Source organism: Stylophora pistillata, chromosome 11 (genome assembly GCF_964205215.1).
Source record: "Stylophora pistillata chromosome 11, jaStyPist1.2, whole genome shotgun sequence".
In the NCBI taxonomy this organism is placed as follows: domain Eukaryota; kingdom Metazoa; phylum Cnidaria; class Anthozoa; order Scleractinia; family Pocilloporidae; genus Stylophora; species Stylophora pistillata.
In genome coordinates, this window is record NC_142529.1 from 30,810,866 (window position 1) to 30,881,369 (window position 70,504).

The following is a 70,504-nucleotide window of genomic DNA, read 5'->3' on the forward strand; positions in this document are numbered from 1 at the left end:
CCTGATCTTTTTTGAAAATACTGTTTTTGACGGAGCATCCACCTGGTACGCAAGAACATTTACCGCGCGAAAAAGGAACAATTTTTTTTCTGATCCGTGAAACGTTTTGACTTGAAAGATACAAAATTAATGAAATTCTCAGCTGTAGGGAACTGTTTTCTTTCTATCCATTCATTTGTAAATTAACAAAATTATTCCGGAGTTACCACAATAATTTACAACAATTGTTTCCAATTCAGAACTATGGCAGCTTTCACATGGCTGTAAAACCGCAAATAAAGCACTGTTGGTTAAATAGATAGCCAATTAGCAGAACTCGCCTTTCAAGCGTTGTGGCATACCGTAAACTCAATATCAGAGGTAGCATCTGTGCCTAAAGTGTTAAATTTTGTCAGAATATTGAAAAAGATAACAAAAAAGCGAAATATTGAAGGCCCTGAATAAATGTATAGACAACTCGTCTCGCAGAAGCACAAATCTCGGCAGAAATAAATGCGCTTCTATTGTATATCCAGTAAATGTTAGTCAGTTATAGGAATTATTATTTCCTTCAAAACGCCAGCTTTTTTGTAAGCATGTGCTCCGGTCGAGTACGTCACGTTTCTGACATAGATATAGAATATGTGTTGTATGCCATGCTGATTCGCTCGAAATCATGTCCACACGCTCAGACCTGGGATACCTCTAGAATTTTTTATGCTATAGTCTTTCGTGATAAATATGCTTTAAAGTGTAGTTAGACAAAGAAGAATGGCTTTATTTTTCTTCTGAACAAAAATTGCTCTTTTTTCAAATAAATCTCATAACCGTGGAACGAAAATACTCGGTGCGTTCAATCTTAATAGATTTCAGATCTTGAACTGGAACAATGAAATATAACCAATTAGCATTTTTTTCTAGGACGTTGCTTAATTTTGAATTGTTACTATTTGCTTTGATTTCTTCGAAGCTTTGCTAACGAAAGCAATGACAACTCTTTACAGCAGTTACTTTGGGATCTGACTTTTTGTTATATTTATTCGACTCCGGAACGAGTGGTCCGGATTCGAGCCCTGGCTGGGGACATTGTGTTGTGTTCTTGGGAAAGATACTTTACTCTCACAGTGCCTTTTTTTACCCAGGAAAATTAAATGGGTACCAGTGAATTTAATGCTGGGGTAACCTTGCGATGGACTAGCTTCCCTCCAGGGGAAAGTAGAAATAATCCTAGTCGCTTCATGCGGAGTTAAACGCCTGCCCGATGGGCCACTTGGCTCGTAAGCAGGCTTTATCTACCATATGATTTCTAGTTTGCATCAGAATTGTGGCATTTTTCAAATTTATTCATTAATTTTAGAATCTATAACGTCAACGATGACTTTTGAAGGAGATGATCAAAACTGCGCAGGCACTAAAGCGTCCATCCTTCCGTTGAGACTATCTTTCAAGAGGTAGCGGCGCATTCAAGATGACAGAAAACAAGAGATTTAGTGATAGACATCAAGAAGAGTATAACACCTGACCGCGTTATTTGTTGCAAATGAGATATCACCTACAATCTTTAACTCGGTTTTGACTTTTTCATCTGACACGTTCACTTATCAGATTTATAAGGCTTAGTAAGCCAATCTAAAATTCCAAATTGCAAATATTGATGATACAGAGGAGGCCTCTATTCCGGGGAAATATGGCAATGGAAAATACGATTGCAGATAAGATGTAATTATCCATTCTACGACAAAACATGCTAAGACATAACTAGCATCAAACTCAGGACTTTCCATTTCCGAGCGATGAACACCAATTTTTGCACGAGAACAACAATTCCGCTGTACTCTGATCAAAAATAAGATACAAACAGCAGTGATAAACATATTGAACTGCACATTTTGATTATAACTTGACGTTTCGTATGTACTCAACATACATTTTCAAAAGTAACTGTTGAAATTTAAAACAGCTATGTATATATATAACTAAGGTGAGGGGACTGGAACCAAGATTAAGCAAAAAACGTAACAATAAACAATAACACTAGAGCAGATTAATAAAGCAACAGCTTTTCACTTCCGACGTTCACGTTGAAAGCTGGCTCAAGTTCTTGAATAAGTAAGGACTCTTTGATTTTACAATGGTAGTCTGTTTTGCCCTTCGCCAAATTGTGCGCGATGGTCATTGACCAGAGATGTGAGAGGGATTTTCGGAAGGCAAGTCTTCCTTCGCTGTCGTGTTTTCCTACATGCTTCCTTCGGAGTCTGACCAGGGTCTGTTGGGACAGCATGCTAGAAAATGGCACGGGTTAGTAGTAGGCGGAAATACGTGGCATAGAGTTTTGGCCGCGTTAGGCAAAAAGAGAGGAGGCCAGATGGCTTGGGCGCCCTTTTGATGGGGACGCCTTGACATCTCTGATGAAACGTTGTGGATGTTGCCTTCAAGGGAAAGAAACTCATATCACTTTTTTATGCTGGTGGTTTTTCGAATAAAATTTGTATCAGAGATATGAGATAATGAATAAAAGTGAATCAATCTGGCATGGTCTTAAAGCCAATTTTACTCACGAAAAATCCGAAGAAATAATTTGATCATATAGATAATTTTATTAACATCTTTGTAGAACCAGTTGGAGAATTTGAAAGTCTATGAGAAGGCTTGTTTCTGTTATTATTTTTTTAAAATTTATCTCTAATATTATCATCTACAAGATGCTCATGGGAACGTTAACTTACTCCATGAGAGCCAATTTCGGGTGCTTAAAAAATGTAGCACGAAATGGGATTACCTGGTCAACGAAATGTTGTACATAAGAACAATAAGACCGAATGTAAACACCCAGAGTGATTCCATTGAGGCTAAGCTCTTTGTCTGACTCTCAATGACTCTTAATTTATTCTTTTTCTCAGCTATATATATCTTAGTTTTGTTGTTTCATTCTCACTTGATAATGACGTTCTGGAAACGTCGAAACGTCTTGTAATGTTTTCCAATATTTTATTGCAGATTTTTATTGTAAAATGTTTTGACAAATCTTTACTTATTCGAATTATCTGAATATCTACTCCGATTTTGACTAAAATTTCTCCTCTACTGTTGCTTTCACTATTGTTACCTGTGTCTCTGGAGATTGGTTGCAAACCACCTATAGGAATGGTTCGCCTTCATTCATATATGCGTCAGATATAGACAATAAATGTCTATAGACAATAAATGTCTATAGACAATAAATGTCGTCAGATATAGACAATACAAATGCTGGTGGACGAACAAAAGGAGCTAATGAGATGTCTCTTGTTCACGTCCACCAACATGGCGGCAATGACGTAACGTGCAAACCATCTATTCGTTTTAGAAAATTCAACAAAACAGACCACCAATCTTTTCAATCTTGACGTTTTGGTCGGGATATGGCCACCTGCGAAAAGTTTCTAGTTAATAACAGCAATTCTTAGCAACACAGCCCCGATACATGAAAATATTACCTATATCTTAAAACGTATATGGCAGGTAAAAAGAAATAATGACAAATTATCTACCGGACAATAAGCGTCCTGCAATACAAGAATAGAAGCCTTACGCCCGTAAGGAATATAAGAATGTTTTTGTATCCTCAAGGACTGATAGTTTTCTTAGAAGAAAAATTTTGCATGCCATTATAATTACTGCAAATTTATTTTCATAGGAATTTTCTGTAGATATGTCATAACTCTAAATACTATTCAAACTTACAGACAAAACTCCTTTTCATGCCAATTGTTGTATTTTTTGCCATTACAGGTACTTTAGGCCTTGTTATGTTGCTAAAAGGTTTCTGATGATAAAAGCTTTGCTAATACTGTATTTACTTTCTAATGAAAAATATTCACACTACCAACTTAGCTCAAAATGTGTTCAACTATGTTCGCCTGAGAACATTTCTCGTGCTGTTATGAAATAGGTTTCACCTTCGCCTGAAGGCCGCACCTTCAGGCGAAGAAGACCTGCAGTAAGCAGTCGAAACGTCGCGTTCTACATTTAGTGACTTTGTCGTGAGACAACAAAACAAATTTATATTATCATCAATTATCGTGCTTTCAAATTGCATTGCTCTGGGAGACACAACGTTGCGTGGGAACCAACACCTAAAATAGCCTTTGGCTTAATAACACCTTTTAAGCAAATTTAAATCCCGTATTGAATTACTGAAGGAGGAAATTTACAAAAACGACAAACAGAAAGAAACGCCATATCATTCTATCAAAACACTACTACAGTGGAAAAAGATCACGATATTTCATCCAGAAAATTTACGAGATATACATGAATATCAAACTAATTTTACCTCGATATTCGTGTTTTAAAATATTTATGTTTCCTTTAGCGATAGTGCATTTCCTAAAATTCATCGTCTTTGTTAAAGTAATGAATATTGTGTAATTATTATTCGATTCGGCATGAAGCTGTCGGCGGGAAATGCATGATTTATAATAACGCATGCATAGTCTCGGTCACTTTATACTATAGACTGTTTGAGGTTGAAAGCGCGAACCCCACGAGTTACTTCAGCGCCCGAATGTGTAATACCATCGCAAGGAACCGAAGGCAAGGCAAGTCAACAGATGGTAAAGTCACTTTTAATTTATAAACAGCACTTTCGTTACTGAAAAGTCCTAATTTTATCGTAGATGACACAGACATTTACGAAGTTTGACCCTGATGTGGTCATATGCTCGTCATGTTTTGCTCAATGTTGAAAAAATAAAAAATATATTAATTTTTAGTGTGGATCACAGTGAAGCACATTTATGTGGGAGTTTGCTGTAGATCTCGCAAAATGTCACTAGCGGCGCGATCACGGAATATAGTCTCCCACGACGACAAATGTAGCCTTATCATCTTTAAGCAAATTGAATCCAAAATACATTATTGCCGGTCTCTGCTTTTGTCAATAATTACGCCGGAAAACTGAGGCGTTAGACTAAAAAGGTTTTTATTTATACACAGATAAACTTTGTAGTACTCTACACTGCTCACCAGCTTGTTAAGAGCCTACAGTTTAAATAACGCTATTGCTTTTACGAATTTTATCGTACTCAGTGGAAATAAGACGTTCAAGAAATAAAACCTTAATTCCAATTAGCGCACAAAATGTAACAACCTATTGAGTTACGATGGGTTCACCCACCTTGAAAGAAAAATTGTAATTTTCAAAGCAAGGGTAAATTAATGCAAATTATATCGTTTGCCCAGTCGTTATGTCAATAGAAGAATGCCGGTTAACCAATAAAAAGGAAGAATTTCTCTCCGGTAAATAAAACCATCTGGTAAAGTTTTCTCTGCATAAATATCAAACAAGGTTATAGCAATTTCCATTTCAAGTTTGCTTTTAAGGAGGAAATGACTCTATCTTTTAGTTTCTTTCAAGCAACAATGACTGCAAGTTGATGTTTAAATAAAACACAGACGCGTTCAGTTTTGTACTAAATCCACCCTGCGTTTCAGGTGAGAAATCGTTTAGGACTCCATGAAAACTAGACAGAGATTTGAAATAATACCTCGCGTGGTGGACACATCCCAGCGAAGGATCATTTTAAACGTCGGAGGACTAAAACATGAGACTTATCTGAGCACGGTCAAAAACTACCCAGATACCCGACTGTACTGGGTCGTGGAAAACGTTACGAAAGCTATCGATTATGACTCGGAAAAAATCGAGCTGTTCTTTGACCGACATCCAGGGATATTCGAGCAAGTTTTGAACTACTATCGTACAGGTAAACTGCATTGCCCGCACGATGTTTGTGGTCCACTGTTCGAGGAAGAACTCGCGTATTGGGGCATTGATGAAAAAGAAATGGAACATTGTTGCTGGACTTCTTACACTCAGCACAGAGAAGCAGAGCATAACTTAAAAAGTTTTAATGTCACTGACGGTGACCAGGATCAGGATACAGATTTGGAAAGCGATAGAATGGAGGATTCAACTCCTGCAAGAGACTGCGGCCGGCCTTTCACCTGGTGGACGAAGTATCAGCCTAAGATTTGGCCAGTTTTGGAAGAGCCCCATTCTTCTAAAGCTGCTAAGGTTAGTTGCAGTTCCTTGCATTTAACGACAAATATTGCTTTCACCACACATTGTCTACAACAAGGTTGGTTAGACACTGTTTATTTAGGGGCACTCTATTATAACACTGGTAATTATTTCGAGTTCTCATTCGTTACAGATAAAGTTCAAGCGAAATATTTTGGAAAATGATTTAGAAGGACATTTTGGATTGATAACGCACGTGCAATTCTACGATATGTCCGTATCTATCGTCATACTTGTGGATAGCTAAGACGCTAAGTGTTGGGTTATATGTATCTTGTCATGGCAGCTGTTCATAGCATTAGATTCGGAGCCTTTTCCACTGTTGCCTGAATCAACTTTAAGAAATGTGTTTAGACTCAACCCTGCGATTTTCATTTATAAGAAATGGTCAAAAATTAGCACAAAAACTGAGACAAGAATTGGCAAAAAGAATTGGCACCAAACGTTCGCTCGTTGAAACTGACAACGGGTATACACTGACATCACTGGGTTAGAACCATTTTTGAGATGCAAATTACCACTCGTACTGAGTAATGAAAACCTTGTATATTTTCAAACATCGATCGAAACATGATAATTTATCTCATAAGCAAATTACATTTCATAAAAGGTTTTGTATTGGCCAAAGACTTTTCAGTATCATGATTGTCACGATCATTTTTTTTTATTCTTTTCGCAAGCAAAGAAAGTTGTGCTATGGGCAAATTAATATGGCAATACACTGATGCACAGTGTTAAAACGGGCAAATCCGTGATGGGATTTGCGCTGAATTTCGTTCTAGAAAGCCGCAAAATGAAATTTTGACGAATTGAGAGCATTTTTAATCACTAAAGTCTGTTTGAACGATTTCTTAAATAAAAGTTAAGATGAATTATTTACCTTTATTCAGCATTTTGACAGTTTCGATTATCGGTGTGGAAAAACTATATAAGCTTAGCGGTGTTATTTCATAAGGCAACCACTGCAATGAAAGAAACTCCAAAAGCAATTTCGTTTAGTTTTTTTTGTTTTGCACGAGAGTAAAGTGTTTTTCATTTTTCTTTGCATGAAGCTTTTATTCAGTGGGGTGATTAAAAGTTGAATCCATGGTGGTTACCAAGGAACAGAATGTACGATTGAGATCAGATTATTCCTTTCCTTATTCAATCCCTGCTCTTGAATGTAAACGATTAAAACCGTTGTTACGAAGGCAAACGTCCGTTTCCTTCTCAGTTTACCAGCATCAATTTGGCATTGCATTTTCTAAATAGTAACTGAATTTCGGTTTTTAATTTTGATACCGTCATAAATTTGTAAGGCACGACATTGCTCTCCTACCGTGTTTCAAACATTTTTTAATATGTCTATGGATCTTTGTCGAAAATTCAGAATGTTTCTACAACACAAAGTAATTGCTTTACACAAATTGTAATAACTAAATCTAGATTAAAACTTGTAATTGAAGTGATCCTGAAATGAATTAACTTTCGATCTTTTACATTAAAATAATTAGAAACTAGCAATTATCGTAGCATCAAGGGGGGCTTGCTCTTGGTCATAAGCAGATCATGATGATCAAAAATCAATTTTTTTTACCAAAGCGACTGAAATAAGTTCTTTCCTTCCCGTAAAGGGTATTAATCGTGGTCTTGAATTTAAATTTCTAGTTTCCAAATCGTCGGCTGGGTGCAGTCCCATTTCCCTCTCAGCGGCTTATCTGCACCTAAATCTCTCCCAATTTTCAATTTCAGCCAGCGAAGGTAAAAGAAAACTGAGGTACTAAAAGATTTAAAATGTTGAATTTAGCATTCGAGAACTAATACCAGAACTACTTGTATCCTTGCAGTCTGCTTATGATATACGTTCTAATCCTTCTTTCAGATATTTTCAATTATCTCGATAACGCTGATCCTACTGTCCGTGGGCACATCATGTGCTCTAACTCTCCCCCAGTTCTCTAAGCAGTCAAGATCAGCCCAAGGTTCCGCAGCCCCTGCAAAGGATCACACCACGGTAGCAATTTTCACTACAATTGATTTCTTCTGCGGTATCTGGTTCACTTTAGAACTATTGTTAAGGATTATCTTTTGCCCAAGACGACGCGTCTTTTTCCGAATGGTGACCAACTGGATCGATGTCTTGTCAGTGATGCCGTTCTATATTCGTATTCTCGATTCCGACCATGGATCGGCGATTGCCGATGCACTTCTAATGATTAGACTTCTTCGACTTTTCCGCTTCTTTCGATTGCTCTACGGTCTTCAGATACTGTTGCACACGTTAAAGGCAAGCTCGTACGAGCTGGGACTTCTGTTATTGATCTTGTTTATACCAGTTGTTTTATTCTCATCGATCATCTATTACGTAGAGCGTACCATGGATAACATCCACACTAAATTTCGCTCAATCCCAGAATCCTTTTGGTGGTCACTTATCACGATGACCACTGTTGGCTATGGCGACATAACGCCAAAAACGTGGCTGGGGAAAATTATAGGAGGAGCATGCGCAATTTGTGGCCTTCTTGTGATAGCCCTTCCAATTTCCATAATTGGAAGCAATTTTAACCTTTATTATGCGCACGCTCAAGCGAGGCTTAAACTTCCGAGACGAAAAAATAAAGTTCTGTTAAATTCTATAACTTCAGATTTTTCGAATCGCGGAAATTCCTCTGGTGTCAGGCGTAGGGGATTACGTATTCGTAGTAATGTCAGCTATGAACCTAGAGAGGATGACAGTTTAGTGTCTGGCATGTTTACCAGTCATTCATCTCGGCAAAATAGCCTTGCAAGGCAAAGTCCTGGTGAGGTGAAGCGAAACTCGACTGCCTGGAGTATTCCGTCCAGCAAATCGGATAACGAAGGAAAAACTTCTCCAACATCAACAAGGCCGACCAGAGAACGTAGAATAAGCCGCAATGAGAGAGGGGCTCCAAAACTTGGAGATCTTCCCGAAAAAGATGAAACAGAAGAAAACGATTGTCATGATGATAAACATCAAGTTCCAAAGCAAGAGTTCATCCCGGAAAACAATTATAGGAACAGTCTAGGTGTTCCAGGTGTTTCTAATGTCATACCCAAAGATCGCCTGCCAGTTTGGATAGCAGAAAACGGAAGAACTCCACGTCTAAGATCCTTCAGTGTTCCGTCGAACTCAAACACGCCTTTCCCTGAGGCACCTCCACGCAAAACGCAGTCTCAAAGCTCTAATATCTGTGATCGATGCTCTCTACCGAGAGACACCCAAAGCATCCGTAGAGAAGAAAACAGAAAAACATCATCTGGAGAAGTTTGTTGTTGCACAGAAAAAGATGGACTACCTCGAGGATCGAGAAATAACTCAACGTACACGATATTCATACCAGGAGTTGATGAAGGTGTACAAGTTAGTACAGAAAGCTTACCATCCTGGAGCAGGGAACTTCCTTTCGAAGGACTCTCGCCCATACAGCTTAATGTTGTACCCCGTTGGCGGACAAGAAGATTTTCAGACGAAGGCAGCGAACCAGATAATCTAAATGAAACTGACGAGCAAGAAACTCTTGTTAGTGAGTTAAGCGACAGCAGACCTGTTTTGGATGGGAAAAAGAAAGAACCAAATAAACACCCGCCCATGCTATATTTAGATATGCCAAGGAGACATGGAAATACAAATGAAAATGAAACGTCAATTTAATGGAACGAAGTGTCGTAGAAATTGAAAGCAGATGGAAAAATAGCTGCTGAAAGGCAGCTTGGACGGAGCTTGTTGGAGCACATGAACAAATGTGCATCTCAATTCCTTAAGGGTACGCCGAAGGGAGCACTCCCTCCTTTGATCCGTCAAACAAGTATGGAAATCATGGTCTTGAGTAGTAATTACAGTCTTTATACAGGAGGTGGCCTTAATCAGTAGGTGCTTTTCAGGCAAGGTCCTATTTTTAAAAACTAAAAACTAAAATCTAACAACTAAAACTAATAATTAACAATTATTCGCCGAAAGTGAGGTGAATATCGTCGAATAATCCCCGAGACGAAGTCGAGGGGATTATTCGACAATATTCACCGAACCTGAAGCGAATAATTGTTTCAGTATAATTTCAGAGCTGAACAAGAGAGAAATTTCTAAAATCATAACATTTTAGTAACATTTATTAACATTTTAGTTTAACATTTTATATAAACCGCGCGGAGCGGTTTATATAGCGTCATATAAGGAACCGCTCGACCAATCAGATTGCTGGAAACTCTTTGTTCAGCTCTGAAATTATACTAATGATTATTACACTAAAGCTATTAAAATAGAGCTAAAACCTATAGGGTCTCTTAAATTGCAGTTGAGTGTGTAAAATGATTTGTAGTTTTACGATTTATAGTCAGAACAGAGTGCTTCTTTGCGCTGGAAGTCTTCCCCACTTAGTTGTTGAAATTATTAAGAATTTGTAAAGAGGTATTAAACTTAAACCTTTTTAAGCTCCATATTTACTTACTATGTTAAATGAGAAAACTACTGATATAGCAAACTATTCTAGTGTCACAACCGTTTTATAATAATAATAGTAGTTTATTAAACTCTCTTACAGTAACTTACTGAATTAACGAGCTATGATACAATGAAAACTTAATAAGAACGACTTTGTACATTTCTGTATACATTAAGTACAAGTTATATACACTACACGGAACATACATCACATTTGTTAAAAATACTTAAAAGTTAAAAAGTCTTCGGTGCGCTTCGTTCTAAAGGTAGTAACGTTTCTGTAAAGATACAACTGGTCTGATTTGTGCCTGAGGTTATAGGGACAGGTATCTTTTAAGCGTGTTGGTAGAAGAGGATGGAGAGGGTGGTTTAAGTCCTTCATTTTGCACATATACTCTTTACATATCTTATCTCTTCGATACGCAAGGGTCTCCACCCGTGCTAACTCGAGGGCTTCTGAGTAACTATCGGCACATGGGAAAATTATCCTAAGCGCCCTTTTCTGTATGGATTCAATTTTGTCAGACATAACCTGGAATTGATTGCCATACTGGTACGGCGTACTCCATGACAGATCTAACAGCGCTTGTATAGACCTTTAACATGCTACCTTGGTCAACGCCGGCTTGACGTAGAATACGTAGAGAGTAGAGCTTCTTGCAAGCTTTTTTCTATATGTAGTTCACATGCCTATTCCACCTAAGGTCGCTATCGATGAATACTCCTAGAATCTTGTAAGTTTTTTACTTACTCAATTCAATACAGATTGAGTTATCATCGATGAGAAATATTTAGAATTAGATCGAAGCAATATCAAAATATTCCTAGCTAAAATATACGAAATTGTAAGAGTCTAAAAGCTCTTTTAAAAAACGTCTTATTTATAGAATAGCAAACATTTGACGTACAAAAGTTTGGCGCACGCGACACCTATTTATCGTATGTAAACAAAAACAAAAAAACAAAAGGAGTTTACAATTAATAATAGTGGTTTCTAATGTGATCAGATTTTTTTAGTCCACCTAGCCAAAAGAATTTAAATTTATATAAAATCTAGTTGAATCATTCATCATTTTTGTATATTTATATTATTGGGTTTACATCTGTGTGATTTTGCAGCCCTTTTAGTACATAACAATCAACTTTAAACTTAACTTATTAAAAAGTTAGGTACATTAGATCAGGTACATGTCAGTTAGCCAGTGGAAGGTCTAAACAGTTTCTAACTGTGTAGCGTTCTTAGGGTAGTGTTCAACCGAGACACGAAGAGTATACAAATCGATGGTTTGTTTTCCTTCAGTGTCGAATGGTGAAAATGGATGTGGCTCCGATGAATGATGAACTGAGAAACTGAGGTGATAAATTAAGGTGAGACCTACCGAAACTAAAACGCAACACACGAGCTGTGAACCGAACGGGCCTGGGAAATAAAAAAACTGACCGAATGGGTCCTAGGGCCCACTGACGAAAAAGGCGGCGAAACCCGTAACAAACTGTATTTTAAATATATTAATTCGTTCTCGTCAGTTATTCCTGTAATATAAAGCAAGGACGTGTTTTTATTTCAATTCTCTTTGAAAATAATAACCATATTGTGTTAAAATTTTGAATATTTTGTTGATAACTAGTACTTCACCTCATTCAATATGGAAAAAAAAGACAAAAATTTTTGACGAAAAACCTTCAGATTACTCAAACGTTTTCAGTGCCAAACTTCTTCAGTAAGCGGACGCAAATTCGTTATAGTGTGTTGCCAACTGCCCGTTAGCCAGCGGATTCTATCAAAATAGAACTTAGTCCCCCACAGTCGAGAGACAAAAACATGTGCTTGTCGGACCCGCCATCTTGTTGTGTTATTGCGTAGTTTTTCGGATCACGAATTAAAACCTTTGCTGTTCTCGCTCGTTGTCCAAGTTTCATTTTGTTCGGATAACCTTCGCCACATTATTTGGTCCTTCGACGGCGGATATTTCACCGGAAATACTGTCCTAAACGAGCGAGATGGCCGAATCAAATTGTTCGCTGTGGGATAAACAACCAGGCCCCGACCGGTTTCCTGAGGATTACTTGCTTGAAGTTGGAAGAAAAAAACCCCGAGATTACTTGCCAAGCCTGAGTCGCTCTCTCTCTGAGGACTTTCGGGATTACATGGCTGGAACAAGGGATAATACGGCTCACGAAGAAACCCGGAAAATCCGAGGAACTCGACGTGGAAAGAAAGCAGACGTAACGAGGTTAGTCAACCAGATTAACCGTCACATTAGCAAGCACCTAAGCAAAGAAACACTCGCTTCATTGAAGTTAAACCTTGAGAAAGCTGTGTCCCAATTAGAGAATATTAATCAATCCTTGTTTGAGCTTAATCCCGATGACGATGAACCAGAGTATTGGATGGAGGCCGCCCTTGCCCCTGTTTACGATTGTTTTGACAATATTGAGATGTATTATGCCGAAAGAGCTATGTTGGAGGTCAAACTCGTGAGAGAAGTGGAAGAAATTTCTGTACCAGAACCCTTGAAATCTTCAAAAGAGAATGTTGACAAATTACTTAGCCATGAGAACTCCAAGAGCGATGGCCCAGTGGTTCAAACCTCAGTTGTTCAGATCTCGCCACCGCCTGCGCATCAGCTAATTGAAATTGGAACAAGTCCAGTAAAGCAGCTACCCATAAACACTGTTGAAAATAAAGCACATGATACAACCAGTATAAGCAATCCAACCACTGTGCCAGTTACAAGTTGTACCACACCCAAAGTTCCTCTTACTCATCCTGGAACAGTTACAACTGTTACCGACTCAATTTCCAGTCCTGCAACATGTTACAAGCTCCCATTTAACCCAAATCAAATTAGCACACCAGCTACCCCAAGCCCCCCTTGGAGAGGTTGGACTGTACCCAACCAAGTTGTGTCACCAAGGCCTAGTTTACCAGGAACATCATTACAGCCACACCCAAGATGGGGTCTGATGCCTGACTTCCCAGGACCCCCTCCAGATACTTGGATAGATCAACTTGACGAGTATGGCGTCATCTCTCAGCCTCAGCTAGCAGCACATCACCACTGCAGCTTTTCTGCCATGGAACGTTCACTCCCCAAATTTGACCTTGGAAAATTTGATGGCTCACCGCTTGCCTGGCCTTCGTGGATTGGAAGATTCAAGAGCATTGTGCATGATCAGCCCTTTCTCAATGACAGCCAGCGTTTAGCGTATCTTTAGAACACTCTAACTGGTGCTGCAGAGTCAGAAATCCAGTTCCTTGGAGAAGATGGCGCAAACTACATATTGGCTCTTAGAATGCTTAAAGCAAGATTCGCTGACTCTGGAAAGATTGTGCGTTCAGCCATTACTGCTCTTAAGCACACGCTATCGCCACGCCCTCAAGATCATACTGGTCTTACGAAGCTGTACCAAGCACTGAGGTCAACTGTCGTCACCCTTCACAGACAGAGATTCATTGCCGATCTCTTGAGTGAGACAAATTTGAACATTGCTGTTCAAAAGCTCCCTGAGCTTTTGCAATCAAAGTGGGCGATGGAAGTTCAGAAACATGAAAGTCAGGGAAGGCCTAACTTGTTTGACCTTGACCGATGGCTCTCAGAACATGTCAGAGCAAGACAACACCTGGTGTACGAGGAACCAGCAAAATGTCTGTCACCTAACAGGCGTAAATTCCCGAAACAGTATCCACCCATGAATTCTTCTACACTGTATATCAAGAGCGACTCACAACCAAAGGGAGAAGAACCCACGTATAAAGAACCGAAGTCACCAGCCTGCCTATGCTGTAATCAAGCTCACCCACTTTACAGATGTAACGAATTTAAAAGAAAGTCTGTACCTGAGCGCTATGAGCTGGCCAAGAGTTTCAAAGTGTGCTTCAATTGTCTCAAGCAGGGACATCAAGTTGATAAATGCTCGAACAAAACTCATTGCCAAGTTACCAACTGTAAGAGACATCATCACAGTCTGCCACACTATGAACGTGCAACACCTCAGCCACCGCTTATTCAAGACCCACAAGCTCAGCCCCCGCTGTCCCCCGGCAACGTCCTGCCGTATGTGGCAACCACCAATTCCCTCGCAGCTAGCGAGAGAGGGGTTTACTTCCAAGTTGTCCCGGTCCAAATACAAGGTGAAAACGGGGTGGCCATGATCGAAACGTTTGCCATTCTGGATGACGGCAGCTCAGACACCTTGATAAGAAAAGACATTGCCGACGAGCTGAATCTCGAGGGACCGGAGCGATTACTTTACCTGGGAAACATTGAAAACAATGGACTCCGCAGTGCTCTAGAGTAGTGAATCTTCTTGTGACGCCAACGGGGAAACAAGCTGTAAACATGCCTGTTCACATCCACCCTGTGTGGACAGTCCCCAGATTAAATGTCCCTCCACAGAGACTTGTCAAGGAAAGCGTTAGAAGAACCTGGAAACACCTTGAAGATCTAGACATCCCTGCTGTGTCTTCTGATCAGATAGGCCTACTTATTGGAGTACAAGTTACAGAAGCCATGATCCAACATGAACACAGACGTGGTCCAAAGGGCCAACCATACGCTGTGCGAACTGACTTTGGATGGACGATTGCTGGTTTAGCGGGAGGTGTTCCTTCCCCCAGAACAAGCTTAGGCTTTGTTGGACACTGTGTTACCTCAGATACCACCTTGAATGAAGAAGTTGAAAACTGGTGGAAGACAGAGTCATTTGGCACCAAGTTCAATTGTGACATTTCAAGATCTACAGAGGACGAAAGAGCCTTCAAGCATTTAGAAGAAGCTACCAACTTTCGATCTGACCTTGGCCATTATGAAACTGGTCTCCTGTGGAAGAATGAAGAAGTCATGCTCCCGAACAATCGTCCCCTAGTAGAAAAAAGACTTATAAATCTGGAGCGAAGCTTGGATAAAGACAGTGAAAGAGCCAAAGCTTACTACCACACAGTTGAGACCTACATTGCCAAGGGCTATGCCAAAAGGTTATCTCCCACCGAGATCGCTGCCAAGGAACCCAAGAATACTTGGTACCTGCCGCATCATGCTGTGACAAATCTCAATAAGCCGGGAAAGGTTCGCGTAGTGTTTGACGCTGCAGCCTCATACAAGGGAACCTCGTTGAATGATCAATTGGTGACAGGTCCCGACCTGCTGAACCCTCTCGTAGGTGTTATCATGAGGTTCCGACTACATGCTGTTGCCATGATCGCGGACATTGAAGCAATGTTCTTTCAGGTACGAGTTATCGAGAAAGACCAGCCATCACTGAGATTCCTTTGGAGAGGTCCGAATAGAGATCATCCTCCGGACGTCTACCAAATGCAGGCCATGATCTTTGGTGCAAAGTCAAGTCCAACCTCTGCGAATTATTGTTTGAAGAGAACCGCCATTGATAACCAGAACACTAGCAGTGAAGAAGCTACCAGTACAGTCCTAAGAAATTTCTACATGGATGACCTCTTGAAGTCCTTGCCCTCTGAGGCCGAAACAGCTCAGCTTGCCCTCCAGCTTATTGAGCTTTTGTCAAGGGGTGGCTTTCGATTGACCAAGTTCATGAGCAATAGCCGATATGTATTAGCTCAACTACCTCCCAAAGACATCCTCAGCAGCCCTGGGAGCTCACAGCCATTTGGTTTGGATCTGGACAGCCTTCCAGTTGAGAGAGCCTTGGGAGTGCTGTGGAATGTGGAACGGGACAGTCTCGAAATTAAAGCAGTCCCTAAACAGTTAGCCCCAACCAAGCGAGGCATTCTAAAGCAGATATCAACCATCTTCGATCCCCTTGGATTGGTGGCACCATTTGTACTGCGGGCTAAGTTGATTCTGCAAGAGCTATGGAGACTCAGGTTTGATTGGGACAAACCCATATCAGGCCCACTACTAGATACCTGGGAGGCCTGGAAGGCAGAACTACCTCTCCTCGCGACCTTGTCAGTTCCCAGATGTTACCTTATCAACCAACCAAGTACCCAGTATGTCGGTGCACAAATCCACATCTTTGCTGATGCCTCAGAAGTTGCCTTTGGTGCCGCTGCCTATTGGAGATTTAAAACATCGAATCATTCCTATCATTGCTCCTTCATCTTCGGAAAGACAAGGCTCGCTCCGATTAAACCCCTGACGATCCCTCGATTGGAACTTCAAGCTGCTGTAATGGCGGTGAGAATGAGTCAGACCATCCAGAAAGAGCTAGATGTGATACCCAGCCAAATTACTTACTGGACAGATTCCACCACAGTCCTGTCCTACATCAAGAGTCAAGGAACCAGATTCCATACCTTTGTCTCCAACCGAGTTGCTGAAATAAAGGAAGTGTCTGACCCTGAAACCTGGCGACATGTCCCTGGACGCCTTAATGTCGCAGATGATTGTTCAAGAGGTCTTTCAGCTCAAGACCTTATCCAAGACAGCCGGTGGATTAACGGCCCAAACTTCCTCTCACAAGGTGAAGACTGCTGGCCAAACCAGTCAATTTGTCAACCGCCAACTGACGAGGATCCTGAAGTTAAAAGTGAAGCCTGGCTTGGTCTTAGTTCTGAAGTCCACCACGAGTTTCTGGATCCAAAGAAGACCTCTTCGTGGACTCATTTATTGCGAGTTACCTCCTGGGTATTTCGGTTTGTGTCACGCTGTCGTCGCAAGAATGAATACGTGAAAGTAGCTAAGGGCCCCTTGTCTGTAGAAGAGCTCATGAGTGCTGAAGAATTCTGGATTAAGAAGGCCCAAGCTCAAGCTTATTTAGATGACCTGAATCGGTTAGCCGCAGGAAAGGAGGTACATTGCAGCAGTGACCTTAGATCCCTGTACCCTTACACAGATGAGAAGGGTATCTTACGCGTCGGAGGCCGACTGAAACACGCTGCAATTCCGTATCAAGCCAAACATCCTGCTATCCTTCCTAAGAAGCATGACATTGTTCCCTTGATCTTGTTACACCTGCATCAAAGAATGAGTCACTCTGGTGTAGAGCACATCCTTGCTGAGTTGCGGCAACAGTATTGGATCCCCAAGGTGAGATCCGCTCTCAGAAAAATAGCCAAGTCGTGCCATGTTTGCAGAAAACACAACTCCAAGCCAGATCCACCGCTCATGGCAAGCCTGCCCCAAAGCAGACTTGAAGCTTTCACCCCACCCTTTTACAACACTGGTGTGGATTATTTTGGCCCGTTGTTAGTCAAAGAGAGAAGATCAACAGTGAAGCGCTATGGTTGCCTGTTCACCTGCCTGGTGACAAGGGCAGTACACTTAGAAATTGCACACTCACTCGAGACAGACAGCTTTATCATGGCGTTGAGAAGAATGATGGCTAGAAGAGGAAAACCGAGAAACATCTACAGTGACAACGGGACCAATTTTGTTGGATCCGAAGGAGAACTTAAGGAGTGCCTTGATGGAATGGACCAGGCTAAGATCTCAGATACCCCGTCACGCGACAGAATCCAGTGGTTCTTCAACCCTCCTTCAGCTCCTCATTTCGGGGGAGTCTGGGAGAGACTCGTTAAATCAGCAAAGAAAGCTCTAAAGATCACCCTCAATGGGCAACTGGTGAATGATGAAACCTTGCTCACATTAACGGCAGAAGTTGAGAGTCTGCTCAACAGCCGACCGCTAACTCACGTCAGCGTTGATCCTCAGGACTTTGAAGCAATCACTCCTAACCATTTCCTCATCGGAAGGAACAGTCCAAACGTACCTCCCGATGTCTTTGATGAGAGAGATTTGAATTCCAAAAAGCGGTGGAGACAAGCACAGACGCTAACCGACCATTTCTGGAGAAGATGGCTACGCGAGTACGTGCCCGCCCTTACTGAGCGGAGGAAGTGGAGAACCAGACCTCAAAACCATGCCCAAATTGGAGACTTGGTACTAGTGGTTGAGGACAATTTACCCCGTGGTCGATGGAATCTTGGCCGAATCGTCAAAACATTCCCAGGAGATGATGGCCTCATTCGCACTGTCGAAGTTCAGACGAAACAAGGGACATTCAAACGGCCAGTCGCCAAGCTTTGCCTCCTTGAGGAGGCCGAACGTAGTGTATAGACTCGAGTCCTATACAGGGGTGGCTATGTTGCCAACTGCCCGTTAGCCAGTGGATATGTTGCCAACTGCCCGTTAGCCAGTGGATTCTATCAAAATAGAACTTAGTCCCCCACAGTCGAGAGACAAAAACATGTGCTTGTCGGACCCGCCATCTTGTTGTGTTATTGCGTAGTTTTTCGGATCACGAATTAAAACCTTTGCTGTTCTCGCTCGTTGTCCAAGTTTTATTTTGTTCGGATAACCTTCGCCACATAGTGAGGAGTCTTGAGTGAACCAACAGTGAGGTCACATGAAAAACAAAATTTTCAATCAGTCATCAGTTCATTGTCTACCTAACATTCGTATATTTCTCGTGGCCTTTTTTGATTTAAACTGAGATCTTAGCATGGTAAGATTAACGCCAACATGATATAAAAGTATGCTTAAAAACAATCGTTAGGTAGAGAATTTTTCAATTCACGGTGTATTTGTTCAACTTTGGCATGACACTCTCAAACACTTGTTGGAAAGATTCTGAATTTCATGGGTTTTTCTTTATGTGTCCAAATGCTTAATGCTCTTTGTTAGTACATTTTACAACATATCGATCCAAAGTCTTGATTTCCCTCGATATTTTGTTTCTGCGTAAAGATCAAGGAGAGTTTTCTCTTTATTGACGTGAATGATGTCTTGAGGCCCTAAAGATGAAAACGTTGGAAATTTGGGAACTTTTTTATCCATCAATGTCCCATCGGATTTGACAATTAAAGGAGTTTAAATAATGAGATATATATAAGTGATCTTTAGAGAAGCTGTAGCCGAGAGTCTAGGAATTAATTAAGGTTCTTTGGACTCGATGAAGTTGTTTATTGTTGTGAAATAATGCTTTTGATCTACAGCTGAAAAGTGACTGGACTTTTGACGCAGATTTCACAATTGACAGCAATCATGTCAAAGTTAAACGCTTGTTGTTGCTAAACTGAAGACACTTAGCTCTCTCTAATGAAGTCTTAGAGAAGCTGCCTTTCAATTTCAAATTATTAGAACACAATCGGCAAGATCTGGCACACAGGTTAGTAAATTACATGGGTGATGTCGAAGAATTTTGAAGCTTTTAAATTTTTCTAGTCGATTCCTCTCTCGTATTTTTTCCAGCTGCAAGGTTAACGAGCTTTGAAAAAGTGAGAGATTAAAATAGTTTCATTGGGCTAAACTCAAGAAAGAAAGGTCAATGACAACCGTTATGTCTAAAACCAAACAAAACGAAACAATTGAAGGAAAATTTCACTAAAAATTTATGTTAGTCTTTTCCTTTTTAAAAACATTTAGAACTTCAAAATATGACACTTTGTCGTCATTATATATCCAATTATAGTCTAGAAAAACGATTTGTATGAAGGACCGATCTCGAACATATATGGATACCAGCGTGTTTTGTGGTATTTGATCATGAGGAAATAATGATACAGTAAAGAAAAACGAGAATATTTCTTCCGTGCAAAGAGTTTGTTTACATCATTAAATCTTCACCTAGATGTAAACACGAAATGATTTTGCCAAATCCCTTTCTGAATCAACAGACACCTCTTAATGCCAAAAGTTTTGCAAAAAAAATTATATATTCACAAATTTTTCAATATATTACATTTCATATCGCAAACCAGCATCCAATGAGAGATTTGTGAATTAATGACCTCGGACCTGTTTGGATTACAACAACATCATTTATGTCTGCACGAATTTCGATTTAACAAACCGTGATATTTCTTTTAATTCAGACGAATTTATGGATCTATATCAATAAATACATACGTCGTCAAGCAATCATAAAACAAATATCACTTCGTTAGTGAGAACACGTAAATTACACAGGTTAAAGAGTTGTTGCATGTAAATGTTAGTCAAGAGAACCCTCTGTTGAAAATAATGCAACTTCAAACTGTAAAAATACCCCTTGACAAGTAACTAATTTCACACTGAATCGGGTAGGGTGGATCTAAATAAAGGTACGTTTCTGGAGAAGCTTACAAAACAGTTTTCTAGCAAGCGGGAAATTTGTTTGGTCCATAAAAACTACATCAAATCAACACATTGTTTTTAAGCACATCGTGCCGAGTTCATAACGATGTTGTCAAGTCAACAGTGAGCATCGAGTCATTATTTTGAGTCGTGGAGTCTGAAAAAATTCCTCAAAACCCATAATTGATATCATCATCATCATTATCATTGTGTTTATCATGGCCGTCGTCACGAGTATGAGAATTAGAATCGATTCTAATATCAAACGCCTCTCGGTTAGCTCAATAGATAGAGCGCTGGACTGTTGTGCGAGAGGTCGAGGGCTCGAGCCCCGGCCGGACCAACACTCAGGGTCTTAAAATAATTGAGAAGAATTTGCTATCTTTCTGTAACACCAAGAAATGGTTAGATATTCTAGTCTTCTCGAAAAAATGGAGGTCCCGTCTCCTGCAGGGTTGGGGTAGGAGACGTTCATTTCCCACACACGAGATTACTGTGTGATGGATGTCCTCCCCTGCGGTGGGATGGGTGGGTTTATTGGGCCCGCAGTATTTGGTACAAGCTGTTGCGGTGTCCCTGCCTGTTGGCGAAGCTAAATAAATCTAAATCTAAATCATTAGACTTACTAATACAACCATTATCATCAGTGTTATCGTTATTGCTGTCATTGTAACTGTTTTTCCTTCGTTAACATTTTGATGGCAGTTAATGTTGGGCTGAGGTAAGTACATCTTTTTTCTGGACAAAATTGGTCGAAAAATGTATGGAATGAAACAATTCTGTGATCTAAGATGAAGAAAATTCGTCTTGTTATAAACACATCAATAGCCATTTTGCCAAATTTACCATGTTATAGAACTTACTAAGCAAACGAGCAAAACACAAACTCACTGACCAACATACTGAACATTTTTAATTTAATTGGACGATATTTTTTGCAACAAGCTTATAATTGTACAGGCGTCCTTAACTCGCCTTTCTCTCGTAGAGTGTATTATTACCTTCTTGTCTTAGCAAAGCTCACAGTTTGCCACAGACAAAATACCCACGTTTTATTTTCTACAATTGCCTTTTGTTGCACTCTCTGTGTTTTTGTTTCGAGACAGAGGCTTCATCAACCCCGCCAATGCGTTCGTTTCCTGTCATGTTTTGGTTCATCTTGCCAACAAATTAGTGACCACAGTTCTTTTTCGGAAGCAGTTTCTGTCTACTTCAACAAAAGCCGAAATGTGTGTTTTCCCAAAAGCTTCACTGAAGTACAGCACGAGCATTGTCTAAGCATTTTATTCATTTGCATGAATCTCACAAATTTATTCTAATAAATTCAAAAACCAATATTAAATTAAATGAGTTAAATATTTAAATACTGTTTACTTTAAATTTCCCTTTATTAGTTTTCTTGACTTCGAATGGCCTTTGGAGAAAATCACCCTCAATGGCAGATTTATCTTGCAACCAGTATGATAGTTTTTGAAAAGAAAACTCTAGTTTGAGTAGAAAATTGGAAATTCAATGCTACACAAAAGGCAAAGAAAAAAAAAACCTGGTCTGCGTGATTTTAATATTATGATATATCACTTCTAGCACCTTTGTAGACAGTCACCATAATTATCTCATGCCAGCAAACCTTGAGGAGGCAAGGTCATGCCCACGGGACAATTGATAGACTATTTATTTGGAATTTCGTAGACAAATTTTCGGTTCATTAAAATCTTATTTCGTGTTTTTCTCCAGCCCCTGCTGAGTAAACAATTGGCACGCAGGAAGGCCTCCCAGGTAAATTAATCTCTGTCAATAAGCTCAAAATGCGTGTTATGAATATTTTGTATGGATCATCGAATAAAAAATATGGCCATTAAAGATGATTGAATCTTCTTTCACGGCAATTACTTTTATCCATTCGCTACTAACTCGAGCAGCAAAGTGATGTCTGAAATTTCCAACAAAAGCAATACATTTCTTTTGAGATCTTAATTCCCAACAAACATAAGTAATCTTACTAGATCGCACCATCCAGGCTTTGATAGTTTTTTGAACCGTCACAAACTTCATTTCAATCATTGTAAAATTACTGCGACAAGCTAAAGCTGATGAAGCTTTGGTCAGCGTGTCCAAGACCGCAATTTTCACTCTTGGACATTTCCAATAATATTCGCCCTTAAGCTAGAATACCAATTGATATATACATCCTATTTGCACTTTTTGTTGACATTTGCCTGTCTGTTCTAACAACTGACAAGCTAAATTACTTCCTCGACACCATATGCCAATGAAAGGACATTATATCTTTAACCGCAATTCCGCCCAAATGCAGTATTTATAGTTTTGTGAGATTAATTTTTTGGTTTTCAACTATGAATGGATATACCTCTATACTGCAGCATTTCTCGCAAAGGCTAGAACTATTATCTTTCAAGTAAGGTAAGATTAAGAACCCTGTATAACTTAGTCTCGAATAGGATAAAGGTACCGACATACACAGAATTAATTATGATCTGGGAAGATTAAACGAATATCCTTCCACAAGAGCCAAAGTATAGACACCGGGTCAACCTTTAAGATTATTCCTATGGAGTCACCGTTTTAAAGATGGTGAAAATTTTTCTTTACCGGTTAGTTTACGATTGTATCATTTTGAAGTAACTTTTTCCTTAAGTGTTCTGGAAAGTATATCATTATTGAATAGTGTCAAGAAATTTGAACACTGATATAGACTTGAGAGAATTTCCAATAGAGGTTTGAGGTCAAAATTTAAGCTTTGTCATTTTACCGAATATAAAGCCGAATCGGATAAGTGAAATCCACCTTGAATTTTCCTTGAAAGATTTGCAAATTATAATGCTAAATGTATCGAAACTGAAATAAAACCATTCTTTGTGGCAACCAACTACTTCATAAACATCAGAAATTTTTATTACAGATACTCTGAAGCTATGGCCATTACCGCAAATTTGATTGTTTCAAGACGTGAAGCGCTTTTAAACAAATTTATCGCTTTCAACTGAATCCATTACTGTTTGCTTCTTGATAATACTTCTCGCTTTTAAAATCATAGCCTCAGCATACAAAAAGCTGTTGATTTGATTGAATATTCTGCAAAATCTGAGTTTAATTCTGAATAATAATAACTTGTTAAGTTTGAATATCATGATTATACATTGGCAAATAAGTTCTTTTTGCTCAGGAATAAGCATGGAAAAAAATGTTTAGTCTGTTCAACCCCATCCTTTGTAACGAGATGAAGCCTAGGGTAAATGAACCATTTTTAAAAGCTACACTTTTGTATAGCACTTTGATAAAATGTTACCACCTTTCAGGGAGAAAAATAAAAGAAAATCAATTTGAGTAACAAGAAAGTTACGTGTGCGTCTTTCGAATTACAGTTGGTATAATGTTGCTCAGCATTAAGAATTCGTACCTGCATCTCGATCGACAATTGCATCCAATTTCAAAAACATATTGGAATGTGAAAAATTTGAGTGAATTTTAAATCTACACATGACGATAATGAAAGACAGCCTTACTACTACTAGGTTCGAAAAATTATTAATCTTCTAATTACATATGACTTTGAATGATGGAAAGCAATTTCCAAGTAGTGTTATTTACACAGACTTGGGAAAAATTGACTCTAAAACCAATAAGCTTTCATGTTCCTATTTCATTTATAGACCTGGGATGCAAACTATTTAATAAAGTGCTTTGATGTAAAGCTTTCAAACGAAAGAACTTTATGCAAAGAAATAATATACGGCATGTTTCTAATTAAGAACTATTCAGCCTTCCTTAAAAAAAAAAAATCAAATTTTGTCTGCGATGATTTCCAAATACTTATGTTCTTTTTTAATTATTATTATTATTATTATTATAAGCAACAATTACAAGACTCCCCTCCAGTGCTTCGAAAGGTTGTAACAGCTTGAAAATTTTATTTGTGAAAGTTTTACGTACTGAAATTATGTTTCGTCACGTATGCTCCAAAACGCTTTAATAGAATTACGAAGTTGACCGAGGTCTATCTCGTAAATGCTTACGAAGTTGACCGAGGTCTATCTCGTAAATGCTTACGAAGTTGACCGAGGTCACAGTATCTCGTAAATGCTTATGAAGTTGCTGATGACAGACACAGGAACTTGATGGCTTTGAGGAATTCCGGTCCACTTAGGATGAGGATTTCCTTAACTTGTTTTGCACCCATAGCTTAGACCACAAAATCATGTTTTAATTTAGCAAGAGGTCATGAGCGATGTGATATTGTGTCTACGCACCTACCCCTCCCCGAATTTGATTCGAAGCCTTGAGGTTCCCTCGGCAATAATTTTAGTTTTCCCGCTGCAGAGTGTAGCGCATATTGGTTGACAACAGCAAAACGGCGGAAAACGTGGCATTCATCGTAATCTTTTATTAGCTTAGTCGGTAAAGTCTGACGACAAAAAACTCAAATCACTTTGTATGCAAATAAGCAAAAAATAATTTACGAAATCTGTTTCACGACTGTTTCACAACGACTCTAAAATTTAAAACATTTCGTATGTTGTTGACACAGCTTTGGAATCACGTCCAAATTTTATTTCAGCTAATGTCAAAACAATGCTGTAACAATATTATAACGTGAGCATTTTTAATCGTAAATTCAAACATGACATTATTTTTAGTGTATCTGATACATTTATTTTCAATTAAGGGTAAGCGCCTCTTTTGATGTCTTTTTTTCCTTTGTTTGTGCAATGAGAGTATCAAGAATGCATTATAGCCTTACTGAAAAAAATAGTGGCGATCAATCTGCGTAGAAACCTTTCTATTCAAATTCAAATGATCTCTGTGTGTTGTCCGTCGCCTAAGACACCTCGCCGACACGAGAGTTATTTCTGTTTCGTGAAGTAGGCTGATTGCTTTTTTTGTTCCCATGGTAAGTTACTAACTTTCCCGTCCAATATCGTTGACGTTTCCGGTTATATTCACCGCTCTATGTTCCAGACGAAAGGGACAGATATGAACTGAGCTAGTCTAAAGTGCAGAGAATCGGTAAGTTTGTTTATCATTGCAAGCTGTTCGCGATGCTACATCCCATTAACTGTAGTACTTATTCCAAAAACACTCAATATATTTAACTCTTAGATAAGGCAGAGAGTCGCTTACCATTAAGTAGCCTGAATGCAACAGTGCGTAGAAATAAAATTGAAACTGTCTTTAAATTCTATAAAGGAAGTAAAATTCCAAATTAATTAGTAACGTGTTTTTTATAACATCGATTGTAAAATTCCAAATTCCAAATTAATTAGTAACGTGTTTTTTACAACATCGATTGCAGACCAGAGCCAAAAATAAGAGCATACTTTAAATGCTGAGTTTATGTACAACGAGAACTTAGAGCGTAAGTGATAATTGATTCAAAATACTTCTAGCAGATTCTCTGCACCTTAAGGCTTAAAATTACATTATACGCCACGAAATGTATTACCTGTAGTATATGTAGAAAATATCTGTCTACAAAGACACCATGAATGTATTCATAGGCTATCAGTGAGGGTCACACTGTTCGACACTAACGGTAGCCAACTAGCCACAGATCAGTAGAAATTCAGTTTTGGCTAACGGTTTTGGATTTCCAGATAGGCCAGTTTGGTTAGTAAACAAAGGGACATTTTTGTAATATCTAATTTGCCACTAGCCATTCGGCTAGTAGGTTGAAAAGTTAGTGTCGAGCCCTGGAGAGACTTAAATAGTTTACGGTAAAGCTATTAGGAAACGTCAGGCAAATTGTTTTTTTCGTTTAGTTTACTAATTTCTTTAACCCCCCAAGTTTTCTTTCTTTGTTCCATGAAATATGATTCTTAACAAAGCGCGTTTAAAAAAACAAAGATTTGCTGAAGTGATGCGGCTAAAATGTTTTCTTCTGAAATAGAATATTATAATTTGCAAACAGTTTAAAAACATTATTTCCAAATGTCAGGGCAAACAGAAATTTACATAAAGTACTGGCTGTTGTTTTTAACAGTTCACAAATATCAAAACAATGAGGGTGTTTTCTTAAAATTTGTAGCTCTTTCTTTGCAAAATAAGAGGAAGAGAAATCTATACCCAAAGGAAATAATAATTTAGAGCAGAGGAGTATCGTACGCAAATCTAAAAGCTATAGATTGCGTCCTCTGATTGTGTTTGCCCAAAACACACGATGAAAAAAATATTTTTAATGAAAACAAGCAAGATTAACTTATTGAAAATTTCTATCGAGACGCGAGAGAATTTCGATTTTTTTTCAAAAACATGTGGCATATTCAGCAATTATGACGATAACGACTGACTGTTGGCTATTCTATGGCTCCTTCCATACCGACTCAGTTGATATGTTTGAAGTTAATATTTAAGATTCTGTTCACATTTTTTTCCGTTCAAAGCAAAAATAATGCTCACCAAAGTAAGTCAACAAACATAACTGCAGGAATAATTTACTCCTTATGAAAATAATTTTGGCAGGAACTCTTAAGAACTCAACATCGTCATTTATTCAAGAAAAGTCTTATCTTATAAACATATTCATGTTGGTGACAAGTCGAAGAAAAGTAAAAGAAAAGATATTACGAATGAACATTTAAAATGCATTTCTGATATTTTGTAGGTAAACTACGTTAAGCTTTGGCTATGCAACTGTTTATTGGATTTAAGTGCCTTCCTATGGCCTAAATAGAGCTTCAAATTGTTTCTATGGCATTCCTTATACATACATATATACAAACATATGTTAATCGACCACTCCCTATGGGGGCTTTTCAGGGTCGACTCCCACCCAGCAACCACCCCAGGGGAGGACATCCATCACACAGTAATCTCGTGCGTGGGAAACTAACGTCTCCTACCACTAGCCCTGCAGGAGACGGGACCTCCATTTATTCGTCCCATCCGAGAAGTATCTAACCATTTCTTAATATAGAAAGGTAGCATATTCTTCTCACTTGTTTTAAGACCTTGAGTGTTGGCCCAGCCGGGGCTCGAACCCTCGACCTCCCGCACAACAGTCCAGCGCTCTATCCCTTGAGCTAACTATCCCTTTAAGCTGTGAAGAACGCCAATTATTTTTCAATAGGAAAACAGTTTTGATTTATCTAATACCGTGAAACTCTATCAAATGTCATATTATGTTATAGAGTAGTTAACTGTTTTTAAAAATATTATATTTCTCCTGCTAAAGAGCCTAACTAACATTTATTACACAAATTGATTGAGATCGCGTCATAAATCGTAACCTTGAAAACGAGCCTCTAATAGTTAAACAAATGCGTGTCTAAAGTGATAAAATCATTCCATTCCGAGAATTGAGCTGGTTATCCCTTTAAAACTTTCATCTAGTCTCTGTTGTTTCAAAAACGAAAAACTGAGCGAACCACGGTTTCGCCGTGAGCGGTCTGGGCTAGAATATAAAATTGATAAGCGGCAAGAATATAATTTTTTTTATCAAATCTCTAACATTTAAGACTGTGTTTAAATTAAGCATTTTAATAGGATAATGTAACTGTAACTGATCATAAGAATATTTTCATACGATCTATTCATTCTTGTAACACCATTTTCCCAAAAGAATAGGATATGTCAATATATTTTCAATCAGCACGACCACAACTTTGGAACAATTATGGATAAAATACTCACGTACGTAATCAAATTTAAGTCTTTTCAGTGGTGCAAATTGATTTAAGCTATAATAGAACTACCTTAACAAACAAATGAATGCTAACCGAAAGTAAATTCAAAGAAAATTAACAATACGCAATTGGCATTCTACATGCAAAAATATCAAAGTACAGGTCAGTTGCAATTTTTAAGTGCACTATATTAATTGAGGAAGGTTTTTGATTCAGATGTTATAAAACATTTTCATAAAAAATTAAAGTAAACAAGCTCAAGTCTAGAACTTAATGTTTAAGAACTGGATTTGACATAGTTAGGACTATTTAATTATCAAGGAAGTCATAATTGAGTTTTATCTTCTTTCAAATTAATGAGGCTTCTATAACAATTGTAAACACTTATTACACATGTTGAAAAGTTATACCTCGCCTTTTCAAGAGTACTTTTCAAACACATTTAACAAAATTAAAGGCCATTCGGTTGCATTTTCCAATCACAAATTTGCGCTATTATTGCAGTTTTATTGTCTGTTTGACACTTTTCGACGTCTTCAAAATAAACAATTTCACTTTAGGATTTAGATACTTAAGGCAGCCAATACAATTTTAGAAGTGAAAGATAAACTAGCAGCTCAAAAAAATTAATATGTTTTAATCATCTGACGTCATCTGTTTCCTGTCGGATACGTTAACGAGATCACGCGTGATCACGTCTCGGTTACACGTTTCTGAAAATTGAGAACTACGAAAAGACATTTTGAATGATTTGTCTAAAAAAACACGAAGGACAAACAAAGCATTTTTCTTCTACTTCTAATTCGATGATGTTTTTTGAGAAATGATGACTTTATGCACGCAAGACGAATAGATTTGCCTCGAGGAACACTGGCTATAATGTAAGTGCTCATTTGTTTGGCAGATTTTAAACCTCATCGGGCAAGAAGAGAAGATTTTTATTTTTCCAACTGAAAAGAGCAGAATTTACTTCTACTTCTTGATTTTATCGCGACTCATTTAGCTTGATCTGTTGAGTTGTATAACTTGCATCTCAGCAGGGGTTGACAGTTCTACAGATTTTATGCGATAAATACGAGAGTTATTAGCCTGAGATAAAAAGATATCAGCCTGATCCGCGACAAAGTTAAGAAAAATCCTGTAATACGTGATCAGGTGGAAAGAATTCAATGATATTGTAATTCTCTCCACGCTATATTGATTGGGTAAACACAACCTTCTTTTGAAGAACCTCTTCGTTTGTTGCTTATGGCAGCGAAGCGATGACACCGGTTCAGACTTGAACTCATAAAATGTTTAATTTTTTCCCTTTTAAGTAGAAAGTCATTTCGTCTTCTTTTTTGTTGTTGTCTTGTCTCATTACCTAAAAGCTAAAGTGAGTTTTGCAATCGCATAATTGTATAAACTCTAAAAATTATCATTGTCATCTGTCGCGGTTCTAAAGCTATAGTGTGGGCCTAATATGGTTTTATATTTCCCAGTGTATGACAGTTTGGACCTCAAATTGTCCGTAAATGTTCTTGAAACTTAACGAGGTTTTTTAATTATCGAAATGGTGCATTTACAGGAGATGTACTTTTAGCTGTCCCATAATTAGGGGAGAATTTTTAATGCACTGTCAAATTATTCATCTTCACTGCTTTGTTTCTAAAGTCCCTTGGCAATGCAATTTGCGCCAATTTAAGCAGTTTTATAAAGGGATGAATATATATAATTAATTTTTCTTCGCATTTTAAGTAAATAAACCAAGAAAATTTGTCAGTGCACATAGAAAGCCCTTTTTGCTACATTAAATGCAAGCTAAAAGCGTGTAAAAAGAAAATTTATACGTTAAAGGCACGGGCAGCTATTACAAGATTTTAGTTCAATAGTTTTAGTATTTGTGGTCAGGTGTACGCCTCAATTAACATGGTTGAGAAATTCATTGTTTCCTTTCATTCAGCGCTAAAGCCGATGGGATTTTCGTTCCTTGAGATATTTAGGTTACAGATGTCTTCAGGCCCCCATTCCCCCCTCAAAGAAATGTCCACAGAACTTGTTTTTCTAACAACCCTCGTGCGTCACATTGCAGGCAGTGGCAGATAAAGGGTAGAACGACCAACATCGAGCAAATTATGTTTTGAAAAGAAATTTTTAAAACGCACAGCAAGGTTAAGAAGGTATTGTAAAGGCGCCAGCGAATGGACTTTGTCTTATTGTTGCATAACTTATTTACAGTGTTTGAGGTTTCTAGATACTCAACTCGGCTGGCGTTCGCGTCCGTATTTTATCTTCGTTAATGGCACGAACAGCCGGAGATTTTGACTGGTTTTGATTCTATAGCAGCAATTTGTAAACAATCCATTGTCTAAACGCCATTTCTTCGACCCAATATTTGCTTGGCTGTGAACTCATTTGAAATGTCGCATTTAGCAGAAAAAAGGGTACAATCGAGATGATCAAAATACCCCGTCGTTGTTTGACCTTTTTGTTAGGCTATGGCAAAAAGATTTCTTGAAGTTGTTAGATAAATTCATAACTTCCTCCCCAAATCTCTCATCACTAATGAAATTATCAATGTGAGGATCTGCTCTAGTGCTTTGCTAATATCACCTGCCCCGTGTGCTTGTGCAAATAAAACCGCCATGAAAGTGATGTATTTAATCTGTTCTCCTACAGGGTGTTAGCTCGAAAAAGGTATCTCGACCCTAGTTTTGGACTGATTTAACTCAAGAATTTAAAAAATCGTCTTCGAGACTGATTAAGCACAAAATATCTTTGATTTATGAAATAAATCCATGGTTTAATTGAGCCACTTCATTCATATCGCCAGAAACCGCGAACTGTTAAACGTAGCAGTGTCTCAAGATGGATTTTGGTGGAGGCTCGCAATTTGACGGGTCCGACAGATCCCGAATTTTCATAAATGTCGGGGGATTTCGACACGAAACTCATGTATCTACACTCAAGAATATTCCTGATACCAGACTTTACTGGATAGCGGAGAATCATGACACTGAAACCTCTGGAAAACGAGAATATTTTTATGATCGCCATCCGGGTGCGTTTACACAAATTTTGAATTATTATCGTACCGGCAAACTACATTATCCAACAGATATGTGTGGCCCCATGTTCGAAGAAGAACTTTGCTTTTGGGGAATTGACGAAAAACAAATGGAACCTTGTTGCTGGACCACGTATACAAAACATCGAGAAGCTGAAGAAAATTTAAAAGCCTTTGTTGGCCCTGATTTCGAGCACCTGAAAAGTAATGACCTTGAGAGATCCTCTTCCGACATATCTGGCATCGATGAGAAAAGAGATAATTTTTGGAAAAGAATACAGCCTAAAATTTGGAATATTCTGGATGAACCTCATTCATCTAAGCTGGCAAAGGTGAGAAATAATTATTCTAAAATATTTTCAGTGTGTTGGCAGTTTATTTCTTTAATGACCTGTAGTTACGAAGCGGCAACTTTGCGGTAAGATAAAATTGATTTAGTATTTTTGATAAAACCTTACAGACTTTTTGGAAATGAAAACATGTAATTCATGATAAATTCAGTTGAAACTAATTCTGGTTTTTGAGTTTGTCTGTCAAAGTGTGAGATACAGCCTTCGAAGTTGTAGGGACTACAGCGAGACGGGTTGCTTCATCTAATAGCTAGATGTAGCACATTAATTCAAGGAAAGGTCAACATCGGTTTTCCAGAATGGTTACACAATTTTTTAAAAGCTCTACTTGTTCCTTGCCCAATATTTTCTCGTTTCAAAACTGTTTTTGGTTTAAAAGCTACTCCAGAAGGGCAAAGTTTGTTAACGAGATTACAAAATACACATAGCCATTGGCTATGGCTAGCGGCGTGAAAGATCATTAATTGTCTTTTTCTGACCAGTCAGTCTGGCTCGGGGCATCGAAGACTTTACTTTCTTCTTCGTTTTTGCTTCTTCGAAAAAATTCATGGCCATAAGTGACAAAAACGTTTCCGTGTAGCCGAATATTTGCGTAATTTACAGCAGAGCAAAGAAAAGAAATTGACTGACACTTAGGCGCACGAAAAGCCACTTTCAACGTGGAAATTAATAAATATTTTTTTTACACATTTAAGGATTTTTGAGCAAAGGAGAGAAAATAAAAGAAGAAATTTCTTTTAAGCAAACGGTATCAATATTCCAAAAACTTTGGTTTCTGATTGAACTAAGAACGCTGTCCAAGAATTACTTGATAACAACATAATCTATGTCAGATTGTACTTGTAAATAGAAGGCTGTCGGATTGCTTGACGAAAGCGAACCAGCCTCAAATCAACTATCACAACAGCAAAAGACCCTCGGAAATATTATGGAAAGTAAGCTCAACCAAACTTTCATCGATGGTCCTAAAATAGGTTTACACAACTACTTTTCTTTGTTATGAAATTTAAGAAAGTGTAATTTCAAGAGAGGGAACTTCGCGAAACACCCTAACTTCGGGTTATATTTCGCACTAATTAACAAACAGTAATTAATTCATGGTTTGGAGAAATCATTTCAACCAATAAGAACACGATGACTGACAGGTGCTTATGACGTCACTTGAAATAATCAAGGTTATTAATTGCAATATCTTGGTTTTCTTCCACTGTTGACACATTGCTTAGTGATCTTTTGTCTTTCCAATTAAGAAAGCGAAAATTCAGTGTTCTTAAGGGAAGGAAATTATGTTGTTTTCTCTTAAATTTTTATTTGTTTATTTTTTATTGATATTCTGATATCCATGGTTTCAAGGAATAACACGGTAGTAAATAACAATACATAGATATTTTCATATTCATTGAACGTATATATTTAGAATTCGATTCAGCGCCTCAGTTTCTCGTATTTGAATCAGCTCTAGAATTTCGGCCGGGTTTCACATGTTCCAAAAAGGCAAATCTTGTTGCTAAAACAAAAGATATAAAAAGCATCACACATTTCTCCTTCTGAAGCTATTACTTTTTTCTTAATTTCCGCGTTTTCCTATCGACTTTTTCAGACTATACTTATTATTCACATCAGGTATCTCAAAAATAAACAAAACCTGTAAAGACAGAGTAGATTAACGGATGGCAAAGTTCAAAACTTAAAAACCCACTTTGAATGAAGAACTTTGTAGTGTACGCTATGAAAACTGAATTATATACTGATGATGTCACTAATGGACAAGCTCTGTTGTGCATGCTTGCAGTAAAAGTGTAGGAGTGTTGTTGCCCAGCATGCTTCTCGTAAAAGGTATTTTTGATGTTGCATGTCGTCTATTTTGTTGCATTATGCATTAGTAAAAACATCATACGTTTTCAGTCGATGATTATCCACGTTCTCTGTCGAACATCAACTTCTTTCTGCAGTGAAAAGTCCAAACGTTTTTAAAATTTACCATAATATCAGTAGAACAGTCGCTACATTCTGCAATATGAAGTCTCTTAATTTCGCGTTGGGAGTTTTTCTTCAGTTTTGTTCAATAAAAAAATTTTATTGAGAAATCAACACATTGCTTAGAAATATTATTACAGTTTGTGTTAAAATTCTTGTGCATTTGGGGTTGAAAAAGTCTACATTTTGTCTCAGAGGGTTAACTACAGTTTTCACCGCATCAAATATTGCGGGGATTATAATTTTATTATCTACGGTGTGAAATTTTATCGACAAATGAAACGCTGCTTTAAAGTATGAGAACTCTAATAGGATCAACGATGCGTTAAATATTGTAACGCAATTGCAAATATTTAATTTTTTCATGTCCATTCTTACCACTTTCTCTCAACAGATCGTCTCATATCTTTCCTGCTTTTTCATCAGTTTGTCAATCGCTGCATTCTGTGTCTCCACATTACCAGGAATTCGAGAGGACGGAGAGATCGTAGGCAGTCCTAATGGATTGTCTGTTCTCGAAATTGTCTGCAGCAGTTTTTTTACATTGGAATTTCTAATGAGAGTTATATTTTGCCCCTCCAAACTATTGTTCTTCAAGAGACCAATGAACTGGATCGATCTGATATCTATTTTGCCATTTTATGTCTCGTTTTTGACGGCTGATGAAAAGGTGAAGATGTTCTTGGTCATTCGAGTTATGCGATTACTCAGGTACGTCAGTAACATTGTAACATCCCGCAGAGACAGCCCATTTAACAAATGGTAAACACCACAGCGTACACTATTGAGTTCTAGAAGCACGCGGGAGGTTGCTAAGCACGAAAGAAGCATAACATAACCAAAGTAAAGCGCGCGCTCTGATTGGTCAATTTAGCGTCCCCCATTTGCCCATGGGTGTACGCTGCTGACGTGAGCAAATGCAAAGACTATTTTTCCGCGCGCGCTTGTTTTTTCTGGTCACGTAAGATTTGTTAAATAAAAGGGAACTGTTTAGCTACAATGTATCAATGTTATGTTATAAAACAAATGGTAAACACCACAGCGTACACTCAAGAAGCTAGAGTCGCTCTCGGCTATCGCCTCGAGCGACTCTTACGCTTCTTTCGTGCTTAGCAACCTCCCGCGTGCATCCATAACTCAATAGTGTACGCTGTGGTGTTTACCATTTGTTAAATTGCCTTATCAACAAACACCTCAAGAAACAAGTGATGTCAAGGAGAAAACTTACCACCTGAAGGGTATGGTTTATCTGGATCTTAGGAGCCGACCATTTTTTGGGGGGGTTGGGTGATTTCTTGTCATCAAGAGATTTTTTTATAGCAATCTGATGTGCAAGATATTTTTTCCGTTGTAAATGCTCTTTTTTCTGTTACATTTGCGCTGCATGCAATGTTTTTCTTCCAACAAGCGCTTGCAGGAAATTTTTTTTCAAAATCACCCACCCCGCCTCAAAAGTTAAATGGTGGGCCCTTTACAGTCCAGAACGCTACCAACTTAGCCAACTCGCCTCCACTCTCACCACCCAACTGAACTCATACCAAATACACTAATTTGATTTGACTTGTCTGATTGCAGATTCGTAAAGTTGTCTTACGGTCTCCAGATTATGATCCATACTCTGAAAGCCAGTTCCCACGAGCTAGTTCTTCTCCTTCTCATGCTGTTGATTCCTGTGGTCATGTTCTCCAGCATTGTGTACTACCTTGAGTTCATGATAAACAATAAGTCAGTCTTCAACTCAGTCCCACAATCCTTTTGGTGGTGTCTCATTACCATGACAACAGTGGGATATGGTGATCTTACCCCACAAACATGGCCGGGAAAAATCATCGGAGGCGCCTGTGCAGTTTGTGGTGTGTTGATCGTTGCTCTGCCGATTTCAGTCATTGGTAGCAACTTCAACTTGTACTATGCGCATGCACAAGCAAGGCTCAAACTTCCAGTCAAGCAGCATCGACTCGTGCTTGGGGGCGTCCCGGGTCTACTCACAAAACATCAGGAGCTGAGCTCACGGAGAAAGAAGAAGTCTTGTGCTTTACCAAACCACGTGGACGTGGAAATGAGCTGTATGACAGAGCGAACATCACTCAGATCCTCAATGCCTCATAGTCCACTCCTAGAGCTGCGTAGAGCCACAGCAAGAACTATACACGAGTCAGACGTAGATCTTCTGACTGCAGATGAAGACGAGAGAAGCGTGTCATCACCGTTACTGAAGCCAAGTCCTCAACTGCACCTGAGAGGTAAGGAAGAAATGATTATTATGTGAATACCCGTCCAATCACTAAGCACAATGTCAATCAAGCGATAATTCGTCTGTCCGTGTGGTATCAAGTTAACCAACCATGCAGTGACTTAGTCAGAATCGGTCAGTCAGTTGTCGGCCAGCTGGGGTTGGTCGCCCAATCGGACAAACAGTCGATCAGGGGACTCACAGGGGTCAGTGAGTCCCCTGTAAATCTAGTGGGCGATCAGTCAGTCAGTCAGTCAGACAAATGTATGTTCTGTTAGTTAAGAAGTTTTAAATTCCTTAACTCAAGCACGTTTTCTAACCAGGGTTTGGAGACAATAACAAAGCAGTGAATTTCCAAGGCCTTCCTAGAAGGAGGCCTCGCCGAACATCCGGGACACTTATGCCCCGAAAAGTGAGCATTCTCCCGGATGAAGAGAGCAAAGGTATACAAAAGCAAGATGAGACATCATCAGAACAACTGTCACATGCTGAGAGGGGTTTTGCGCATGCGGGGTGCAATAACGATAGTCAAGTACCAGTGAATACTCAAATAACACCATTAGAGGTGGAGCAAACTCAGGAATACACTCCACATCCCATTATGGAGAGCGCGGGAAACTCCCCCGCTCATCTCAGTAGCGACGAACAAATGAACTGTACAATACAAAGTGAATTCGATCCATTGGTCTCCGTAGTAAGTTCTGGAAAAGACAATATTCGAGCAAAGTGGTTTTTGGAAGGAAACCAGTTTATAAAACCACGACAAGATGATTCTAGAGGCCAGATCATGGCTAACGGTGATGTTAACTCATCAAGTTGTAAGAGGCCTTCTGTGGACTCTGGAAATAGATCTTCTCAAGAGTCAAATAGCAACCATTTATCCCCGATGGAAACTCCACTTAAAAAACGAAAATCTCTATCTGATTCTCTTCTGTGCGCACTGCCACAAGATGATAAATACTCTTATGATGGAACTTCAAAGGAGGACAACGAAAATGAATTGAAAACTGACACTTTTAGTGGTGCTCGTAAGCAGAATTTTTCCAAGCAGAATGGGTCACCTTTCTCAGCTAAAAAGGCAATTATTAGTAATGGACCCTGCCTTAAACATTCAGATGAAGATATAATTTCCCATCGAAACAGAACAACAACTCATCCATGTTATGAGTCACCGGAGCTGCCCAAGAGAAAACGGAACGCCGCTTGTACGGTGGCAATTTTGTCGGCAAGTGACAGAAGTAGTGAAGACTTTCTGGAAACGAAGATTTAAAATGTAAAAAGAGAAACATGTCAACATACTAACACGTGCCGACGAAAAGAAAAAATTTAGAGGCAACAAACAAAGAAAAAGAATATACGACCCAAAAAGGGATTGATTGTAGCAACTTTAATGCCAAAATTATCGTATCATTGGACGTATTCCAGAATTCATTATATCAAAGAAACTATGTATTTGTAATTACTCCTTAGCGTTAAAACGTTTTTACATCCTAGACAATGGGCCCTAGTTGGACTTAAAATGTTTCTCGACCATTTTAGTAAAACAGTTGTGACAAGAGGGGAACAAGAGTTGAGACTGAATCCTTGATAAAGAAAGCTTCTTTTAAGTTTGCAAATGAACCTTTTTCAATACCTTTTCTTTGAATAATTCTTGTTAAGTTAGTTGTAGATCACGCATGTTTTCCATCACTCTTTTCCCCCTCTATAGATTATAGAAATAACTAGTGACGTGTGTCGAATCTTGTTCACATGAATACCCGAGTGGATTCTGTTCGTTAGTCACCAAAACATTTAGGCAAAAAACCAGATAGTTTCACCCCTTCGCCAGAAAGACCAGATCGCAGAGCCCTAAAATAACGTAAGAAATAATCGTACCATTTGCGGTAAGGGTAATGTGCTGCAATTTAAGGCAGCTCATAAATGTTTAGATTTTGGGATTTATTAAGATAAACTGTGCTACTTCTCTTTTTCAGTTGATGAGTCTGATAAAGTAAAAAACAAGTGCTTCAGTCTTTTAAATCAAGAAACAATCAATTGTCTTTGACAGATTACTTTAGAAAAAGTATCGCCTGCAAAAATACTTATCTAAGTTCGCTCTATTGCTTATTATAATGGGGCTCGGACACTCTTAAGCAGAAATCGAATCTTCAACCAAAAATCACTCTCATTCGAGAATAAGACTCTTTGCCACGGAGCTTATTTCAAAGTAACTTTTACCATAGGAAAAATTAAGGGTGTTCTTTTGATTAAAACATTTCTAAGGATACTTAGTCAAAGATGCAAATAATGAATGATGATAACAAAATTATTGCTATTTGATGGATTAATTGAGTGATACTGTTATATTTTCATCAACTGATAAGGAAAAGTAGTTTTTGTCCATCAAAGCATTAGTGGTGTCAATTAATTTTTTAAAAATTTGAGCACATGCAAAGTCCAGCCTGGTGTAAAACGTTTTCAGAAGCCATAACTTTGTGTGCGACATCAGTTGCCGCAGTAATAAAGTATTTATCGACTTGACCGCCATTTTCCTTTCAGTCCTGGCTAAAACTGGCTAAATCCTTTTACTGACCAATCATTATTTACCGCCTGGGGGGAGGGGGAAGAAGACTTTGGTGGGGGACTAATCGTCCCTAAAGGAGTTTAAACGGGGGGGGGGGCTATAGAAGATTAACTGCCAATGAATGGTGGATCATAAGAATATCACAGAGCTATATGGGGGGCTCAGCTAAATTTCATTGTGTCACAACCAAAATCCCCCAACCCGCCTTTCCCTTCCCTCCGACAAAAAATGACAAGTCTCTTATTCGGAAGTTCTTAACATTTCTTAATGCGTTCGTTTCAGTTTTAACTGAAGTAAAATACTTCCATTTTCTGAGATATGGGTTCCCATCTAGTCCCTCAAATCCGAACGAGGAACCCTTACGGCAGATCTGCCCGATTTCCGGATGGTTTCATAATACTTGGGATGGGTGTGCCCAGTTTTGGACGATACAGTCCGATCTCGGACGCCTCCGTCCAGTTTTTAAAAGATTTTGTCCAATTTTAGACGCTTCCGTTTGATTTTGGATGCTTCCGTCCAATTTCGGACGGCCTCGTTCGTTTCGGAGAGTTGCGACTGATTTTAGATTCGTCTGTCTAATTTCGGATCTTTCCGTCGGATTTCGGATGCTCCCTCGGAATCGGCCAAAACGGAAAATGATCTCCTTAGAGTAGATCACACCGTCCTACAGGTAAGGAAAAAACATATTTAATAATCCAATTTATATTAGATGTTAACGGGATGACCCCGCAGTTTTAAACGTCAAAATTATTGAGTCATTTTTGCAGACGACTTTGTGATGTTTTTCATCCCGTTCATAAAATATTCATTTATTCCGCGATTATGAATATTTTATAATTTTTCTGTATTTGTGTAGGACACAGCTTCTTCGCTTGTCAATCGGACGACAAGTTGGATATAAAAACTTTATGCGGAACAGAAATGGCCAATACGAAACGGATTCTTGTACCCATAGACGAAAAGGAACATTGTGTGAGAGCTTTTGACTGTAAGTATCACATGCACGAGCAAAATGTTTCACACGACCCCGTCATTTTGGATGGTATAACTTCTTGAAGTCCGACTTTCACGTAACACACCCCTTACATTGTCTATAGTATCTTTTATAGGCGTAAATCAACCGCCAGAAAAATGAACGCTCTTTTTGTTTGCGTGAGTGAAATGACACAATGGAAATCCAGCAGAGAGCCTGATCTCTTCAACAGAATTTACCTCAGTTTGAAACCGGAGAAAGGCATGCTCACGGAAACTGAATAGTTGAAAAATAATTTTCAAGAAATTTCCAAATTTCAAGCGTACTTTTGACACACGATTTGATTCAAGAAATTTTAAAGTTTAGCAGTAATATTTTGGGTAAGAACGACCTTCTGCCAAGTCTACCGGGCAAAAGATGGCATATGCAAAATGGCCTCTCTGCGCTTGCAAAATTAGGCTCGTTTGATCAAAAGTCTAGCGTTTAGGTATAAAGATACAATGCAAAATACGAAATTTTCTGATCCTCGCAAAATTCGCAGAATTATTCTATTTTTGTTTGACACATCGTAACAGCAAAAGTTGATCTCGTGATCCCCTGCTAATTCATGTTATTAGCTTGTTTTAAAATAATATTTGAATGATGAATGTGGTTTAACTCGAGTAACTTCCAATGCAAAAGAAAAACCCGCAAGGAGAGTAAAACTCATCACTTTCCGTCATATTAATAAAATTTTTACAACTTGTAAAAAAAAAAAAAGAAAACAACATATTGAACGAGAAGTATGGTGTTTCATCCCAGAAAAAACTCTTATTTTAACTGGCTACATTTGAAAACCTGAATTTTGATTTTTGCACTTTGTTTTTCATGGAGAATACAAACGAATTTTCCTTGTCCATATTTGAAACTGCGTACTAAGTTAGCGTGCATAAAACTAGATTCATACATAATTCAAGCTTTTAAAAGAAAGTTGCCAAGGATTTTAGTACACAATCGTGTTAAAATCTTCTTCCGACATTAGGTGAAGGGTCCTAAGGTAATGAAAAGGTTTTATCACAAGCTCTCTAAAGAAAGCATACTGTCTCTCACATTTATTCAATTTTGACATACTCTCTTGACAACTTAGTTCGTTAAGCCAAACAAGCGAAAACATATGACTAATACTTCAGCTGCTAAGACAATAAAAAAAAAACCGAGGAGAAAATTTTGTTCGTTAAGATTAAATTTCAGACGATTTTCAGAATTAGAATCAGCTTTTTGACCGCATTTTACATTTATCTTTTGATCTAGACGAGAAAACATATCCCGTTCGCCTTTCCCGGCGAGAAAATTAGTGATAAATGTCAAGTTCCCCCTCAACCCGCGATATGACATAATGACACATTGCAGCTGCTCAACTAGCAGAATATTGTCAAGCGCTTTCAATGGATGGTAGATGTCCATTAATACTAAATAAACATGCTGTTATCTTGTAACCTAATTCATTGGAAATAAATTTTTGTCCAAATTCACCGTTGTATTTGATTGACAGACCTGAGTCGGCTTCTTCGAAATCCATTTAACACCCGAGTTAAACAGTGTTTACATAGAAACTACACGTTAGCAAAAGCGAAAGGCCAAGATAAGGGATATGATGTGGGGTGGAGGGGCTAGTGGAGTAAGCGACCTTCTGCTGCTCTTCTCTTCTGGAAGCCTTCTCGTTCCCAGTCCCTTACACTGACATCTATGAGATAGTTCCTAAAGCGCAAATGTTCTTATTGTTCTTTCTCCATCAGGGTACGTAGAAAATTATAGACAAGAAAGACAGGAAATTATCTTACTTCATGTTTACAACTCACTTGATCATGTCAAGCAATACTCTAAGGACGATTCGCAAGGTGAGTTTAGTGACTTGTCGCGCCACAGTTGTTGGCTGCTTGGTCGTCAGGTGACCATATAAAATATGAAATTTTCATTTTGTTAAAACAGATGCATCGGAACTTCAAGTTGATGAAATGAAGAACATTTTAAGGGCAGCAAATGCGCAAGCTTCAGGCATGCTAGAGGGATTTGAACAAAAATGCAAGCATTTTCAGGTTTGTCAAACTCTACTTCTTAAAAAAAGAACAATTGACCAATATACCCACGCTAAAGAATTAGACTCCCCCCCCCCCCCGCCGAATAAATAGTCCACCTGTGCTAATTCTTGTACGGTGTACTTCACCTTTGGTAATACTAAAAACCAAGCTTTACAAACCGGACCCTCCGGTGAAGCCATCGCCCGTCCGCCTCTAGAATTAAACGCAATTTAACACTAACCGTTTGTTCATTTTCAGATGCCGTTCAAAACCAGAATTGAACTCGGGTCACCGGGAGATGCCATTTGTAAAGTAGCTAAAGAAGAAAATATCACCTGTATTGTACTCGGAAATCGTGGCCTCGGTGCTTTCCGGAGGACCATCTTGGGAAGTGTGAGCGATCACGTGGTTCATCATTCACGGGTTCCGGTTTTACTTGTCCCCCCAACGACACATTTTTGAGGGATCGTTCTAAGGAACTTTATCTCGTTCTCAGATTTAATTCCTGCGATTGGAATCTACCTTAAGACCCCTCCGTTAATTTATGCAGATGAAGAAAGGCTTTAAAATAATGTATATCTGAAAAATGACGGCTTGTCAGGAAACAAAAACGATATGAAGGTTAGAAAAACAACAAAGCAACTGGAGAAGAATAACATTAACTGACAAACATTAAACAACAAACTTGAAAAACTCAGGCTCAAAAAAAATCTGGAAATACTTACTCGATCTAAGATGGTTTATCACCTCTCCAATAGAATACGATCTTAATTGTATAACTATGTACTGAGGATGTTAAATTGGTAGACCACAGCAACTGAATGTTCGTCAATCATCATGAACCCAAACCCAAAGAAATTTAACGAAGACTTTATTTATGTCTTAGCATCCTAACAACGAATCCAAAAAGAGATTATACTTCTAATTTCTAGAAGTTAATTGTTGATTAATTGTAATCTCAATGGCTAATCAACTAAGTTTCTTTGCATCCCATGTAAGCCAACAATATGTTAAATTATTTGTCGTTTACTCCCTGCCTTTCATCGTCTAAGGACATTTAATTTTGCTAAATACTTTTTCTTGACTCATAATTATCAGATTCCCCATTAGCGTAGTTCCTTAATTAATACAATACAGCGTATTTCAACGATGAATTCTGATAGTTTTTATCACTCTTACTAGTTATGTTGTCATGTCATATGTCACTAAGACGATTATTTGGTCAAAACATTGAAATCATTAAGAATAAATATTATGAATTAGAATTTTTTCTAGTATCCTGAAAACAGCATAACTCTTAATTCAGGCCTCAATTTATCTCTTAAGACATTAACACTACCTCCTTGGCAGCCGATGTTTTGTCTCGTTACGAAACATGCCGTTGCGTGACGAACCTGTTACGTGACATGACCTGACAACGGTCTCTATTGAATCGTATAAAATCGGTTATCGTTGCTGTTTCGTTCCCCTCTCACGCACTTGGTAATAGCGCATTTTCCTGGCGAGAATTCTTCGTGCTGTCTCTTGGAAAATGAATGATGGGTTAGAGTTCAAATAAACCTTTTTATTAGGGTATACTCTCCCGCGAAAAAACGATTTTGCAAAAATTAAAATTTTTGACACTTTCCCTTAATATAGTACGTCGTATGGTAGCAACATAGTGTGCTGAGGTTGTTTGAATTGGAACCATTGCTGTCTATCTCGAAAATCACTAATTTCACACTCACTGTAAGATAGCAGTAGCGCGAAACAAAAATTTAAAATCGATTTTTCATAAACCCATAAATTTCATACTCTGTTTCTTGTACCAGCTTGCTAAACGGTATGATCTATCAAATGTTTTTGTTAATTATTAATTCTTTTGAAGTACACTGTTTGGGTTTTCCAAATAAGCGGAAGCAACTGGGCTATGAAATGAAAATATCTTGTTTTCAATATTGATTTTCTCACAAACACGTTGCTATCATCGTTCGCAAAGTATCACTTTTCATCAGGAAGAAACCGTCATAAAAAAATGCCATCGATATCCCCAAGAAACATTTTGGTGGCAGTGGATGGAAGTGTCTACAGCGAGAGGGCTTTTGCATGTGAGTATATAAAAAGGCACCGAAATGTTTTTAATACTGCTGCAGACTTCAATCTGAAATCAATGGTATCGTTTTGAGCTCAGCGTGAGGTTGCAACCGTCAGATAAAACTTCTTGAATTTAAAGCTGAATTACATTTTTACGCAATACGTATTTATTAGATGTTTTCTCGCTGTGATAAGCTTATGGCATGATATTTAATGCTGCTTTGTCACAAATCCCGCTAAATTTGTTTCAGTTTCTAAGCAAGAACAAAGTGTTTGATACTTCCAAGGCCGCTCTCATTTTTCGGTACGTTTATTTACGCGCATACCAGCAAGATTTTTTCAGGAGTTCTCGCTATCCTTGTTAACAATCTAGCGGAGTTCTGCAACTACCTCACGCATTGACACAATTGCCGATGTACAGAAATAACTTTACATCAAATTTTTTATCACAAACTTCTTAAGTTTTAGATATTTTCGCTACAGCTTTGAACGTTCCTGGTATCCAAACCTCTCCTATGTAGAATATATTAGAGCTTGTCTTTTTTCGGAATGAAAAGCGGATAACTTCGAATACCAAACATTAGAAGCTGATGGATTCATCAACCTCGTAAAAGCGACGTGACTGGAGGCACGGTCAAGGCGTTATTCTAAAGAAAAATTGCTGGTTTAGGGAAAAAATTGACCGTTAAGAAATCAACTGTTTGATTTGCTTTTTATTAGCTGTAAGATGTCCTTTTCACAAGGTGCTTTATTTTTGTTGAAAGGAAAATAAAAAATGCAGTGTTTTGTTTTGTTTTGTTTTGCCACAAGGCTGGCGTGAATTAGCATTTTGGTTTCGGCCATACACCAGTCAATTATTGTTATCATTTCAAGATAGCGTGCACCTGCTCCAAGCCTCTGCAGGTGTCCGTGAAGCCCTCGGAGAGTGGTCGGGAAAACTTCGGGCTTTCGACCGTTTGTAAAAGCCTAAACGGAGTTCGCAAGAAATTCTGATACTAAAATGGATCGTGAAAAATACGAAGGTAACTGTTAGTTTGAAAACAAGGATTATTTTGTTTAAGACGTTTCCGCTACAGGTGTTTCTGCTAGATATGTTTTCTGAATTGCAGGGTACGCTAATAAATTCCGACAGGAGAGAGACCAGGTGGTGTTTGTTCATGTTTACGAGTCCCCGATCACTCCAGTACCAACATTTGCAAGTAAGAATGTGTGTAGCAATAATTTCTATTCAGTGCAGTCCCTAAGCACCAGACCCGACCGTGACGTCACGAGAAGATAGAGATTAATAGAGAGAACCTGGGAACTAGGCCAAAAAATGCAATAGGGAGAGGTAAATTTTTTTAAGTTCATTTCAAATCAAGGTCTAAACGCCACCGCCGTCTCTGTCCGAGCCTCGATTCGTAATGCTGCCCAAAACGACAGCAGCCTTCAGAAAAGTAACGCACTTGAAAAAATTGGAATGTTTAACTTTCCTAGGGTCACGCAAGGATAGTAACCCACATAATAAAGCCTGATAGGCGATAAAGAAACAACAGTGGAAAAAGTCTTCAGTGTTTGGAAAATAGTGTGGTCAATTATACAGTTGTTATGGTACTTGTTATGGTAAGGTTCTTACCTTTATGTCATAGATTGTATGAGTATTCCACCGCGAGAAGAATGGGAACGAATGTTGCAAAAGGCAGAGCAACAGGCAGAAGAGATGCTATGCGGCTACGAGAAAAAATGCACGGAAATGAAGGCAAGTACTCCATACCCATTCTTCATTCGTCAGCATAAATCAACAAAATAAAACCAAAAAAGAAACGGCGTGCTCGTTTTCTTCTTTGCAGCTCCCTTTCAAGACTATCTACGCCTATGGACCGATTGGTCATGTGATCTGCACCGTGGGAAAGGAAGAAAAAGCCGAATGCATAATTCTAGGAAGTAGAGGACTGGGAACCATTAGGCGAACAATCTTAGGGAGTGTCTCCGATTACGTCACTCAACACATGACCATACCAGTTTTACTAGTACCTGCTGCGGAAAAACGCTAACGTAATCAATTGCGTCAGCAGTTACACTCATACTCGTTACAACCCCTGTTTGCGACGAGACTTAAAATTTTCCTTTCAGGTCAAAAAGGGATTATTATAAAAACTATTATAAAGGTGTGAAAGATGATGATAACCAATGTTACAAAAATTCATTTTTTCAATTATAATGAGACTTCTGCGGGGTTGATAAAATAGGGAATTTAAATCAAGACAAAACAAATAAATTAACAATCATATATACCTTTGGGTGTTTTATTATGAAAGGTAATATACAACCTTTTGATATATATACACGTTACTCTCGATAATAAAAGAGTACGAAAGCTTAAAATAATGTTAGAAAACTTTCCCCACACACATATTTGGAAAAATGATGAGATAGTCAGTATCTAGAACACACAGCATTTAAAAGATGGACGCTTTGCATCCTTGCGAAAAAAAGGAACGACAAACTGAAAAACAACTGATCGAGTTTCGAGATTTTGCCAAAGGCAAACCAAATATTCTCATCGATGTAAGGTGTATATAATCTTGCATACAAGATGACACAACACAAATCCGATAAAAACTAAAATAGTTAATAGAGTTTTTTTTGTAGGTGTTTTTTCACATTCAAGTATTCTCAATCGCGATGGAGATCATTAAACATGTACGGTTAAAATTACGCACGGTAAAGTGTATCCAATCTGCTACTGTTCGCCACAGTTTTTGCATCCAATTCAAGTATTCTCAATCGCGATGGAGATCATTAAACATGTGCGGTTAAAATTACGCACGATGAAGTGTATCCGATCTGCAAACTGTAGCTAAATACCTTAACTGCCTCTAAACAATCCCCTAAAATTGCATTTCTTAATGGAAATGATCCATACAAAAATAATTTATAATACAAACGTACCGGATTAAAACGACAGTAATTTGTACATACAACCACAAAGTTTCTTTCGAATCTGCAAATCAGTGTTCGAGATAATTTCTCTTGCACAATTTACAATTCCCTTTGTTTTTTTTTTTTTCTCCTGTTGGTACACGCTTTAAGGGGACCTTAACACTTTCAACTCTGGAAAAAACTCTTCAAACCACAGTAAAATATTCCACCACTTCCCTCGTCTGTAAACTTAACGCAACCAACTTACGACTTCGACGCAATATGAACGAAATTTGAACGCGTTCCGTGTACCACTGACACTGAAGGGAAGCTACTGTTCGTCACAGTTTGTGTAACTTGAAAAACATTTCCTCATCCGTTCGAATCCCGTTCATTCTAAGTCATCCTTGCTCATTCATGGTTTATCAATACCACGTTGTTGTTGTTCGTCTATTTAATGGAATCAATATTTTGCGGTTTCCTTCCAACTGACGTTCGTTTTACTGTTGCAAAAGAGTCGACTCAGAGCATCATGACGTAGGCCCTTTGAGACCTACCAGGTACATTCTTAATTCAAGACACATACAGGATCATGTCCTAAAGATCACTATTCCATAACATTACGTCACCCTAAAACTAACTCCCCGAGACACTTCTGTTTCCCAAGCTTTACCAGTAAAGCAAAGGAAACCGCGAGATCTTCAGGTAGACTTCTAAAAATAATTCGCGTCACTCTCTCTGTGTGATAGACAGAAGCGATAGAGTATGTGAACTTCACAGCCTTGTGTGACTGTCACAGCGTCATGTGACTGTCATGGCGTTGTGTGACCTTCACGGCGTTGTAGAACAACGCAAAAAAAACATCCTACGAAGAACTTTATATATTTCGGTGATCACTCGATACTCTTATTTTTCTTAAAAACCTGATCATTCTGAAATATAAGTCTTACTGATAAATTAACGTTCGTGATAAGTTGGTTATCTATACAAAGACAGTAAAAAAGTTCTCTTTTTACAACACGACCATCCTGAAACCCTGCGACTATTCAAATCAAACCAATCACTCGTTCTACAACCGCTCTATATCCCAGAATCCCACATTAAATTCTTTACACTTATATAACTCGTGACCAAGGCATCCTGCTTAACTAGCTATACCATTCAACAGAACACTACCTGTAAAAATACAGTTACCTTTGCAAGATGCGGCCCTCCCCGCCCGGTTCACTGAAAGCCGATCAGCGCTAATTTCTGCTCTAATCTCTCTTTAACAATAGATACCACAGAAAAAGGCGGAGTTACCCTACGCCTTCATTTACTGACATCATTTGTAAGAGAAACCTTTCGATAATAAACTACTGAGAAAAATACACATAATCAGGCTGAGACAAAATCCATCACAAGGCTTTGTTCTGGAGGTAACCCCTTTAAACCTATTCTTAGATCACCCCAGTTTTCGGAGATATTTGAGGGAATTGCTAATGACAATTCTAAGATGCAAATTTTATTCACGTGGGTATCCTAAGCAACGATTCGTTCTCCATCAAAAGAAAAGGTAAAGGTTCGTTAAAACATTGCTCGGACATAGTTTGAGTTTAAAAATAGCTTGATAGGAATTACTACCAGAATAAAGGGAATCAGTGTTAAAGCTTGAATTAGCTTACACCTCTAATGAATTAGCCAGCCTGATCTACCTTCCGGAAGGGTTCTGTTCAACAGACTGAACTTGCAGTCTGTTGAAGCCAATGCTCAGCAATTCAGTAGGACCTGATGAGTATCTGGTAATTGGTTATGTTTTGGCCAAAGCCGCCAAGTTCAGCGCTCTACTGCTCACGCGTGATGACGTCATACGACTGAAAAAGAAAAAGTTAATAACACTTAAAACAATGCTTTTAATTAGTTATGAAGTAAGAATGATAAAGGGCAATTATTTACTTATTTCATTTTTTTTAATGGAGTAGTCGGATTCGAGCAAGAGGAGTTTTGTTTTGGTTTTAGTGGCACAAACCCCTCGACATGGAGTCTAACGCAGTAAGCACTTGATCAACGCTTTAACCGTCCTTTAACCGGAATAAACCGGCTTTAACCGGAATGAAACGCTGTTTGATTGGTTATTACCTTCGTAACATGTGAGATGACGTCCTTGTAGTTCTTCTCGGCAGAGCAGAAACTTTGGATGTTTTCAGCGGTGACATTACTGACTGCATTGTCGACGCGTTTGCAAGTCTGTGAAAATATCAGAGAAACATCACTATCTTGCTGATTACAACAAATTTTTTTAAATAGTATTTTGTTGTCATCTATAATTCGTGTCAATCTTGCCCATCCTCAAGATGACGTTTCTATCTTATTGAGCTAATATTTTGTAACAGGAGTACAAAGAGTAGGTGAACCACAATTTTTCGAGGCGATATCAAGGTGGAAGTTTGTCGCACGTTTTACTGAGCTACGTTACACTTACTTCAACGATTGCCCGGTCGTAGAGCGAGTGTGACCTACTCTACCATCCTCCAATCTGAGAGATAAAAAGGAAAGCTTTTATCAACAAAACTAATTTAATAATATGACCAGAAGGTACTATACATTACAAATACACGCCTCACATAGTGAATATTATTTTTCTGTCTGTGCAACAGTTATGCTTTGCAATGTGGTGCTAACTCTTCTGTCCCCGGATGGAGTTACACAGAGTGACCATTCAGAAGAAAACTTCTTGAATGTGAAGCACTTTTCGATTAAGTTACGTAAAAACCAAAACCAAAGTAATCACAACGGCCAATCAGAGATAGGAAATTACCTTTACGAGCCAATGAGAACTCACAGTAAAAACAACCAAGCTGTCTAAAGCGCGGAAAAACGCGTGCGGTAAAGTCGTGATTGGTTTTCGTTTTGTATCTGATTGGTTGAAAGAGTGGCGTGACTATTCTGGACCAATCACAGAAAAATCAAAGTAACCTCGGATTATTTTCGACACAATTGTAAATTGCTGTAATACTGTTTATTGTGCTTTTCTACTTAGCTCCAACTTTCTAGTTTTCAAATGAAACCCTTATTGACGTTATAGTATCAATGCTAATTCAAACGGTAAGGTGACGAGAGAAAACAAAATGATCGCCAACAAAAGAACTTCTTGATTGTCAAACAAATTCTCCTTGTCAGCACCTAAGACAATGTCTAGAGAACAGTATGGAGAACACAGATACTGATGTCAGAATGGAAAGGGTTGAGTCATTTTTTACAACCCAAAGCTTAAGAAAGTTATCTTACTTTAATGCCCCGGTTGTTGCCGATCGCGGATGACGTAATGAACGGCTGGTCTTCAAGCGCCTTAGTTCATCTCCTTGTGTTGGCTCCTCGTTGTCATTAGAATCTTTACTGACTGTTACCTCTTTGGAGGAGAGAATGCTGCTACGTTCACTCAGCAAAGACGCGCTTGAAGTGGGTGTGGCTCGTAAGATGGGCGTAAGATCCTTGAGAAAAATTGAATAAAATAAGGGACTGTTCAGTGTAAAACACGCTATCGTAAAATTTTAAGTATTTTTGTTTGAATCATTGGTTTTATCAACTGAGTCGTATAATGTAAATTGGCCACCGTAAAGAGTTTCTAGCGCCGACGTTTCGTGCATTATCTTTTCGTCTACATAAAGGTTGCATATATTTTTGCAAAGCACAACAAAAAAATTCAAACATTTGGTTAAAGCTCCTTCAATGAGCTGCTTGAGAGTGATGTTACCTTATACAATTTGCCCGGCCTTGTACTGATGGAATCTTCAATCTTGATGGTGTCCACTCCACTAATAAGTCGGCTTACACCACATCGATCCACTGATTTTTACGTAACAAAAAAAAAAAAAAAAAGAAACATTAAATTACAAGGTTGTTCCATAATTGATCAGTTTGTGGTACACGCATCATTTAAGGAATTGTTTTAAAATTAATACAAACTCTATCTGCAAACCAACCTTTTTCTGTCTTCTCTTTTTCTCTTGACCTAAAAATGTCCCCTTGTATCCACAAACTAGCTTGTTTTCTGCAGAAAAGGCATATAAATACATTGTAAAACAAGTTAAACGGTTTCAAATCTTAAATACTACTTGTAATTAAAATGAAGGACCTAAATGTACACATTCGATGGACTAAAGGTTGGGCTTTGTGACTTTCCTCCGAGCTAAAAGTGCCATTTAGTCTTTACATCTGTCATATAAGTGGAGAAAACAAATGAACCACTACACTCACTCTTCTAAAAAGTTCTGCTGTGGTCCAATAACTGATCCAGGACGGCAAATTCTGCGAGTGAAACACCAAAAATTGGACGCTGTAAATCTATGATCACATTGATAAAATTTTAAATGCCCGTGATTTTTCCAAGCAGTAAGAGATTTTTCTATTCATAATTCTCTCTACGTACTTCTTTTAAGTAGTAATAATATCACATCTTACCTTAACCAGGCAATAGCTTCTGCAGCAGTGAATCTGTAGTGCTTGATCAAGTAGCACGCTATTAACGTTCCAGTTCTACCAAGACCAGCTGAATACAGGAAAATAAAACAGTGAGTCAAGAGAAAAAAACGTGTACACCAAACTACATTCAATCAATCCTTTAGACCCCAACACCAGTATGCATATTTCCCACAGTATTGACAAGGGCAATTTGTTTAACAATCGAGGCTGTTAAGTTGATGTTCATATCCTTATTTCTCATAACATTTGTGTTTGATTTAACAGTAAAAATGTAGGGAGAAGTTATATACCAGTTTGTCTAAGGAGTTTCAACTGCCATTTCAGACCCAAACTTACATCTACTTGACTTACTCACTGAGCATAACATGTTAGAAACAATCATGCAAGGTACAAGTATCCACTATCAGAGATTCTTCTACATTCATATCCTTACTAAATACATGATATATGAAGCAGCCTTTGAGTTCACAAATTCTGAAGTAATGATGATTGAGATAGGGGATGGTCAGAAAGTCAATTGTTCTTCTCTTGCTCTGGCATCAAATTAAGGCATGTTTGAAACCAAAGGTTAAAAGAGGAGGAGAAACAGCTTTTTCCTTGGTTGCAGCAGTCCTGGGAAAATATGAATCCTTACCTTTACAGTGAACTGCAACAGCTCCTTTGGCATTTTCTGCTACTGTCAAGAAACGCCTGATGAGCAAGATATTTCATGTCAATATGGGGAAAAATGGTTCATTAGTGGAAATGTATGAACACCCAAAAGTAAGGACTTGGTAAAATTAAACTTCACATGTAACAGAACTTTGTTCAAACTGAGACTGCATCATTCTCAACATTATTCTGCTAAAGTCCTTGCCAGGCTCAGTGAGGATGAGAGAAAATCTGTTTTTTATTCTTTTTTTTTTTGAAGGAGTCCTTCCTTTGCTGTTGTAAGTGCCCACATGCATATCCTCTCGCCTGTCCACCATTCCCACTCATCTACACAAACTGATTGCCCAGAACAGGACACTCATTAACAGAAAATTTCTCCATTTTTTGTTTACTGTAGAATGGTTAAATTGAGTGGTGGTTTAATTTCTAACAATATGCAGTATCATCTTTGACTGTAAATAATATTTTTTAAGGTTTGATTTGTGCAGTAAATGTTGTTTTGTAGTAAATAATTCTGCGTTTATTGGATTTGTGTGTCACATTTATAAATTCAAGATGGCCGCCGGCCAACTCCAACTTCGCGATGTTTAAATTTTGCGCAAAGTCCCCTTGCGCGAAAATAGCGAAAATTGAACAACGCTAATAATTAAACACTTTACAGTAACTCAACAAAAAACATGCCACTTCGATATTAATGACAAAAAAGCAACAATAACAAGAAAACAACCAACCTGACAATCATGTCACTTGGCACACTGCCGTCAACAAAGAACAGGTCAAAATGTTCAATACCATGATCTGTAAACCTCTTTGCATCATAAAATTTCTTGTTGAGTCTCACAACTGCTGTAACATTGTGCTTTTTAAAGTAAGGGATGTAGGCTTCTGGGGCATGCAGCGGATAACCTTTAAGGTAGAAATGTTATTACAAAAATTACTGTCACAATAGAATCAATTTTGGTACTAAGAAGAAAGAGTTTGACCCCAGTCATTAACCCTAACATCTGCATCCATACTATTCCCTATACATTTCCTTTGGTACTTTCAAGGAGAATTGGTGCAATAATCAAAGCTTCTTAGTTGGTGATCATTCCCTTTATTCTCAGGATGTTAATGAATGATTCAGCAGTATTTCTGTTAGGAGAAATTAAATGCTGGTCACTCTTAGAGTTTAAAAGGTGAAGATAACTGTGCGACCATGAAGCATGATTCAGACTGGTTAAGAGTAAGTATGAAAATATACTAATAGTTAAACCGCCCAGTTAGCCCAATGGATAGTGCGCTGGGCTGTTGAGTGGGAGGTTGAGGGTTTGAGCCCCGGCTGGACCAACACTCAAGGTCTTAAAATAATTGAGAAGAATTTGTTACCTTTCCATAACATCAAGAAATGGTTAGTTATTCTAGTCTTATCGGATAGGGACGAATAAATGGAGGTCCTGTCTCCTGCAGGGTTAGGGGTAGGAGACATTAATTTCCCACACATGAGATTACTGTGTGATAGATGTCCTCCCCTGGGGTGGATTGGTGAGTGCAAAAGGGGTTAGGTGTCAATTGGGACGAAAGTCCTGTTCCTTTCTCCTGCCATTCCCCTGGCAAATGAATTAAATTCTAAATTATAAATATTGAATTGGAACCTCAAAATCTTGATTCACTCAAAACATAACAATTGACTTAATCTACAAGAAAATGGATCCAGTGGTTTATACAACAGTGAGTACAAAAGCTGAATTTTAACCAGGCAAATAGAGAGATGAGATGTGTAAACTGTCCTGTCGTACTGTCCATTTAAAGGCGTGTTACCTCTGTAAGTACATGCTGTGTACTCCAATTCAGCAACTAATTAACAATTATTCCACGAGCGCGCGTTGGATATGAGGTGCATAACGCCGAGTTGGCTATAATCATCTCATATCAAACAAGCACAAGTGGAATAACTTTTTTATTAAAAAAACGCCCCCAAGATACTAGACAAATCTTCTCGACTTTATTTTGTAAGAAGAAACCGAATGTTACAATGTTCAGATATTAGATTATGGTATATTGGCTCATACACCATAATGGCTAAGCCAATAAAAAGTCTTGAATTGCATTATCCAATGATCTAGTTTTTAATAATAACCAATTATACAGTATTTAAGAATTTTGTAATAGTTCTTACTATCAGATATAATGTGGCTCTTGTAGTTTAATCACAAGTCAGTTGTAAATGCTTACCATTCTCAATTCTACTCTTATTGTGAGGTCCACTAAATGCCAAAAATTTATCTGAAAAATAGTGCGATACAAAATGAGTTTGGTATGTTTGATAAACAATTTACTTTGCAAATTTAAGCTCTGTACACTTTTAAGTGGTAAGACTACTGTCAAATCAAGGACATTTTTTATTAATTCATTGACACAGTATTTTGTGGCCATCTAATAACACTGAGTTATCCATTCTTCTAACCTGGTAACAGCCAGTTGAAATCCCCATTTTCAATTCGCTGTGAGAAAGAAAACTTTTTGAGAATACATCGAAATCTTATAAATGAGTTATCATAATAATAATAATTACAAAAATGAAAAGAATAATAGTAAAGAGAAAAATAAGTTTTAAAAAATTTAGAACATGCAAATTTCTGTGCAGATTTTCTTGTGTGCTCAAAAATTAAAAAAAAAATGTCAGAAATTAAGTCATGATCTCACTGGAAAACCTAAGATTGCAAAAAAAAAAAGCTATAATGATAATATTGATTTATGGCTATTGAACAAAAAATTTATTAAAAAATTTAACCACAAATTTCACACTTCTCACCTCATAATGTTCGTACTCTTCCACATCAAAAGTTTCAAAGTTAAAAAATCCATTCTGTAGTGCCTGAATGATACATATATAAAAAAACTTTTACAATGTACAACTGAACCACACATCTGTAAGACTTGCATGTATACAAACCTTGCACACACAAAAACAAAGAATTATCATAATAATTATCAATCTTTAAAGATCAAATCCTGGCTACAGTTACTAACATGGACAACAATATTTCATGATTTAGTTAAGTATCATCAGTCTCCTTCTCAAGTTTACCTTAAGTGTGTTATATAATTTATGCAGTAAACTAAATCATGTTCTTGATATTAAAGACCTTGACAATGAAAACAAACATGGATAATTGGCAGGTATGACCATGGATTTCAATATTTCAATTTGACATTGTATCAAAGTGCACGTAATTAAAATTGTTCTTGTACCTTGTAAAGGCCATTTAAAACATCCATTAGGGAAAGATTATATGAACATGCTCCAAATGATGCATCTCTGTAAAGAAAACGAATATCATTTCAGTCTATCAAATTTTTTTGTTACATAATTAAAAACACTAATGAGTGGGTATATTTTGCTCTAATTCACATTCTAAATGCATTCAAGCCAAAGTCTACAACAACAACAATATTGGGTTTTGAGCTTGCATTTACATGTACCTGTAAGAACCAGATAATACTACAGTGCATTCCCAAAAGGGCTAAATTAAATCTAAATTACTAATGAATCAAGGTAGAATTTTTTAACACTGATAAAAATAGGGTGAAAAAATATCGTTTGACTGTACCAATACCACATACTTAGATGACACGCATATACTAATATATGGTATGAGTGCATGCATATCATCCTCACGTAATACATGGACACACCTAAATGGAAGAAATGGTGGGTTGCAACCATTAATTATCAGAGGTCTATAAGACTCTTCTGGCGTTCTCTTCAGGTGGATTATCTATGTAAAAAAAAAAAAAAAAGCAAGATACACCAGTTTTTACATTCAATAATTCAAAGTTAAGAGGTAAAAGTAAGTAACTCCATGGACTCTCTCTCGCTGCCACTTAAGTTTTTGTGAAGGTGGGGTGCAATTGCCTTACTCTTACAGAAAAGGGATATCCGAGCTTGGTCATTCCATAAAAAAATATGTTCTCAAAAGTATATGGGGAAAACAAAGCATCTGAGTCTCTCACAAGGAATCAAAGCCAAAACCTTCAGATTCCACACTCTGAGGCTGATGCTCTCCCACTGAGCCACAGAACTTCATGATAAACTAAGCCACTACTAGCATCATATGCCACAAGCCTTCAGATTCTATACTCTGAGGCTGATGCTCTCCCACTGAACCACAGAGAACTTCATGATAAACTAGGCCACTACTAGCATCATATGCCACAAGCCTTCAGATTCTATACTCTGAGGCTGATGCTCTCCCACTGAACCACAGAGAACTTCATGATAAACTAGGCCACTACTAGCATCATATGCCACAAGCCTTCAGATTCTATACTCTGAGGCTGATGCTCTCCCACTGAACCACAGAGAACTTCGTGATAAACTAGGCCACTACTAGCATCATATGCCACAAGCCTCCTACAGCCAGCTAGGATCAGCAGTGTTGAAAGTTTCATGTGAGTTCTTTAATTCTATTAACTCACTTGATGCTTTCCTAATTACTGATGTTTCATGATAAATAATGAAAATTACACTGACTAGTGTGCAATTTTGTCCGAGATTATAGCCCTGTTTCAAAATTTAATGAACCCACAGTGCAAGTTTGAGTTGAAATCACAATACTTACTGAATATGATGCAATCAAATATGCGGCATTTGCTCTCTTCCTGCTATCAAACGAGGTGTAATGAACGATCTTTTTCTTTGCTAAAGAGAAAGACTGCAAATACAAAAAATTACATTAAAATGACTATCTGAGAACTGGAACAAAAAAAATTTAACAATATACGAAAAAAAATACACTTCATTTTCAACAACAAAATAAGAGCAGGAGAAATTTAAAGATTGAGGAAATGTCTTCTAATAAGCCAGACTAGTCATACCCTTGTTTAGCAAACCTTTAACTTTATAAACACTCGATTAGCCCAGAGCTGAGAAATGTCTCACTTAAATCTAAGCACACAATTATTCTACCCGATCAATGCTAAATGGAAAAAATGAATGCTTCAAGTATCACAGAGTTCTGCTTTTATCCCTTAACTCAAAGAAAAACTAAACTGTTAGTCTGAAATTGAAAATACCATGTGATGATGTTGAAAGTATCACCTCTTTGAAGTTTATATCACACAGTAATTGTTAATTTTCAATTAACTATCTTTATTAACTAATCAGATTACAATAAATTTAATACAAGTGGAAAAAATGGGATTTTTTTAACTGATATTAGTAGACAACAAAAAACAAAAACTGCTCTGATTTCTTAAAAACCAAAGAGGAAATTTAGAACTGATATCTTCTTATAGATATCTCATATGTTTGGCATAAAAGAATAAGTTTTCAAATCATTTAGATAGGCAAATATTAAGAGCAGGAAGGAGGACAGCTTCCATGCGGAATGCAGGAATTTATCAAGTTAATCGACTAGTGCATACTGGTGCATACCAACCATGAACACCCTTTTTAAATGTCAACAAAATTATTGACGTTTCATTCACTATTCAAAATCAAATTTCCACCTGGGTGTCAAAAAAAAAATTTATAGCCCATTCTTTAAAATATGATAATAATCACGAATTTTTATATAATAACAGAGGAGTAGAGGAAGGAAACATGCTTTGGTAAGTTACGCTACGCTAAGTTTCTGTCGCCATTCTTAAATTGCTTCACTCCAAAAGACTTTGACTTCCTCTACCTTTAGTAATAATTTATGATCAGGGTTTCTAATTGAATTCGCGGTTTATTTTCTTCGACATATTGCGAGAAAGGGGATTCAAGAGTATCATTAACGAAGATAAATAGAAAGAATTTTCTCAAGTGCAAACGTATCGTAATATCGAATTCTGTTTATCCGTTTTAGCATTAGACCGTGAACACGAGGCAAAATTCCAAACCTCAGACTTACATTATCGCACTGGGACATGCTTTACGCAACCACAGCCTCTCAGAGCTGATGTGCAGAAATTTTGGTTTTCTAACCGTTTAGAGAGTATATTTAAGCACAGAGAAGGAGAAGGGAGTAATTTCGTGTCAGTACAACCGGCTGAAATACAAATAGGTTAAGCTTAGCGTTTAGCAAACAAACGAGGGAACCCGTAAAAGGAAAAAGCATCGTCAACGATGTTTTGATCATATCGATAGCGCTTAGAAGGTCCCCATAAACGGAATACAAACTAAATTATCAATATCACCGACTTAGAAAAATAACGAATTGTATCGAAATAACGGACGTTAAAGTCTCCAGTAAATACTAGCGTACGAGTGTAAAATAATACGGACGTGAGTAAGTCTTCATTTACCATGGACACTAGAAGTCCGCTAGAATTCAAGATAGCTAGAGCGAGCGAACTGTCTGTTTCTTCACCAAACAATTTGAAAAATAATATTAATATTTTTATCCACGAAATATAGTGAAAATAGCAGATTTCTTACCTTGAGCTTCTTGTAAAGCCTACAACAGTATCGATACAGCATAGCGAGATTCAAGGGTCCAAAGTCGGCGTAAAAACTGCAGAACGACAAGTTCACAAATTGACTAATTAGAACGCAGGCTGACGGCAAATAAGCTTCCAAATTAGAACATACTTACTTCTCATACACCAATTCATCATCTACACAGAAATAATGAACAGATTCAGTATGTCTGGGCTTGTTCCGCAGTGTGATGAAGTACAATCGGTCTATGAAGAAATTAACAAGGGGACATCTTGGATAAGACTAACAATTCCTTGGCGGTAAACCATATTGGCAGCTGATAAAAACAACCGAGATATACCTTTGATGAATTCGCTTGCGTTTGATAGCTCGCTTTCATCGGCCATGATGTTTAAATCAAGTAAAAAGGAACAGAAATCTTCGTAAAAATCTACAACCAAACTCGCTTACTCCATTCTTCTGCAGATTCGACTGCATTACAAATTTTAACCAATCACAGCTCAAAGCATTAGGTTGCCATGGGAGACGACCTGTTACTACACAAAGGGACCTCCATTGGGGCATAGAAATAAACCATAAACACTGACGTTTCTAATCTCTGTATTGGACAATATAGTACTTCTCCTCAGATTTCAAATTACGCCTTAAAAAATTGTCTCTTTCTTAGGTTATGTCTCATCAACATGATCTTCGCTCTTCGAGGTCCTGTTAATCACAGACTCAGATCAACAAGAGGTCTCATAACTCAGCCCCTAATGCCAATTACATTCCTCAACTTTTGAAAATACAAATAAACAATTAAATCTATGCAATTAAGAAAGAAAAATATATATTGGCTTTGCACACACATACGCAAACTGGGGGGTTTTTAGTGGAGAAATTCAGACTAGTGGAGAAAAAATGCTACACTTATCTTCGCTTTAAAATGTACAAACAACAAGTTCTCTTCAAGAACCATTGTCTCTGTTTTAGCAAAGACAGTTGCATTTTATTGCGAAAGTATGCTCAGAGTTTGCCTCAGACAAATGGCCAGCCGCTCTAACGTGAAACTAGTGCTGTTATTTTATGTGAACTTCTCAGCCGTAGTGAAAGCACCTGCTATTCGTGGTCATTTGTAACATAAATAGTGTATGTTAATTATATTTTAGCCTTCCTTCACGCTGAGAACTTGAAAAAAGAAAAAAAAACTACCTCCCTGGAGCGAGGCTTTGCCTCTTTCTCATGAGGGTTCACCCTTCAGTTTCTTCTTCCAGTGATTGTTCTGTAGCCTGTTCTGCCAATCTCGGTGAACAGTAAATTTTATGGTAAAGTTCAAAGCTTAATGGATTTATCAGATTAATATTCTTTCGGATTAGACAGAGGTACGTTCATAAATCGGCTCCTTGTCCACTGTTTCTGACCAAATTTAAATTTATAATTTGGATATATCAGCGAAGTTGAAATGGTAAATTGGCCACCGTAACGATTACAAAAACTGACGTTTCGAGCGTTAGCCCTTCGTCCGTCGGAGCCCTTCGCTCCGACGAAGAGCTAACGCTCTAAACGTCAGCTTTTGTAATCGTTACGGTGGCCAATTTACCATTTCAACTTTGTTGATATATCCAAGTTATTTCGTTACCCCCACCAAAGCAGCCCCAAACAGTTTCTTTCGAAACTATCCGCCTTTATTAAATTTATAGTGTTGACTTCGAAGGCACGCTCAATGACGTGCAGTTATTTGGGGTTTCTGTGGAGGAAGGAGAACTGGAAAATCAGTTAAAATCTCCGAGGGAAAAGACAAAGGCCAATATCCCAGAAACGTATTGCCATGCATATGTTCCTTATGTTGCTAGTTTCAAGAATCACACCGGGTACCGGTTTTGGTGTGACTGGAGACGAGTCAAATTTGGCGTCAGACTAAATGCATGGGCTGCGCAACTTACCCAATTATGATAGCAACAAGTTGCAGTTATTAACTATAAACGTTAATCCAAATCCTGGTCCAGTATTTTTAAAAAGTATCGTCTTAGTGAGCAACATTTGTCATTAAGGTTGGTGGCTCGCTTGCATCTTTTTCCAGACCTTGAAATTTGTTCTCTCCTGCAGAGTGTATCTAACCCTCCGAAGTGAACTCCTAACAGTGACAGCCAAAAGTTCCACATTGTTTTTGTCATCCTTTGTCTGAGAGCTTTTAAAAGTTCCTTATGCTGTAACGCTTTTTTATTTCCCAGTCCCAAATACTCCTTCGCACTTTCCTTGATCGAACGGAAACACAAAATAGTAACTATTGGATTTACAACGGCGTTAAAGTTTGCAATGATAACAATAGAATGATTGATCAGATATGACGTTGGAAACTCTAGACGGTTAATAACTGCGATTATTAAGCAATAAAAACCAACAGGACTTGAACACAGCCAAAATCCAACAGTGGTGTAAAAAGATGAAACTACAATGTTTCTCACACCCTTCAATTCCTCTAAATCCGACAATGATTTTTCCATGCTTGAACCTCTCTGGTTATCTTTGCTCTGGATCTTCTGAAAATGATACAGCGTACTCACAGGCGTAAGGGCACCTTTGGACTTGGGGGGGGGAGGGGGCGGGGCGGTGACTTCCTTGCCCGAAAAAAACACGCAATGCCCGAAAGGGTAAGGGTTGAAATCGGGATGCAAACGGAGACGTTCACCATTTTCCCATTTAATGGAACTGCTATCATTGAGAGCTGTCAAGAACTGGTAGTTACCAGCTTGGTGACATCAGCTTGTATTATGAGATATTTTAATACTGAGATTTAAGGATAGAATCGATCGAATAGAATAAACGAATTACTTAATGGAATTTGTGTAGTATTTACCTTTCGCCTTGTTGACCTTGACGGCCGCGTCTCGCTCTCCGCGAAATTGGCGCGAAAATTAGGCACGAACTGCAGCAGATGTTACCGAAACATTACACTTTACATTTTACACGATATTATTCAAATTACGAAATCTCGGAAGACACCACTTTCGGGCATCTAATCACCTGAAAAGTAATTAACTAGTAACTTTATTTACGACTTTTGGAAATCACGCCAACGGCATTATTTTATGTTTTCTCCCAAATGTCATTGCCCGAATCAGAGCGTTTTGCCAGAAAAATTACATAATTTCCGCAGCTGGGGGGGGGGGGCTGCAGCCCCCCCGCCCCTCCCGGCTCGTACGCCTATGAGCGTACTCAACGAAAAAGCAGTGAGGGCGAGGGCCGGTATCAAGAATGTCACACCCAAATATACCCTTGCAAAGTTTCCAGTTTGCCCAGGTTCTGCGACACATACTCTTACGTACTATCGATGATTACCGTGCATAAACTCGATTTTTGATCGATACAAGAAAAGAAAAGGTATATTGATTACAAACGCCGCTATCCAAGCACCACGGGTCATGTAAGAGATCATTTTGTGTCTCAGGGGGCGCAAGGGGAAAGTTACCGACCAAAAACGCTCGAAGTTGATGACGACTAAAATATAAAAACTGGTGCTGATTGCAACGAAACGGACATACTTAGAGATAGCGCAGTATTCCCGAGAGCGACGAAATTCCAGGTGATAAATTTCTAGGGCGTCAAATAGAATGGCCACAAAGCAAGTGAGCCAATCGGAGAAAATCAAATGTAGTAAGAAATAATAAGATCTGCATCATGGTCGAGCCATCCCTCGCTCGCGTCCATTGACTCGAGGATTTCGTCTGCATGACTGCGCCTCTTTTTTTCTTAAAATGCTAAGTGACCAGAAATTCAGGAACAAAGCAAGCGGCTCGATTATGAAGTACGGTGCAAGTGATACCGTTTGAATATAAATGAGCTCTTCTCTGGAATTGTTTCCATGGTCATCATAGAGCGTTGCATTTGAATGCATGGCAAGGGCGACTGAGAAGTTCGACGTCACACTGTTCTGTTCATAAATAAAAAAAAAAAAAGAAAAGAGATAAGATTTAAAAACTGTTCAAGTATGCAGCCTGGAGATGAAACGGAGAGAATAAAAACATGAAAGCAAGAGTAAGGACCACGTATTTTGGAGATTGGTGGCCTGATCAACCAAGGCAAACAAATTGATCTCTGAGACGTGCTATTAAAACAATTATTTAAATTCTAAGAGCATCCAGTAGATTGGTCCCGAGAATGACAAAGTTCAAAGTTACTAGAGGTTGTCATATTGACATAACGCTAATCTTTCATTTTAGTCTTTCCGAGAGAAAATTAAGGAACCTCCCATTTTTCCTAATCACCTGAATACTCTATTCCTATTTTCCACTGGTCTTACATAATCATCTTCAAGAAAATTCACGGCTTAATTGAATAGGAGCTATCTTTAACTATAAAAGATTGCGTACTTTTGAAACAAAAATTGTATACATCACAGAAATAAAATTAGTAAAAATTAACATTCCTGCATCGGACAAATGCTGGTTTGAAACGCCCCATGAAGCAACACTTCATGCGTTGGTTCAACTTTCACGCTCAACGTTTCGATATAATTTGCAATTTTTCTGTCATCTTAAGTCGGGTCGGAACTAACGCGCATTTGATCGAACGATAGACGAATACAATTTTTTGGTAACACTATATAGTAATTATGCTTTGATTAACCAGCTCTCGATGCCCCTCTGGAAACTCAAAACATTGGTGCTTGTAATTTAGATTAATGATCATCCGGCTAATTTCGTTAGAAATTTGTGGTTATTATTGCTCAGATGAGACCAGTCTATGGCAAACTTGCAACATCGAGTTTTCACGCACATGCGGAAAATATTTATCCACCTTTGACTTTGACAGGGCGTAGCATTTTTACAATTTCATTCTGTTATTTGTTGAATTTTACTTTTCTGACTGAAATAAGAAAGATCCGTTTTCAAAAGATGGGCCAAACAGTAGCTTCCCAAAATAGCTAGATTTGACAGTTTTTATTATCGCCCTACAGGCCATTTAAAATGGTCAACTTTCTACAATGAATAGGGTTCGGCAAAATCATTAAATGTTATTCAACTCAAAAGTAATATGAGTTAACCACTCCTATCATCGTTCTTTCACGAAAAAAGAAAAAAGAGAAAAGAATCATGTTGCCACCAAGCGTTGATTGCACAGGTTTTAAGAACATGCTCCCTTTTCTTGCATCAGAACGAAAAGAATAATGAAAAAGAAAAAATTAGATAAATAAACAAATTAGGATAAGAAAACAACTCCTCGTACTAACCTGGATAAAGCTTATAAAATTTAAACCGGCTATATAATATTTTTCCGAAATTGTTAAAGGACAAGCGATGTTATTCAAAACTATCCGTGAATGAGAACAAAAATATTCAGCGAGACAGAGTCGTAATAATTAAAAACGCTTTGAGGAGATTAATTGGAAAATATGACGTTCATTAAATGAAAGTCTTCAAGGACAAGGCCGAATGAACATCAAAGTACCTTTACATTCCGCCGGGTGACGAAAAAGGAAAGGAACATCGACACAATACGCATGGCAGAGTTGTAAACATGCATTTGATGACAAGGGGTAGGGTTGGGGATTTTCGGTATCCCTTTAAGGTGGCTGAACACAGTTTTTGATACCTTTGTTTCTTTCACCCTTTTCTCTAAGACCCTTGATCTCTCGGTCGCCAAAACTGGCAGTAAGCAAGTTAACAACACAAACTTTGTTTTTTTTATAGTCAAGCTGACGTATGTGCTGTTGCCATAGCGACATGAGTAGATATAAACAGGCAATTAAAATCGGTTTTGTCTCTTTGTAGAAAGTCTAGATTTTCTTTATAATTTGCATGCAACGAGCTTGTAATGATACTCACAAGTTAACACCATTTTGCTAACAATTTAACAGAGGTCTTTACTTATCCCTTAAAATCAATTTTTTCTCAATACTCCGGTTACTTACTTCCTAAAGTATTTTCGTGCCAAATTTCATGAAATTCTTCTGAATGTTTCCCAAAATATAGGCATATTTCCTAGAAAGCAATTTTCCGTTCAATCGCAGTTTTTTACTTACTACGCATGCGCTGCATTTGACTGGGTTCTTTCGGTAAGGACGAAAAAGCTGAGAATTGCTGAGTTCTTTGCACCGTAAACTTTTCTAACATATCTTTGTAGTAAAAGATTAAAGCCTTCAATACATGGCGTCAACTATAGAGAAAAATATAGTACAGATAGTGCGGGTACGTGTTGAGTAAATAAAATGACCGCTCTATTGACGGCATCTTTGTTTTTTTGCAATCCCTGTACGCGCGCTAAATTGTATCAGCAAAAGCGCGCGCAAAAACTGTGTTCAGCCCCCTTAAACAGGAGACACGCCATCATTCACACGCATGCTCTCCGCGCGTCTCTAAAGACCTTACAAGGCCGCGGAGAAGACTGGTGATAGACCGACTACCTTTGCCGTAACGAAAAACATGGGAATATTTCTTCAGTAAGACAGAAAAAAAAAAAACTGATAAGAGCTGAATAAACGAAAAAATGAACATCAACGGGTTAGGATGAAAATTTACCCGTATTTACTACAAAAAAACTCGGAAAGTTCAGCCTGAATTGTTGACTGTTCATCATACCGTCACAAACCTATGTATCTCCATTGAGATTGGGAGCCAGTTATTATCTATCGCCCCGGGGAAGGGTCAGTCGGAGGATTTTCAGGCGGGATCACATGGTTTTCAGGGGGAACGGAGTATACAGAGGGGACTACAGAAATTAACTGCCAATTAACACCGAATGAAGGGGGAAAGTTGTACCCAAGACCTGACGAAATAAATTGATCCGGCGTAAGTTTAATAACACTGCTAAATCAATACATTGATAAAGCTGAAAATGTTTTACTGTGTACTGTGGGTAAGTTTTCTGCTTTGAGAAGGACAGCAAATATTAACAAAAGGAACTTTGAACTTGAACTTTATTTTTATTTAGACACGGTAAATCTATCAGATAAAATGATAATATTATTACAATCTATTATTACAGTTACAATCTATTTTAATCTATATAAACATGATCTAAAATTTAAAAGTGAAATAGAAAAAAAATAAAGAAATTCTGCTTTACATAGATGCCGTGTGTGTTTTGTCGATTCAGACGAAGAAATTGCGACAACCATTTCGGAAGGATTGAAGTGATTTTGCTTGCCGCAATTCAGGGGACAAGCTATTCCAGATAACCGCACCGTTATAGCTAAAGCTATTTTTCAGGAAATTGGTGCGGGGCAATGGAACAGCTAGTTTGTTTTCAGAGTTCCTTAGATTATATGGAGGATCACATTTAGTGAAAAGAGAACCAAGATAGTCGGGCGCAAGACCATGTATAGATTTATAGACCATGGTGGCCACTTGTATTTGTCGCTGAGTATCTAACCGTCTCCAGTTAAGTTGCACAAGGAAAACAGTCATACTAAAATAAAGAGATAAAATCTATTCAGAGATCCCCCCAGTGCTGTTCCAGAGAAACAAAAGAAATTCTACAATTCTGTTATGGAGTTTGAGATCGAGCAAGTCCTTGCTTTCTGTAAGGTTTGCTGGGGGACATAATAATACCGGGCCGAAACATACTGATAAATTGTGTGCGTCCATTTTGTTCGTTTCCTTCTGGGCAGTGACACGCAAGAAATGATTCAACAAATACACTAATGTTTCTCTGTTGTGTTGTGGTAACTGGACGAGCAGCTTGGAAAGAACACGCTTCTGTGCAGCTAAATCTTGATCTTGAACCTGCTCTTTAGCTGCTTTAATCAGCATTTTGGACAAAGATTCAGTAATGAGTGGCTCGGGAAGTTCTCGGAGATAATCTTTCAGAATTCCAGCGATGACATTGATGTCAGGATAATTCTCTTCTGACAGGTTGACTGTAGTGCTATCTTCGTCAAATTGCGCGTGAAGTTGCTTTTTCCGTCGGGCGTTTCCGGAAATCCGATAGAGACCTACATTTGACAGTCCGCGCTTCTCAATCTCTTCGACACACTTGCGAACGATTAACGGAACACTTGCCTTCTCGTTTCGTGAAGTCACATTGAGTTGAAAGCCGAACACGCCGGAACTTCTGTCGGAATGAGCTCGTTTTAGCAACGCCTTCATCTCTGTGAATTCCATTTTGAGGTGAATCGCACCTTGTGGATGCAAACGAAACACGGTGCTATGCTGCTGGCCGCATCGGACAAAAGGTGACAGATTGAAGGAAACTTTAGCCACTGGTTTGTCAAATTCGTGACCCGGTGTGAAACAAGACAGACAGATTTCACGGCCATGCTGAACTTCAACATCAAAGACTTCATCCCATGCAATGCTTTTTGAAGCTCTTTTAGAGCTCGTGAAAGCTTTACGCTCAAAGTCAACTTCAACTGCACAATAAACCTTCTTTTTCTTCTCCAGTAGTTTCTTATCTGCAAATGGGAGGTTAGTGGCTCTGATAACGTGTAAGGACACCATACCAGAGACCGCGTGGGACGACAATAAATTATGTCCACTATAGTCATCCGGAAATATCAAGAAACCGACATCTACCTCGCTCCTTAGTTGATAGCTGTCGGTCAAATCTTGCGAAGCAAGCTGATTGGTTAAACTGTTCTCAGTCATAGACTGAAGACTGGCGCGCCTTCTGATAAATGGAGACCGTTTAAAGTGACCTGATGGCGAGGCTGATCCGATAGAAAGCTTGGACTTCGCGCCTTCCTCTGGAACAGGATTCAAAAGTTTCAGATTCGGATGTGATGATCGACTTGTTAGTCGTCTGGGTCCGGTGGGAACCTGCAATCCACCAGAAACGATGGAATTTAAAACAATTGAGTGTCTTTCCTGCTCAGTAATATCTTGGCACTGTGATTCACTTTTTCGCGCTGGCCTGCGAGGTGATGTTGGCGCTTTATAAGACTCGGATCTCTGGTCATCTTTGTTTTTATCTCCTGTCTCAGCTCCGTCTGAATGTGATTTGAAGGCGAATGCACTAAAAATTTGGCTTAATGACAAACCAGAGTCTTTGCGTGAAGGAGATGGCGTTCGCGGCGTAGGGGATTTTTCCGCTGTGGTTTCGCCATCCGTGGATCCACTCCAACTATTTCTGTTTGATTTTCCATCTTTGGGGCTATCAAAGATGGAAGAAGAACTTGATTTCCGACCGGTTAAAGCATCTTTATGAGAAGCAACAGGAGAAGATGGTGGAGTTGGCAGCAATCTACGGTTCCTTGGCTCCGAAGGGAGACTCAGTAGTGGCTTCGATAACGTGGGAGAATTGCCCTCACTTCGACTGTCGCTATTACATCGACTTGTCCGACCGCCATCGGATGGCACCGACGGAAGTCTTCGCCTTGCCTTCGGGCTCTCTCCGGGGGAACTCGGAGGACTTTGGGGAGTCTGGCTCGGAGTGTAAGCCTTCAAAGAGTCTTCGTCAGACATGCTCTTATTCCCAACTGGGCTAGGAACTGCGAAATCATCGAGATCATCAAAAATCAAATTAACAGAGGTAACGGGTGTTAAAGTACTTGACTTGCGGTTTGGTAACGGAGGGGCTGTTCTTTTTGATAAAATGATTGAATCAGCTGATGGTTTTCTTGTTGGAGCTTCAGGTTTATTAATGTCTCTTTGTTTCAAAAGAGAACTGGCCGAGTTGCCTTGATCTTCAGTTGAGGGTCGGCCTTCTTCTTCGCGACGTTCAGAGTTTTTCTTCGCTGTCTTCAAGCGATTGTTTTGTGCTCGAATTGCTTTAATAAGTTTTTCAATAGTCGACGAATCTCCGCCAATTTGCAACCTGGAAATTTTCTGATGATTTGCATTTTTGTCCCCTTCAAAATTAGCCGTTTCTGTTTGAATAGTTTGTTTACCTTCGTTACTGGGCTCAGAGCGGGAATCTTTAGTTTTGATTTTAAAAGCTTTCGATGTTGTTTCGTGAGGGTTTTTGCTTGTAGCTATAGATCCGTTGATTTCTTCAGAATATAAATTTCGATCAGTCAACAAATCACTTGTTCTGATGGTCAAAATCAGCTTGTGCGGTATTTGAATCATTCGTACAACATCGTCTACATGAAAGCCATCAATATCAACTTGATTAACTGAAATAATTTCATCGCCGACCTCCAGTAACCCGTTCACATCAACAAAACTTCCCTGTGCAACGCGTGATACAAATATTCCATTCTTCGTAAATGAACCGTCACCTTGTCGAATGAAGAAGCCCAAGGGCGACGCAGAATTTTTAATAATCACTACATCGCGAACTTTGCATCGGTCTGAATTTCCAATGTGATTTTTACCGTTCAGTTCATCCGATGCGGGGAGCTTTAAATCGCTGGTTTCGTGTCTGCTGGCGATGTCTAACCCTTGATGCGATATTCTTGTGTTCTCTAATTCTTGTTGATCCGTTGAGAAGTCACTTTTATTGTCTATCGCTTGTATCTTTGCTATGATGGCAGGAGTCAATGTTTTCTGTGTAACATTTCTTTGTGCGGTTTGCGCCATGTTGCCTGGAGCGGGAGTTGAGGCCTTAGGTGTCGCTTCAGCGGAGAACTCATCGAAGCTGAATTCGATCTCGCTCAAGTCGTCTGACGTCGGTGACACGTTTTTACTCCATAAATTTTTTTGTCGTGGCGTAAATGTCCTAGCCTCCCACATCATAGATCCAGCACAATAAACGAAGCAATAGAATACTTCACCTCAAGGTCATATCAATCAAATAACAAATAATAAAACCTTTTTTACTATGACGAAGGAAATCTTGCGCGTCACCAAGATATTCAATAGCTTCTTGAGTGCTGAGTATTTGGCTTCCACACTTCCAAATAACTGTATTCCTTTGCGAAAAGCTATTTCTACTTAAGTAACTCTGCCAGAATTAGGCTTTCACACCTTCAATATGTATTTAACCACTAAAACCAGCCCAGTCGTATGTATGTATTGTGATCGCATAATTGCAAAAAATTTGCATTACGTCGCAAAGACTTTCAGCATCACAAACTTGAGCGAATTAAATAACGTTATTTTAATCCAATAAGTGGACGTATTTAGGATGTTTTTATTTCATACTCTAGTTTCTGTGTCTGGAGCTAAGTTTATAGAAAACAATAGCTTAAATATTAGCTAAAATGGATAGTTTTCCGGCGGCGAGTCCATAAACAAATGTTCTACAGCAATATCACTGCTGACGTGTGTATACAAAGGCTTTAAAAACATTTATGGCGCCAGCAGCATGAATAACCTTTAGGGCACTTATTGTTTATGTTTATATAACAAAACTAAAAAAAAAACGTCTAGAAAGATAAATTATTAAATTTCAAACATCAGACCTTTAGCAGCCTGATGTAAAAACACGTCGTATCTTTTATATTGCTCTTAAGAAATACTTAGTACTTGAACTCATCTCAGGGAGATCTATTTTAAGTTTCGATTGATAATGATAGTAATTTTCTATTTGGTAATCAGCAGTCAGTAATTAATAGGATAGAAAAAAAGCATAAGACAGACAAGTACAGACAGAACATCAATTAAAATTTCGCTTGATGTAGGACAAAAATAACATTGTTATTAGCAACAGGAAAATGAATATTAGATTACGTTTCAAATTTTTGTTGCTTCGAAAATAGCTTAAATATGAAAAAGCCTCAGTCCCATAGTAAGAAGGAATATTAAGCGTTTGAAGTAGATTCTTCCAGGTAATCCCGCAAGAAAATCTGGTGCAACACGAAACAACTAAGTTTACAGGAGAAATAAAGGAAATAATCAAGTTCTCTCTTCGTAAAACGAGTTACCAACCATCTTTAGTTTCAATAACGCATTTGCACCTCAGAGTAAAAGTACAAACACTTTTATTGGAAAACTGGGAATGGATATGGTAATGAAGATATTGGCTCATTAGGCTAAAAACAAGCAACAGTATATGCAAAAACATTCTTAGATTTAATGAGATTATTTCTAGAGTAAACTTTGTTTGCTTAGTTTGCAGGCGAAAATAGGACTACATAAGCGATATGGTATAAAAATAAAATTCCAAATTTATAATTTTTTTTTCTTGCAATTTATGTAAAAGAAAAACAGATCCTAAATACCACAAGAAATAATAATTCTAAAGAAAATAATATTTTTCAGATATTATTCAAAGTCATACTCGCACACGATGAATTCAAATGCAGTGGCTCTCGTATTCTTGCCAATTCTACCAATCATCAAATACCGGTATTGCAGGGCTGGTCAAGTTAATGAGCCTCGGTGTACATTTCCCGCGGTTTTGTTCCTCGGCGCGGTCGTGGTCTGGGTACAGTAGCGCTGTGTTTGGGTGATTTTCTCAGAGCGTGATATTTCCACGCTTCAGATATTTGTTTGATCTGAAATGGACGCGAAACTTGGTTACAACGTGAAAATTCACACGTCCGCTGGCGTGCGTGCGTGCACGCTGGCACGGCATGACAAGCACGTGCAAACTCCAATTAAAAAACCGCGTGTGCTGTACGCAAGAAAGCGTATTATGGAAATAACACACGAATCATCTAAAGGTCGGCACACACGAGGGGACTAGTCCCTGCGACTAGTCCCACCGACCAGTTTCATGCGACTAGTCCCTTCGTGTGAACTACACATTTCTGTGGTCGGAGGGACCAAAATTTGGTCCCTGCGACTGGTCGCACGAATTCAAACTGGTTTGAATTCGTGCGACCAGTCGCAGGGACTTGTCGCATGAA

At 38.3% G+C, this 70,504-nt stretch overlaps 9 protein-coding genes across 12 annotated transcripts in view; 6 read left to right on the plus strand and 3 right to left on the minus strand.

Annotated features, from left to right (window-relative positions):
- Positions 1-11,553, plus strand: part of LOC111336335 (potassium voltage-gated channel protein Shaw) — a 14,352-nt gene extending 2,799 nt beyond the window's left edge. Inside the window, exons 1-3 of one of the 2 annotated variants that reach the window (XM_022942412.2) lie at positions 4,213-4,574; positions 5,455-6,037; positions 7,905-11,553. In XM_022942412.2, the coding sequence (XP_022798147.1) occupies positions 5,477-6,037; positions 7,905-9,698 (2,355 nt within the window). In that variant the 5' untranslated portion in view covers positions 4,213-4,574; positions 5,455-5,476 and the 3' untranslated portion in view covers positions 9,699-11,553. Of the gene's footprint in view, positions 1-4,212; positions 4,575-5,454; positions 6,038-7,904 lie in introns of those variants that run through there. The other variant, XM_088738337.1, reaches the window with a different exon arrangement.
- A 2,228-nt stretch (positions 11,554-13,781) lies between these two features.
- On the plus strand, positions 13,782-14,786 carry LOC148721163 (uncharacterized). The gene has a single exon (XM_088737751.1). The coding sequence runs from the start codon at positions 13,782-13,784 to the stop codon at positions 14,784-14,786; it is 1,005 nt and encodes a 334-aa protein (XP_088593877.1).
- Positions 14,787-14,827: 41 nt separating this feature from the next.
- On the plus strand, positions 14,828-18,520 carry LOC148721164 (uncharacterized). Its single transcript, XM_088737752.1, has one exon. The coding sequence runs from the start codon at positions 14,828-14,830 to the stop codon at positions 18,518-18,520; it is 3,693 nt and encodes a 1,230-aa protein (XP_088593878.1).
- A 936-nt stretch (positions 18,521-19,456) lies between these two features.
- LOC111336361 (voltage-gated potassium channel KCNC4) lies at positions 19,457-38,284 on the plus strand. Of its 3 annotated transcripts, none has more exons than XM_088738336.1 (5): positions 19,457-19,571; positions 30,971-31,536; positions 33,926-34,242; positions 35,107-35,774; positions 36,088-38,284. In XM_088738336.1, exons 2-5 carry the CDS (start codon positions 31,006-31,008, stop codon positions 37,032-37,034), a joined length of 2,463 nt encoding a protein of 820 aa, XP_088594462.1. In that variant the 5' UTR covers positions 19,457-19,571; positions 30,971-31,005; the 3' UTR covers positions 37,035-38,284. The 3 variants fall into 3 exon arrangements, with proteins under 3 accessions (XP_088594462.1, XP_088594461.1, XP_088594460.1); XM_088738335.1 differs by lacking the exon at positions 19,457-19,571 and adding an exon at positions 28,673-29,039; XM_088738334.1 differs by lacking the exon at positions 19,457-19,571 and adding an exon at positions 29,308-30,317.
- An 871-nt stretch (positions 38,285-39,155) lies between these two features.
- Positions 39,156-42,658, plus strand: LOC111336346 (uncharacterized). The gene is made up of 4 exons (XM_022942426.2): positions 39,156-39,315; positions 41,076-41,177; positions 41,269-41,375; positions 41,616-42,658. Exons 1-4 carry the CDS (start codon positions 39,249-39,251, stop codon positions 41,817-41,819), a joined length of 480 nt encoding a protein of 159 aa, XP_022798161.1. The 5' UTR covers positions 39,156-39,248; the 3' UTR covers positions 41,820-42,658.
- A 449-nt stretch (positions 42,659-43,107) lies between these two features.
- On the plus strand, positions 43,108-45,703 carry LOC111336342 (uncharacterized). Its single transcript, XM_022942420.2, has 4 exons — positions 43,108-43,444; positions 44,540-44,629; positions 45,059-45,168; positions 45,260-45,703. Exons 1-4 carry the CDS (start codon positions 43,372-43,374, stop codon positions 45,461-45,463), a joined length of 477 nt encoding a protein of 158 aa, XP_022798155.1. The 5' UTR covers positions 43,108-43,371; the 3' UTR covers positions 45,464-45,703.
- LOC111336341 (dual specificity protein phosphatase CDC14A) lies at positions 45,700-58,348 on the minus strand. Its single transcript, XM_022942419.2, has 19 exons — positions 58,193-58,348; positions 58,007-58,097; positions 57,850-57,925; positions 56,048-56,140; positions 55,122-55,204; positions 54,678-54,744; positions 54,238-54,300; positions 53,890-53,926; positions 53,658-53,708; positions 52,175-52,349; positions 51,427-51,482; positions 50,772-50,859; positions 50,568-50,618; positions 50,294-50,361; positions 50,065-50,156; positions 49,599-49,801; positions 48,793-48,846; positions 48,450-48,557; positions 45,700-48,184 (listed from the first exon to the last, which is right to left on the minus strand). Exons 1-19 carry the CDS (start codon positions 58,236-58,238, stop codon positions 48,121-48,123), a joined length of 1,566 nt encoding a protein of 521 aa, XP_022798154.1. The 5' UTR covers positions 58,239-58,348; the 3' UTR covers positions 45,700-48,120.
- A 6,261-nt stretch (positions 58,349-64,609) lies between these two features.
- On the minus strand, positions 64,610-68,875 carry LOC111336337 (uncharacterized). Its single transcript, XM_088738230.1, has one exon. The coding sequence runs from the start codon at positions 68,445-68,447 to the stop codon at positions 65,259-65,261; it is 3,189 nt and encodes a 1,062-aa protein (XP_088594356.1). The 5' UTR covers positions 68,448-68,875; the 3' UTR covers positions 64,610-65,258.
- An 831-nt stretch (positions 68,876-69,706) lies between these two features.
- Positions 69,707-70,504, minus strand: part of LOC111336338 (BTB/POZ domain-containing protein 19) — a 6,441-nt gene continuing 5,643 nt past the window's right edge. The window contains exon 8 of the mRNA XM_022942416.2: positions 69,707-70,150. Within this exon, the coding sequence (XP_022798151.1) occupies positions 70,022-70,150 (129 nt within the window). The 3' untranslated portion in view covers positions 69,707-70,021. The remainder of the gene's footprint in view (positions 70,151-70,504) is intronic.

Coding starts and splice junctions, on each gene's coding strand:
- LOC111336361 (XM_088738336.1), top strand. CDS start 31,006: ATGGATTTTGGTGGAGGCTCGCAATTTGACGGGTCCGACAGATCCCGA. Junction 31,537..33,925: donor ATTCATCTAAGCTGGCAAAG/GTGAGAAATAAT, acceptor TTCTCTCAACAG/ATCGTCTCATATCTTTCCTG. Junction 34,243..35,106: donor CGAGTTATGCGATTACTCAG/GTACGTCAGTAA, acceptor GTCTGATTGCAG/ATTCGTAAAGTTGTCTTACG.
- LOC111336346 (XM_022942426.2), top strand. CDS start 39,249: ATGGCCAATACGAAACGGATTCTTGTACCCATAGACGAAAAGGAACAT. Junction 39,316..41,075: donor TTGTGTGAGAGCTTTTGACT/GTAAGTATCACA, acceptor TTTCTCCATCAG/GGTACGTAGAAAATTATAGA. Junction 41,178..41,268: donor CTCTAAGGACGATTCGCAAG/GTGAGTTTAGTG, acceptor TTGTTAAAACAG/ATGCATCGGAACTTCAAGTT.
- LOC111336342 (XM_022942420.2), top strand. CDS start 43,372: ATGCCATCGATATCCCCAAGAAACATTTTGGTGGCAGTGGATGGAAGT. Junction 43,445..44,539: donor CAGCGAGAGGGCTTTTGCAT/GTGAGTATATAA, acceptor TCTGAATTGCAG/GGTACGCTAATAAATTCCGA. Junction 44,630..45,058: donor TCCAGTACCAACATTTGCAA/GTAAGAATGTGT, acceptor TTTATGTCATAG/ATTGTATGAGTATTCCACCG.
- LOC111336337 (XM_088738230.1), bottom strand. CDS start 68,447: ATGATGTGGGAGGCTAGGACATTTACGCCACGACAAAAAAATTTATGG.
- LOC111336341 (XM_022942419.2), bottom strand. CDS start 58,238: ATGGCCGATGAAAGCGAGCTATCAAACGCAAGCGAATTCATCAAAG. Junction 55,205..56,047: donor ATTTGATTGCATCATATTCA/GTAAGTATTGTG, acceptor TTTTTTACATAG/ATAATCCACCTGAAGAGAAC. Junction 51,483..52,174: donor CCAAGTGACATGATTGTCAG/GTTGGTTGTTTT, acceptor CTTGCTCATCAG/GCGTTTCTTGACAGTAGCAG.
- LOC148721164 (XM_088737752.1), top strand. CDS start 14,828: ATGCCTGTTCACATCCACCCTGTGTGGACAGTCCCCAGATTAAATGTC.
- LOC148721163 (XM_088737751.1), top strand. CDS start 13,782: ATGCTTAAAGCAAGATTCGCTGACTCTGGAAAGATTGTGCGTTCAGCC.